The sequence below is a fragment of the Gopherus flavomarginatus genome, chromosome 7, assembly GCF_025201925.1.
Source record: "Gopherus flavomarginatus isolate rGopFla2 chromosome 7, rGopFla2.mat.asm, whole genome shotgun sequence".
Classification (NCBI taxonomy): Eukaryota; Metazoa; Chordata; order Testudines; family Testudinidae; genus Gopherus; species Gopherus flavomarginatus.
The window spans coordinates 107,297,680-107,369,768 of record NC_066623.1 but is presented as its reverse complement, the minus strand read 5'-3'; the positions used below and the strand labels follow the sequence as shown (position 1 = coordinate 107,369,768).

Sequence of the window (72,089 nt, the reverse complement as noted above, 5' to 3'; positions counted from 1 at the left end):
AGGTCCTCCGATGGCAGAATTCAATTATGTGTAATTTGAATTCCCATAAAACAAGTTTCCCTTTGTTGTAACACTGAAATCAGTATTGAAACATGATAAAACAGATATTAAATGATATAATACGCTCTATGATACCATCATAAAGCATATAAATGTCACTTAATAATGCTGCCACTGTTGCTTTCTGAAGACCAGTGAGCTGGCTCTTTAAATATTAATTTTTACCATGAGGTGCTATCTGAGAGTAAAATATAAATGTCAGACAAGGCATGGGAGAATAAGGACCAGATTTGCAAAGGTATTAGGCACCTAGAGATACAGATGGACGGTTTTGAAATCCCCTATGTACCTAACTCCCATTGAAGTCACAATGGAGGCACAGAAGAGTACTGATCTGTCAGATAAATGCCATGTCCTCCATGCATTCCCCTCTCCTCTTCTCCCAAAAGGTCAGTGACTTTCCCAGGAGACTGTAGTACCTGGGAATAGCTGGGTAATGCCATGTCAAACGGCCTTTGGAGTGTCACACAGGGGAATACAGCTCAGTTTCCCACCTGCATCAGGTAAGAGCAGGGCACTCTTCTTTCAGATGTAGGCTTTGCTACTATTCTCCCTACTTTTGTCCACTCAAGACTAGACTATTGTAAAGTGCTCTTCTTGATGCTACACACTGAGACCCGCCAGAAACTAAAGCTAGCACAAATGCTGGTTAACCTGCACATCTGTCACATGCATTATGGCTTCCGATCCTGCATCCCTAACTTATTTCAAAGGCAAAGAAAACACCCAGGAATTTAGAGACCAAAAAAGCAGTTTCACCAACTACAGGAGCTCCCTCAAATCAGTATGCAGGGCCGGGCTAAATAAACTAGCTTGCCCTTTGTTTGACTTAAGCCAAGCCAAGCCAACAGGAACACAGCAGACATGTGGGACGGGACCTAGGCCCTGGAGTGGATGGGGTGTAGGGTGACAAGACAGCAAGTGTGAAAAGTCTGGATGGGGCTGGGAGGTAATAGGAGGCTATATAAGAAAAAGCCCCAAATATCGGGACAGTCCCTATAAAATCGGGCCATCTGGTCACCCTAATGGGGTGGGTTGGTGAAGAGACAATGGGAGAAAGTGTATTTATATTTTTTAAAATTTTACTAATTAATCATTCATACATCTATCAACCTGATCATTTCACTTGTATATTGTATCCCTTCCCCCCTACATATTCGCTGCCTTTTTTAGATCATATGCTCTTCAGGGAAGTGCAGTGGCTGTGTCTTTTTCTGTGTTTAGAAAGTGCGTAGCACATTTTGGGCACTACTGCATTATAAGTAATAGTGTTATAACAATGCCACTATAGAAATCATTAACCCTTTTAATGCTGTGCAATGAACATACCACTAGGTAAAAATCCAGATCCTACAGGTAAGAGACTCCATATGCCAGTAATAGTCCCCTGAGTCATCCAGTTCCACCAGCTTTGGTCAGGGCATACTACTGGATGGAAAAGAGCTAGATTCAAGCCCCTGCTCCAAATCAAGCAGAGGCGGGGATTTGAATGAGTCTCCCACATCCCAGGTGAGTGCCCAAGCCACGGGACTATTGGCTATAATGAGGTAGGGGCTGTCTATCTCAAGGCAGGTCAACCCTAACTCCAGGAGAGGGGTTACAGCTGAGAATCCTGAGTGGAGAAAGGCCCCTCTCTTCATCCTATCAGCCAGTGGCTGAAGGCCCATATCAGTGAGAGTTAGACACCTAAGCACCATTGAGGATGTGGGCCCAAGCCCTGCCCTTTTTCCCCTATATTTCACTCCTGGCTAGCTTAGGCAGCTCCCCACTTAGCTTGCTAGCTTCCAGGAGTCTCTCTCTTGGGCACCCAGCTCTCTCCATGCATTGCATGAGCAGCCTGGCTCAGGGCTGAAGATACCACTGGGAAGCCTAGGAGTTAGACATTGCAATGCATCCAGCCCTGTTTGCCTCAGTTCCCTATGTGTGAAATGGGGATAACCTTCCTATTCTCCACCCCTTTATCTGCCTTATCTATTTAGATTGTAAACTCTTTCAGTCATCCCTTACTGTCTGTTCGGATAGCTCTTCTCATAGAGGGATCTCAATCTTAGCTGGGCCTCTAGATTTGAGAGTAAAACAAATATTTCTGCTTTCATTTAACCCCATGGAAGCTTAGGTATGGAAAAGTCTTTGATCTAGAGCTTGCAAATAAATGGAACTCTAAATAAATGTTTTTCTTTGTGCCTCTAAGAAGATTCATGGTGAGCTTTAAATATTTAAAGAGCCAACTTATATGTGTCTTTAAAATGAAGTGGTTAGGAGAGGGTTAAAAAGGAAACTGACAAGTCCCTCTAATGCTACGCAAATGATATGTAAATACAAATACATATTCCACAAACCAGGTTTTGGGGGTTTTGAGTAACATGATTCATCTGAATCACCTCTGCAGTCCCAGGAACCATCAGTGACACACAGAAAGGGCCCTCCCATTATATTACTGAGACTATAATCAGCAGGGGAAAAAAACTCTGCATAGCAAACATAGCCTAAAAAGCCACTTGCCCTAAGTGAGAAACATAAAACAGGTGTCATGGGACAAAAAGATTCTAGAGACGGGGCCAGACTACAGGGCGGGGAGAATCAGCTCTGGCTCTGTATTTTGAACTCTTCAAAGCTTGGCCATGTTTGGATCCTGGCCCCATCACTAATGAGCCCCTTACACAGTTAGAATAACATCTACATGTGAGTGTCCCCATAATCAGCTAGATGGTTGTCTTGGGCAAATGACAACTGCTATCGGGAGCATCCTCAAGAATGCTGTCAGGGTAACTGCGCACTGCTGAGTAGCAAAGTTTACCATTAAAAGTCTCTGAAAAAATAGCAAATAAAATTAGGGATAAATAATTAGTTTCTGTAAAAAAAAAATAAGGCAGCAGTTGACAGTTTTGACTTTTTACAATGCAGATTAAATTGTGTCTCTATTCTAGCATTGGTATATAGGCCAAGGGACACTGCCAATTTTTTTCATGCAGTCTCTGCTGCCCCCTAGTGGGCTTTTTAAAGAGTAAGTGAGCAGAATGTTTTGTTTCAGAGGGTAGGTAATTATTTTAATTAGCAATTTCAACCTGCATTAGGAAATCATGATTTTGGGGAGGAGAGGGGGCTTATGCTTGGTATTTGTAAGCTGATTTGTACAAGTGTTTCATTCCCAAGACTAAGAATTAAGCAGTGTCATGCCTTCTGCTCTATTTTATACTGATGCTATTTCCCATCATTCCAAAACTACATCAGAACATTTGTGCAGATTAGTAATGCCTTTGGAGCAGGGATTGTCTATTCCTGTGCATTTCTGAAAAGTGCAAAGGCCCAATCCTGATCGTGCCCAAAGGCCCCATTGCAGTATAAATTACTACTAATAATAAAGAAGTCAAATTCAGCCCCTTGAGTAAGCAGACACAAGGCAACTGAAGCAAATGTAGTTACACCCAGTTATGCAAAGCTAAGTTTGGTCCTTAAGTCGTTATCCGCCAGCTGCACACCCATTTCTAGTCCATAAAACGTTCAAAATGCAACAAAATTATTTAATGCTCACTTCTATGGTCAACAAAAAAAACCTAGCTGGATTTTGGGCTCCTGTCACTCAGTCTTTTTAAGACTACAAAAGAATATCCTAGGCTGAAGCAGTAATGGGCTCAAGATGCAAAATTGAGACCTGGATCTGGATGTGGAATATCCCAACGCTGGGAGGTGTTCATGTCCAAGCTGTGGCCTGGGTCTGCAGATAGACTAAAGATAATGAGACAGATCCCTAGGTGTGCCAGAGCAACACACAGAGGGAAGTTTTACCTCTCTGATTATGAGGCTGCCAAGAGCCAAACCAGTCTCCAGCACACATTAGAACAGCCTCAATCTGCTCTTTTTAACTGTAACAACCGCTCTCAAGGAGCCTCTCCATTGGCCAGGATAACCAGAATGCGACATCAGCCCCCAAAACACCCCCTCCCAACTCCCGCTCCATCCCAGAATGCCCCTGTGCTGGGGAATGGAGGGGTGGAGAGAGGACAGGAGCAGCTCTGCTAGCCCTACACCAAATGACTATCCCTCTGCACTAGTGCAATCCTCAGATGCTGCCTCAAAGCAGCTTTTACATCCCTTTTATGTCATTAGAGCGGTGTAAACGGGACATCAAAGGGGCCACGGATCTGGCTTACCATAAGTGACCTAAAGAAACAAACATCACTATATTTACGTGAGACCCACAAGGTGGGTGAGGTCAGATCTTTCATTGGCCCAACTTCTGCTGGTGAAAGAGACGAGCTTTCGAACTTACTCAGAGCTCTCCTTCAGGTAGTAGGACAGTCAGAACAGATAGTGTGCCCCAACCAAATGTGATTAACTAACAAAAGGGACCGCATTTTGCTTGTTCCTCACTCCATCATCTATGATCTTTCTAGGGAAGCTTGTTATTTAACACTGTGCAGCCTTCTGGAGTAGTTTGTATGAAAGTATCTATACAAAATAAGCTTGTGACTAATTTTATTTTCAGCCTCCACACTTTTTTTTTGCATACAAGTCTTATGGTGTCGGTATAAACACAATTAAAGTGCAGCTTCCTGCTGGAAAATAACTCTAAGCCGGAAAAGTGGCATCAGGGTGGGTTTCTGTTTTTACTATGACTGACTCCAGTTCTAGTTTTACAAGAAAGAAGACAGACTTCTTAACTGCCAACCCAACAGACCCACCCTAGGTTCTGGGTTCTTTCCTACTCCTGTATTATCACTCATGCTAAAGAGTCAGTGACACGTGTCAATAGGAAATCCCAAATTAAGCAGTCAGTTACACCTGCACTGCCCCACTGACGGCTAATGGGTTTGCACAGGTGTGAGTGAGGGCAGAGTTTGAAGACAGTAGGGTTGCCACTCAGTTGCTGTACGTCAGACCTGGCTAGGCTGATCAGACAGCAAGTGTGAAAAATTGGGGTGGGGGTGGGGGGTAATAGGAGCCTATATAAGAAAAAGCCCCAAACATTGGGACTGTCTCTATAAAATCAGGACTCTGGTCACCCTAGAGCTAGCTTTGAATAAGGCGAGGAAGATTTGGCACCAAGATCATACTCAAGTAACAGGGTGAAATCCTGGCCCTCGTGAAGTCAGCAGAGCTCTTAGCATTGACTTCACTGGAGCCAGAATTTCACCCAAAATTTTAAAGACTAACTCTGTGCAGTGGGGTCTGCTGTCGCCCTGATATTTCACACACCCCTTACACTCCCTCAGGCTCTGTTGAACAAACATCAGGATGCCCAAGATTAATTCACACTACAAGGCAATTAAACTTACTTTAGTTTAACTCTCTTCCCTGCTCCTGCCTTTGTCTCCTGTTTTCATGTCCTGTTTCTCTGCTGCAGATCACGGCAGGGACCATATCCTTTTAACAGGTATGTGCCCACCCCCCACCCGCTGAACACTCTCGTCCCCCCAGAATGGGAAAGCCGCTTCTTCCTCTCTTCTCAAGGGCTTGGTGACCCACCTTAGAACCAATAGGTCCTGGATTCTGTGCATTCAGTCTCTCCATCTAGTGGCCAGGTGCATAAGCTAATATGCAACCCCTAGGGCATCTTATTTATAAGTAGAGGAAATCAAGGACCACAGATAAGGGAGAAGGCAAGGGAATCAAGAATATCAAACAAATGAGTGACCAACCCATCCACAACAATAAATCGTATACTAAATACCCACAAACTGAGTCAAAAACAACAAAATGCCCCCAAAATCTCCTCCCAGGTGTTTGCTGGTGGGTGGAGTTAGATTCCAATGAGAAGAGCTAGCATCCCTTCCCAAGAAGCCAAGAGCTCTCCCGTTAGGTTCGAGCAGGTCTCTAGCAGCATCTAACCCTGGCTGTTTCCTCACTCCCTGTGCAAAGGAGGCCTAGCGGGTGCAGCAGAGACTTAGGGATCAGTCTCTTCTTTATGGAGGTGCAGTGAGCTGCTTTCCCACCAGTGCTTCAACAACCCAACTCCCTGCAGCCAGCTCTCTTTGTCTCCACAAACCCTGTCCCTTCCAGGGCTCAGCGGACCTCAGAGCAGTTCCAGCTACACGCAGCCTATCTGGGGCCTGCAGCTGCCTCAGCCTGAGGAAGCTAAGCCATAGCCTCTCTGTGTGTCACATACAGGAAAGGCAGGTCGTCTCCACTTCATTTTCCCTGCTTTTGTGCTGCTGTCTGTGGAAGCTGCTTTCTTAACTCTCCAAAATGGGGAGGGGGCTACAAGCACAAGGTATTGTACACATTTATGATCTGTATACAGGAACTGCACAGAGAGACAGGGTAGTCCAGCATTTCCCCATCACTTTTATCATGCCAGCATCCCATGCAATAGCTTCATGCTATGAACACAAGAACGGCCTTACTGGGTCAGACCAATGGCCCATCTAGCCCAATATCCTGTCTTCAGACAGTGGCCAGTGCCAAGTGCCCCAGAGGGAATGAACAGAAGAGGTAATCATCAAGTGATCCATCCCCGGTTGTCCATTTCCAGTTTCTGGCAGAGGCTAAGGACACTTCAGAGCATGGTTTTGCATCCCTGCCCATCCTGGCTAATAGCCATTGACAGACCTATCTTCCATGAAGTTATCTAATTCTTTTTTGAACCCTGTTATAGTCTTGGCCTTCACAACATCCTCAGGTTGACTGTGCACTGTGTGATGAAATACTTCCTTTTGTTCATTTTAAACCTGCTGCCTATTAATTTCATTTGGTGACCCCTAGTTCTTTTGTTATGAGAAGGAGTAAATAACACTTCCTTACTTGCTTTCTCCACATCAGTCATGATCTTATAGACCTCTATCATATCCCCACTTAATCATCTCTTTTCCAAGCTGAAAAGTCCCAGTCTTATTAATCTCTCCTCATATGGAAGCTGTTCCATACCCTTAATCATTTTGTTGCTCTTTTCTGAACCTTTTCCAATATATATTTTTTTAGATGGGGTGACCAGATCTGCATTCAGTATTCAAGATGTGGGCATACCATGGATTTATATAGAGACAATATGATATTTTCTATCTTATTATCTATCCCTTTCATAACGATTCCCAACATTCTGTTCACTTTTTTGACTGCCGCTGCACATTGAGTGGATGGTTTCAGAGAACTATCCACGATGACTCCAAGATCTTTTTCTTGATCTATGGGTTAACTTGATACTTTATCATCACTCATGTCAAAACAGCTGCATAATAGCTCTACAAGCCCCTGTCTTTTGCACTGTAGAACAAGAGTCCTCGAGGCTTAATGGGTCAAAAAAGTAAATAGGTACCTACAAACTAGTTTGCTTCATAAACTAATCTCTCCATTCTGCACCCACACATAGCCTCAAAATGTATGTTGAGTATCCTACCACCCCCTCAAAAACTCCATTACAATTATAATTAAGGTCTGGCAGAAACCCGTTAGCATGGGGCTGAGCCTTCACATTTAACTCATTAGGTGGTTTTGAAAATTCTGGACCAAATCTTCCTTATCTTACTAAGGCAAAATTCCAGTTGGTGGGCACGGCCAGCAGGCCTGCTCCTGGCAGGGATTTCTGTTTCTCCTGTATGTGAATACAAGAGTACAGCCAGCTAGGTTTGCAAGCGTTCACTCCGAATTTATTTTTATTTCACCCCACTCTCAAGTATAATTCAAATCCTCATGTTCACTGAGCAGTTGACCCTGCAGCCTCTATTCAGGTAAAAACAAAAATCACATTGATTTCAATGAAAGTTGAGCTGATTGTACAGCACTTAACACAGTGGGGCCTTAATATTAAATCAGACACCGAGCGATATAGTCTCTGCCCTTAAGTCATTAAAGCAAGACCTAACAAACATGTGTAGGCAGCTCCCTGGCGGTCTAGTGTCAGTGCTCAATTGCTAGATAAAGTTCCAGAACTTATTCCAATACTGTCACTCACAAGTGAGAGTAATGTAACCTGGCACAGCTTCCTCGGCATCTGGGGAGTGCAGATTCCATGCTCTGCACCCACCTTACTCTGTGCTGTTCACTGAGGGATGTGCCGTGTTCCAACACCCCACAGGCTCACCCCACAGGCTCACCACCAACACTGGCTGAGTCCCCGACACATCCCAGTGGCAGGCCAAGCACTCTTACCCTTCCCGCTACCCAGGATGGAGCAAGTAAGTGAGAGGTACCCACCGCTACCTAACTCAGCTCCAGCTGGAATCAAAAGGGACCATGCCCCAGCCGGAAGCTTCAGGCTGGTGGGGAGGGTCACAAGCTCCTTGACCCGCTTGGGCGGTGAGGGGGAGATATAAACTATCAGCCAGTGACACCTCCCCCAGCCTCCCTATCATAAGTGACAGTGCCAGAAGGCAGTTCCAGCTCCCAAAGAAAGTGCCAAAATGGCATCCCACAGCCTTCTGGCACAACTCAAGCTCTGCCTAGTGGTCAGGAATCAGTGCTCTCTCACCACTGCAGCTGACATTTGATTCCCAATCAGGGAACTCCCTACAGGCTCCTGGTCTCTGGCAGCTTTCACCTGCCCATCTCTCACTGCCAGGCAGCTCTCACCATTCCCCTGGGTCTGGCTCCCCAGCATGAAGACATCAGCAGGCAAGCCCCTCCGCTGTTCCCCTGCATCAGCCTGCTCTGGCTCTCCAACCAGAATGTCAGGAGACAACTCCCTGCACAGATCTTTGGCCTTCAGCCCCCTCCAACCCTGGCTCTGTGGCTTGGGGAGGTCAGCTAGCAAATCCCTCTTGCTACTCTCCTGCCTTTAGCCCTCCCCCAGGAACCACCTGTGCTGACTGCCCAGCACAGGTGTGCCAGGGTGGGGCTAATTAAATAGGTAGGGCCAGCTCTAAGATTCTTCGGCCTTAAAGGGGCAGGCTACCCATTACAATAAAAATCAGAAGATGAGAGGGGCAGTGTGGAAGACAGAAAAGAGAAACAGTAGCAAGAACATGTATTTACAGGTATAGCATGATTTGCCTAGGGTCACAGGTGGTGAGTGGTGGAGTTGAGAATAGACCCAAGGCCTCCTATCTATGTGCATTGCTAGAAGGTTTTCTGCCAGTTATCATTTGTGTGGGTTTTTTTGTTTCCTGAATTATGATTGTTATGTTCACAGCATACTCACAGAGAAATTAGATAACAAGCTTACGATACTCTTGCTGGAATGTTTCAGTGTAACAACAGTATTTCTTAGAATTCAGAATGGTAACATACAAGAACCAAAACAGAGAGAGACAAAGCAGACTGCCCCCTAACCAGAGAGACATAAACTCAACCCATGTTACTCTAGGCTGGCTCTCTGCAGAACTGACTGATTGCACACTTTTCTACACAGCACCCTAGCCTGCAAACAGGGCCAGGAAAACCATTAGGGTTTAAATTGGCAGATTGTGATTTTTTTTAAAGTTTTCAATACACCACAATGATAAGCATCAAGAACTGCAGACCAGATGTTTTTGTCATCTAGGTTGCCTTTCATACTGTGTTAATAAAATAGTGGCTGCGCTCCTACTATCTGGAATTCTCTCCCTCTGTCAATTTCATTTTACTTTTAAAATTTTGGGGCTTAAGGCACTTTTTTCTCAACTCAATTTCCTTACAAATATTTGGGCTTGACCCTGCATTCCTTGAACTCAGTGGAAATTCTGAGTAAGCAAGGGATGCAGGACCAGACCTGTGAGTTGTGCACTTATACCTTATCGTTTGCTTTGGGACATATCATGATTTATTTCTACAGACGAACTTGGCTGGAAGACCCACTGGAAATTACTAAATTATGTGAAATGGCATATAAATGAACAAGTACAATTTAAAAATCAAGGTTATCGCATCATAAAACACTTGGTCCTGCAGACAATTGTATTTCCATTTTCAACTATTTATGGCAAGACTTTGCAGCACATTGGCAAATGTTCCATAACGTGCTTTGCAAAAGTAATGAAGACATCTTAGCACTACAATGAGAAACCATCACAACTTTTAAATCATTGCTGAGAAATGGAAAAGCCACCACTTGTGGTGTCAAGTATCAGAGGGGTAGCCGTGTTAGTCTGGATCTGTAAAAGCAGCAAAGAATCCTGTGACACCTTATAGACTAACAGACGTATTGGAGCATGAGCTTTCGTGGGTGAATACCCACTTCATCAGATGCATTTACACATTTGTGGGTCTGTAAATTCCAGGCATTCAGGTTAGAGAAGTCCAAATTAATGAGGAACTACTATATTTTTTTTCTTTTTGCTTCTATTTCAAGCAGCTTACTTGACTACAACTCTTTATCAAGGCCCCAATCCTGGGAGCACTTCAGTCATGAGTTTTACTGTTACCCTATCATCCCATTCCCATGTATCTGTTTCTTTTAATTGGTGCATCATCATAGTTTGTGAGACCTCTGGGGCAGGAACTGTCTTCTTTTAACAAAAAAACGTGTTTGAGGAGTGCCCAGGAGTGTAGTGGATCCCTGCTTCTGACTGATGCTACTGTGAAACAAGTAAGTACTCGTGGTGAGTTCAATTTATACTGGTGTAGGAGAGAAAAGTCAAGGCCAATGGCTTACTAGCAAGGTGGAGTATCAGCTGTCTCTGTTACTGTTGACTCTTGCTGCTGTTTCCGTACAGCTCACCAAGCTTGAACAAAAATGCTGAAAATGAGAAGATCTGAAGCAACTGACTGAGTATGACCACACTGTGGCAGCAGAAGCAAGACACTGCTAAAGCAAGTCCCTTAACAAATGGGACAAGAGGCAGAGGAGTACACATCCAGTATCTCTCCTTTACAGGGAGCCGCAGGCCAATGTTATTTAAAACTAGACTGTTGGTGCAGGACCGTTCCTTACAGAGAGGTTACCTCAGGTTTCCCCATCTCTCACTTCACTGATTCAGGCAGTTTCTCTGGCGTATTCACACGCACTGATGAACTAGCATAGATTGGGCCCCAGGTCTTCAAAATATTTAGGCTCCAAACTTCCACTGACGTCAAAGGAAATGAGGATCCTAAATACCTTTACGAATCTAGGCCTTTGAGCAGTCTCCCAAAACAACTCTAGCCCGTGCCATTTGCTTGAGTACTCCAGGTAAGCGCTCCAGGTCCCAGCTGTGCAATAGGGAGAGTAGCACTGCCTTTCCTCACAGGGGCATTGTGAAGATAAACCCATAACAGACTGAGGTGCTCAGGGGCAAGCTCTATACCACAACCAATGACAATATATCCCAAGATGATTATTTTAGCCTCCACTTTCCAGAGAAGCATGTGGCACTCGATGAGTTAAAACTGGGTGAAGAAATTTGCTATTGAAGCCAGCTGCTCTGGGGTGGGGGAGGAGGTAAATTCAGCACAGAGTGTGCCCAATCCGTGCACAGCAACGAAAGGCAGAAAGTTCCCTTCACCCTCTGTCCCTACCCTGTTACAGCTGCTCAGAGCTGGGCCTGGTTCCCCAGAAGAGAGGAGACAATGCACCCAGCAAGCACTGATCAAAAGACTGCACAGAGGGAAAGAGTCAAAACGAGGCTAAGGGCCTGCCCTCATCCCAAAAGCACATGCTGCAGGGTGACAGAAGTGCCTCTAAAGCAGGCACATCCTTGGAGCTCCACAAGGAACACAGACTGATTCAGCCCACCTAGTGCCGCCCCTCCCCAGCATGGCCGCCAACTCTTGTGATTTGATTGCATGTTTTGCAATACTTGACCTTTGTCTTAAAGCCCCTGCTCCTGGACTCGTCATTACATGAGAATCTCAGCATTTTGTGGTAAGTTTCTAGCCCACGTGATGGTGAAGGAACGCTTGCAGATGTGAACCCTAGAGGTTCAAAAGCCAGAAGGCAAATAAAAGACCAACTTTTGTTTTTACACTGATGATTTTTAAGCCAATCTAATGATGTTTCGGGGTCTGACTCATGATTTGGGGAACATTTGGGGCTGGCAATACTGGGGTTTACAAACTGTGGTCTAGCCCATAATCAAATGGCCTAAGACAGTCAGTGTCTTGCGCTCTTATAGGAGCTGTAATTTTTAAATTATTTTTAACCCAGGTGAATAATAAATGATAAACTTAATAATGATTACAGCAGATCCATGTGGGATGACACCCCATTCAGCTTAATGGCTACAATCTACTGAAACCTGATGACCCAGTCAGTAATTTGCATTTTGTAGTGTCCATATGTACTGCTCCGCCTGCTTCCCCTCTCACCGCAAGCTTGTGGCCATCCGCTCTCCCAGGCTCCTGCTTAATCTCTTTACCCCAGGTCCTCAGAGGTATTTAGGCACCTAACTCCAATTGAAATCAACAGAATTAGTCAGTGGACCTTTGGTGCTTCCTCTTCCTCTGCTGTACTTTACCCATGGCCAGTGCTTCCCCGTCCCCTGCGCCCTCCTGGCTATATCACTGTGATCTTGCCTCCTGACCATGCCTGAACCACATCTGGAAATTTAATTTGAGCAGTGCAATGACAACGCTTGATTTGGGCATAAAGGGGAACAGCCAAATAGGGGCCAGACATTGGCTTTCAGGGTTACATGACAATGGCTAGAGCAAGCACAGCTGTCACTGTAAGACCAGGGCACAAGGTTTCAAGGCCAGCAGCCCAATTAGGGTTGCCATGTGTCCAGTTTTTGACTGGAACGCTCTGTCAAAAAGGAACTCTGACAGCTCCGGTCAGCACAGGGCTGTTAAAAGTCTGGTCAGCGGCACAGCAGGGCTAAGGCAGTCTCCCTGCCTGCCCTGGCTCTGTGTGGCTTGCAGAAGTGGCCAGCATGTCCAACTCCTAGGTACAGGGACTAGGGAGGCGCTGTGTGTTGGCCCCACCCCAAGCGTTGGCTTTGCAGCTCCCATTGGCCGAGAACTGCAGCCAATGGGAGCTGCAGAGGCAGCGCCTTTGGGCACAGGTAGCGCATAGAGCCCTCTGGCCTCTCCACCTAGGAGTTGGACATGCCACTTCCAAGAGCCGCACGGACCAGGCCAGGCCAGGACCCTGCCTTAGCCCTGCTGCGCCACCAACTAGGAGCCACCTGAGATAAATGTTGCCCAGCCAGAGCCCGCCCCACAAACCCCATCCCGCACCCCAACCCGCTGCCCCAGGTCAAACCCCCCTCCCACACCCAAACTCCCTCCCAGGGCCCGCACCCCCTCCTGCACCACAACCCCCTGCCCCAGTCCTGAGACCCCTTCCACGCTCCAAACTCCTCAGCCCCAGCCCGGAGCCCCTCCTGCACCCAAAACCTCTCATCTCCCGCTCCACCCCATAGCCCACACCCCCAGCTGGAGCCCTCACCCCCTCCCACACTGCAACTCCCCTTACCCAGGTCAGAACCCCCTCCCACAGCCCACCCCCTGCCCCACCCCAGTGAAAGTGAGTGAGAGAGGGGGAGGGAAAGTGATGGAGGGAGAGGGTGGAGTGAGTGGGGGACAGGGACTCAGAGAAGGGGCATGGGAGGGCGCGGCCTTTGGGTAAGGGGTGGGAGAGGGGTGGGGGAAGAGTGATCAGTTTTGTGCAATTAGAAAGTTGGCAACCCTAAACCCAATCCATGAGCTTGAGAAGAGGGCCAGCTCTCCCCATCCCACATCGGCACCTTCACAACAGCTCAGACTCTGCAGGGGTGGAGGGCATAGGTGCTGGAATTATGGGTGCTGCAGCACCCCCTGTCTTGAAGTGGTTTCCATTATATACAGGGTTTACAGTTTGGTTCAATGGATCTCAACACCACCACTATAAGCATTGTTCCAGCACCTTTGGTTGAGGGGACAGACACTTAATTTACATTGGTTCCCCCATTGCACAGTGAAGCCCCCCAAGCTCCATTGATCCCCTCCCCAAGATCTGCAGAGGCCACAACTATCTACATGCATTCCTTCCTGGCTCACTCCAGAACCCCACCAGTCCTGTATTTGTGCTAGCTGACAGGCCTTCCCCAACCAGCCACTAATCCTGGAGGATGAGGTTCAACAAGCCAGAAGTGTACATAGACTCCAGCACTACTAACTTTGTAGTGAGTCCCAACAAGGTTGCTTGGGGTAGGGGTACGACAAAATGAGGAAAGCTCCCTCTACCCCTCCACTTGCTTCCCCGGGAGAAGCTTTATGGAGTCTAAGAGACAATCTGCAGATTTTCTGGGTTGTCATCTCCTCTGCGCTGCAGCCACTTTTGAGAAGGGGGCGGAGGGGCAGCTGCAGCCATTTAATATATAGCAAACTGCACCATCAGTGCCTGGGGGAGGAGAAATTTCAGCCAGAGACACTAACTTATGAAAAGTGCCATAGGGGTCTCCAAATCAAGACAGAGCAGGCAGGAGATTGGTTCTTAAGCACCCACAGTGGGAACACATCTGACTTTTTTCTCCCCCTTGAACAGTATCTGCTGTGGCTGACCCCACCCCAGACAAGGAGGCCCTCTCAGGAGTGGGGTTTCCCTGCAGTGAAGAACCACCAACAAACCATCAAGACAGCTGTGCTTATTTGGAAGAGCGACCCCGCTCAGTCTGTGTGCCCCCACTGCAGACATTACAGCCAGGCCATCAGCATGTGCAGGAGCAACTGTGACGCTGCTGATATCACTATTGAAACAAAGAGAGGTAAGGGGGAAAATCCTCATTACGAGTCCAACTCTCCTGCACTCTCGCAGCCACTCAGCTCACTCATTGCTGGGACAGCAGCTGTTGCCTGAAACATGTTAAAGCATCCTCTACCAGTAGCTGGTGACTGGGACCCAGAACTAGAGGAACACATTGAAGGAAGTCAGGGCCAGATTTTCAAAAGGTGCCTAAAGATGCAGATAGATGCCTAGTGGGATTGTTCAAAGGGATTTCATTGGGGTTCGGTGCACAGATAGATTCCTAGTAGGATTTTAAAAGTATCTGTGCACTGAACCCCAATGAAATCCTTTTGAACAATCCTACTAGACATCTATCTGCTTCTTTAAGCACCTAAATACCTAAAAAAAAAAAAAAAAAATCTGCCACCCACTCAATCAGATTGTACTACATGCAAGCAGAGGTGTCTGCTACTTAACCTAGATGGAGAGTCTGTAGGTTTAAGAGACAAAGGTGAGGAGGTGAGAAAACTGGATAGATTCTACAGTGATTCTATTAAAGACAAATGTGCCAATTAGCATCTGATCTTCCCTCTGAACCCAAGAGAGACGGAAGAAAAATATCTAGGCAACTCAATAACTTTTGGAGCGCTTTCTCTTGATACGATTTTGTTTCATATATTAAATATATTATTCTCTAGTCTTTAAATATAGTTTCCCGTGATATGATGCATTCAGTGCAATTGATCTGATACTTTAAAGTTCAAAGACAATTTTTCTTGGCATTGTTACGTACATTTAACACTTCATTGAAAACACTGAGCACGTTGGATAGGTACCTATTGTAGTATTTTAAAAATTCAAAGACATAAAATAAAGTAGTGGAGATAAATCTAAACCATAATGCTCAGATCCAAACGCCCCCTAGGTTTACAGGGTTTTTGGCTCAATCCAATCTCTTCGCTATTCTTTAAAGATACAGTGTCATTTCTGTCTGAAAATGTTCTACCTGCTATTGTTACAGGTAACATGTAAGGCTATTATAAATGTAAAGAGATTAGATGGGGAAGTATTTCCCCTCCCTCATTTTTTTCAGTGTGCTTGTGTATTTGTGCATTTAGTGGGTACTCACTTTCACTATATTCAGTTTTCCCTGTTGTATATGTGGACATTCACACAGCAAAAGAGAAAAACTTCTCAAGAAAATGGGAAACTTATGGTTATAAAACCATACAAGTATAAGGGAGACTGGACAATTTGTTGGTTTTTGATTACAGTAGAACCTCAGAGCTACGAACACCTCAGAAATAGAGGCTGCTCATAACTCTGAACAAAACGTTATGGTGGTTCTTTCAAAAGTGTGCAACTGAACATTGACTTAATACAGCTTTGAAACTTTACTATGCAGAAGAAAAATGCTGCTTTCCCTTTTTTTTTTAGGCGTTTATGTCTAACACAGTACTGGGTTGTTTGTTTTTTTTTCTCTGCTGCTGCCTAATTGTGTACTTCTGGTTCCAAATGAAGTGGCAATTGACTGGTCAGTTCGTAACTCTGGTGTTCATAATGCTGAGGTTCTACTGTAACTAGATTTTGATTTCACAGTGTCCCTTTAAATACAATTAAATACAAAATTCTGCCTAGCCTTTGCAATTCCTCACTTCTAACCTGTGATCCATTTCTGAAAACAGAGGGGGCCATTTGATTTATTAGCATGGTTCTGTATGCACAGCCTTATCAAGAAAGTCGTTGGATGTAAGAAGGATGAGAATAGCAACTTTTATGTAGTCTGGCTTTCAAATCTTGGGTGTCAATAAAACATGAGATGTCCCAAGCGACCTAATAAAAATGAACCTTTTAATATAGTTACACATTTCTCCAGACTTACCAACAAATCTGCTGGGTCTGATCAGTATATGAGTAGTCTGTTCATGTTCTAACAATGCAGCAGATTTGCTAGCCTCTGTTTATACGGCCTTGTAAAAATTAAACAAAGTTTAATCAAACTTGGGTGCCTATATTGCTATTTAACAAGTAATAGATTAATCATAGTAATGTTTAATGTCAGCAGTGTGCCTAGTGCTGTTCAAGACAAAGATAACAGTACCTGCCTCAAAGACTTTACAGTCTAGAAGACAAATCAGTATTTAAATGGTTAAATCAGCATTTAGGTATCTAGATACAGATTTAGGGGCCAACCCTACAAATACCTATGTGCATGAGCAACTTTACCTACATTGTGAGTAATCCCCGCTAAAGTCAATGAGACTACTCACAGGTGTAAAGTAATGCATGTGCATTGTTTGTAGGATCAGGCCCTAAGCCTGAACTTTGAAAACTTTCTTCAACTACAGTAACTTGGGTCCATTATCTGATTTTAGCTGTTCTTGCCTGTGTGCCGATAGATCTTATGTGGATAATTCCAGTATTGCTTTTTGTGTCTTGAAGCCAAATTCTGATCTCATATATTGCAAGCTCCCTTTGTAGTTTACAAAAGAATCTGATGGCAGAATTTATTGCTTGTGGTACCTCTGTTTAAGGGGATGGCGGCAATTAGTGTTTACACAATGTGTATCCTTGGAGCGCCAGAAAGGAAAAAGAAATATTTCTTACTGGCCAGAACCCCCCAAAAACAGTCCTAAAATAAAGGAAGCCAAACAAATAAAGCATTTGATCATCCTGCATGACCCAGGCTGGAGTGATCCTGCTGCGTGTTAGAAAAGATCCATAGGGAAACTGCACACAAGTTCCAGGCTACCATTACAACCACTGGACCAGACCTATGTTCTCAAGCACACTTTTCTGCTGGAAGAGACGTTTCTAGGCCTCTCCTTCATATGTCAAAACTTCTGCATTTATGTCACTAAGACAAAACAAAACTGAAAACAAGTAGTTGAGGGGAAAAACTTAAAATGTGAAACAAAAACCAGACCAAATGAGAATACATAGTACAAATTATTGGAAGGGGAGGACATTGAAGATATTCTTGTTCATTAACTTTTTGGCATTAACAGAGTTTTCTCCTTTTACAGAATATTTGTTGTTTACTATTTTGAGAGTTTACTTTTGGGATGAGATTTCATCACAATAGCATGATATCCCATGAGGTATAAAAAAATCTGTGCACCAAATGAACAGGAAAGTGATTCCTCTAATTATTAGGACACAAAAAATCTGTGCTAGAGTAAAGAGTGCCACATTTTAAGCCATCCTCTGAATTGGTCCACGTTTCATAGTTGAATCTGCATGTGTGTGTCCAGATTTTATGCAGACAATTAAAGTCACCTGGGAATGGAGTGGTTAAGACCCCAAACAAAGCTTTGAAAATGTCAGCCTTAGAGTAACACTGTGTAGCTATCACTCATTTATAATTATCACATATGTTCCAAAGACTGTGGCTATTCTTCCTAAGGCTCTGGTTCTGCTGCCACTGAAACAAATGGAAGAGCTCCCATTGATTTCATTGGTACAGAATTGAGACACCGACAACCAAATGCATTAGACCAGGGGTCCCCAACGCGGTGTCCGCGGGTGCCATGGCACCTGCAGGGGCATCTAAATGCGCCATGTCCTGGCCAGTGGTCGAGCATCCACCAAAATGCCGCCAAAATTTGGCGGCAACGCCTCTCAATGACTCCGCTTGCCGCCAACAAGCGACGTCACCAAGAGGCGTCGCCGACGAATTTCGGTGGCATTTCGGTGGATGCTTGACTGCCGCCATGGTCCTTCATCTGGCACCCAGCAGACGAAAAGGTTGGGGACCACTGCATTAGACAACATATTTTCAGTTTAGATTTGATGCCTACCTAATTTGAAAATTTCTTCTGAACATCCCCACAGAAAAGTGATAAACAGACCGTTATCCAAACCCAAAGTTTCTTAACTAGGCAAAGCATTTTTTCATACTTCATTTTTTAAAAATTGCACTTTACTGTTTTAACCCTAAATCAATTCATCAGCTATTATAAATATCCTCTGAAGGATGAAAGCCTCCCCCATTGTTGGGTTTATCTTTTTTATGAGGGGAGAGGGGGTTGGTTAGGAGAGAATATCATCTAGTGATTTCCACCAAAGAATTCCAGGTCATCTTTCGCAGGCCCTTTTCATGTCCCACCTCAGGTTTCTTATCTTATCAGTCTGGTCTTTTTCCCCTTTTGTCAACTTAGTCACTCTACTTAGCGGAAGTGAAATTTCTCCATAGCTATGCAGCAGATTGCTGGGCAAGATGGTGGTCCCTTGAGAGACTTTTTCCCCCATGAACCATATTGTGTCTTCAGTCTTTAAGTGGAATTTTCTGTTGGAATTCCACTTAAACATCAATGGCATAATAGGGATAGCTTAGCGGTTTGAGCATTGGCTTGCTATACCCAGAGTTGTGAGTTCAATCCTTGAGGGGACCGCTTAGGGATCTGGGGCAAAATCAATACTTGGTCCTGCTAGTGAAAGCAGGGGGCTGGACTCAATGACCTTTCAGAGTCCCTTCCAATTCTAGCAAATAGGATATCTCCATTTATTAGTAGGACCCTACATCCCTATTTCCTTAATAATCTTTCGTGGATACTATAGTGCTGCTGTCTTTACATTTAACACGAACACAACATGTTCCTGCTTTCCTTCATTGAGCCAAAGACTTTCCCTCAGGTTACAAAACTAAGGTAGATGGATTTGCTAAGTTACTAAGTCTTTTTCCCCCTCACATCATGAATGTCACTACTGTTCATTAGAAACCGCTCCACAAGACTTGACCAATCATATTGCATTTTCAGTAACAGTAACCTGTGGACTTGTACATATTATGACGGTGTTGTTGGTTTTTAAACTCTGTTACTTCATCATAGTAAGTCTATTGACTTGGTAAACTAAGAGCTACCCATTTAAAATAAAATTGTTAATTATGTTATGAGCAGCGTGTTACCCTAGTAGAAATAGCCACCTTCATTGCAGTTTCCCCAGACACAAAGGACTCATAACTCATTGTCTGTATAAAGAGATCTCAGTCAGAAGGATTCTTACTTCTTAATCCTATTTACTCCTGTGGTTTATTGACATCTATCTTTGTATTATGACTATCATAACTCTGGCACAATGTTATAAGAGCAAGGAAAGCAGAATTATAGCCTCTGCCTTGCCATTCGTCAGCCCATACTTGGAAAATATTGTCCCTGAAAAAACACAGAACAGGGACTCACAATTAACACTAAGAAGTGTTAATTAGACAGAGCTGGATCGACTTATTAAAGAGAGGGTATTTTACTTACCCTTCTCTCACACCAGCAGCATAGCTTCCACAGCGAAGTCAGCGTGCTGCTGCTCATGGAGCTAGGAGTAAAGACACTCAGAACCCCTGGGTGTTCTACCTTATCGCTGAATGGGTATTTATTAGCAGCCATGCTCTCTGGCCATTGAGGCTGTCTATTGGGGACACAAATTCTGCTTCAGCATTTACAACAAAACTCTTACCATGGAAAAATTGAATTGAACACATTTTAATGAAAGCAGGGTCCAGAAGAGATTTCCTACAACAGGGATTACTGTCTTAATTAGCAAAGAGTCCTGTGGCACCTTATAAACTAACAGACGTATCGGAGCATGAGCTTTCGTGGGTGAATACCCACTTCATTGGATGCACGACATGCATTCGACGAAGTGGGTATTCACCCACGAAAGCTCATGCTCCAATACGTTTGTTAGTCTACAGGTGTCACAGGACTCTTTGCTGCTTTTACAGATCTAGACTAACACGGCTACCCCTCTGATACTTTTCTTAATTAGGGCCCTTATTAAACAATAAATACTCAAGTAACCCAAGAGTCTGTTAATTAGGCCCTAACTATCTCAAATTGGGCAACCGAAAATGGAGGCACTCAAAATTAGTGGGCCCTTTGGAAAATGCAGACTAAATTGACAAGCCCAAAGTCTTCCAGTGCCAGTAAGTCAGAGGTAGGACTGGGAATAGAAACCAGGTCTTCTGATGCCCATTCAACAGATACCCATAAATCTCTATTGCTTCTTGAGCTCACAAGACCATGCTGCTTCCCTGCAACAATAACAGCTCCCCCACATTCCATGAGAACAATCCAATGAAAACCAAGCAATCCAAACTGAACAGATAAGGAATAAACGTGCCTTTCAAAAGGCATCATATAAGAAACAAGCCTGCTTTACTTTAGATGTGCCTCACTCAGCAGAAGTCTCTTTTTTTCATGTTTCTTTCTTTTCAGATTAATCTCTGAGCAGACCAGGAGTCCACACTCGCGTAGCTTCAGCAATGTGTTAATGCCACCGGATGGATATTTGTGCTGTGCAACCTCCTCAAGACAATATTTAATATTTGGATTATGAAGTGTATAGCTGGGAAATTTTGATCAAGTCTATCTTCCCAGGGTAGCAAGGCAGGGAGACAGCACAGAGATAGCGTTTGGGAAACGCAGATGTGCTGAAAATTAAATTGTTGGATACAGAAGACTAGTCACTGTTCTGTGGCTAAAAACAGTCACTAGGCATGGTTATTATATTAATAAATTTTCATTGCTAGTTACCAATGCATACGGCCTCTAGACACTTTAACAAATAAAAGCCATTATTTCCAACAAATGGACAGTATGCCCCCAAACAATAGCCAGAAAAAAATAAAAACAATGAAAGTAAAAAAAATTGCTCTCTGCATGCAATGTGATTTAGACACACACACACACACACACACACACACACACACACACACACACTCCCCAAAATGGGGAAAGGAGGGAATTTTATAAAATGTAAAGAATTCAATTCAGTGTGTAAACAGGGATCACTCCAGAAAAACCATGGTGTTTAGAATCAAACTATATGGAAAGTGACAATGTTTATTTAACCCTTTTTTAGGTTAAACGTGCATGAGCCTTAGTGAAAGTTAAAAGATGACTTTTGGACTCATGATACCATAAACCTCCGCAAAACAAAGAGGACAGTCAAAGTAAAACATCCCTGTCAGGACTATTTATTGAACAAATGGAGAGACTTCCAGTCACGGGAATGAGATTTTGATGTGATGCACAATACTTGCTTTTACAGACCAGAATGAGTTCCCTTAGTGGTCAGTCAACCAGCCTGTTGTAATTGCACCCAGCCTTTGGATCTCACTTGCTTCCAAGCCAGCTGGGTCTGGGCAGAGTCCAGTCACCATTTCTAGCTCTGGGTCTCTAAGGCAGGGCTGGTGCAACCATTTAGGCAACCTAGGCAGTCGTTTAGGGCACTAGGATTTGGGGGGCGGAATTTTCTTCAGCGCGACCGTACCAGCTGGATCTTCGGCCACCCTGGTCGCCGCCGGCATTTAAGTGGAGGGAGCTGGGGCAGGGGGGCGCGGGGAGGGCCGCCTGCAGCAAGTAAGGAGGTGACGGCACACAGGGGAACTTCCTGGCCCCAGCTCACCCCTGCCCAGCCTCGTCCCCGAGCACGCCATGGCCCCTTCACTTCTCCCACCTCCCAAACTTGCAGCGCCTAAGCTGATTGGCGCCGCAAGCCTGGGAGGCAGGAGAAGTGAAGCGGCGATGGCGTGCTTGGGGTTGAGGTGGAGCAGGGGTGAGCTGGGGCGGGGAGTTCCCCTGCATGCCGCTCCCCCCTTACTCGGGGTGGAGGGTGGGGGGTGGTGAGCTGCCGTGGAGGGGGGCACCTCAGGGCAGGGCTTGGGGACGGGGGAGGGCACAAGGTGGAAGTTTCGCCTAGGGTGCAAAACATCCTTGCACCGGCCCTGCTCTAAGGCACACTCCTGGGTATAGATTCCATCTGACACCTTTCCTTGGGAATATGAGACTCTGAAGTCCAACTGCCCTAGGCTCTGAAAGCAGTGCTGAGAACTCCCAAGTCACTTACGCATGCCCCCTGCCTTCCTCCCCACCTTCCATCTAGTCATGGATGCTCTGGTTTATAGTTTAACCCTTAGGGATGATGTAGCAGGTAAAGCAAAGAACACAGGCTTTGTAGAGGAGCTTCTTAACCACAGTAACATTTACTCTTAAAACATACAAGAGTTACAATTCTTTGGGGGGGGGTCGGGGGAACAGAAGCCTGTATACTCTCTCCCTTGAGTTGATGCTTACCTCTTCTTGTGAGTCCTCTGGCCAGCTAGTGGATCAGGCAAGTAAGGCCTCTCTCCCACCCTCTTCTGCTATCTGGCAACAGTCAGCTGGTGAGACTGAGAGAAAGAGCCTAGAGTGCATCCTCCCTTAAACAAGATTTCTGCCCTCTGTCAGGTGACCAGCCAATCAGCTGCTAAACTCCAGTCAAGTGGTTAGCAGGGACGTTCTGGAGTCCAAACTGGGAACAACAGTTGCCTCCAGCCTGGCTCCACTATAGCAAAACCATTGCCCTCATGGTGGGCCCCCTGGATTGGAAGACAATCACAGCTGATGACTTGTGTTAGCCCTTCAGGGAGGTGTCAGGCATTACAATAAACTGCCTTGGGTCTGACCCTGACAGCTCTCCTTAGAGTGACATACTCACAATGTGGGTCAGATTCTTCAAAATGGCAGTTACACTCTAAACTGAAAGTCACAATTTGATATAGACGTACAGCTATACCAATCCATCACATCTCTCCCCCAGATGAAGATGAAATGATCAGGGTACTTCACCTCTGATCCTTGGGAAGTTTTCACATCTCCCTCTGAGATTGCACGTCTGCTATTACAGATATGCTCCCATTAACATGAACTACTTCCACATCATAACCTTGATGTTCTAGACTCCATCTCAGTAATTTGACATTAAATCCTTTTGCTTAATATAACCAGGGAGATAGAAGTGGTTGATATACACTGTAAGATGCTGCCCAAATAGATACAACTCTAAGTTGCTAGGTGCCCATATTATGGCAAGATACTCCGTTCTCAACAGTGGTATAATTCTTTTCTCAGGGGAGTAGTTTCTTGCTCAGATACACAATTAGATGCCTCTCCCCCTTGTCATCAGTTTGCATCAGCACAACACCTGGCCCAGCATCCAAAGCATCTATAAAAGCCCTGGAGGGTTTGCCAAAGTATGGATTTACCAGAACTGGATCTGGCTGAGGTTTCCTTAGTTTAGAGATGTCCCCTTGACATTGATTGGTTCGATCCATTTTGTCAGGCTTACCCTTTTTACACAAATCCGTGATGAGTGCAGCCAAGAATCTAAAGAGAGGGACAAGTCTCCTGTAATAACTTGTCATCTCAATAAAGCATTGGGCTGACTTCCCAGTTTCTGGAGTAGGCCAGTTCTTAATAGCTTCCACCTTTGCAGGTTCAAGCTTAATGTAGCCACTTTCCACTATATGGCCAAGAGAGGCCACTTCTACCATCCCCACTTCACACTTCTCCACTTTTACAGTCAGTCGTGCCAGCTGAATGCAGTGGAGCATTCTCCCCACATGGATAACATATTCCTCCTCAGTCTGACAAAAGTACAAATATCTACCCCCTCCAGTAACCTATCTCAAAGGTATCTGGAGCCCCTTTGAGGCCAGAAGATAAAACCAAGAATTCAAAGATCCCCAGTGGGGGATAAATGTAGATTTAAGCCTGGCCTCAGTTTCCAAAGGGACCTGCTAATAATCCTAAGCAAGATCAGTTGTGATAAGATATTGTTCCCCAGCTCAGTTTCCACCTCTATAGGAGATATCCCCTTCTGTTTTCAAACCCAAAATATTTTCCTGTAAATTGGAGATGGGGGTGTCACTTCAAACGTAAGGAGCAAAGGCATTTTAAGTGGTTCATGAGCCCCACAGTCTGCCTATCCATTTGGCTGTAGTCTTCTAGGGCTTTCTCTCTGAGAAAAGGGATTAGAAAATGGAAACAATCTATGGGGTCTACCCAATTTAAGTCACATGCCTTCTCAAAGGCTGAGAGATAGGAATCAGTATCCCAGATACACCGCCCCACCCCCCGCCCTTGGCGTCTATGCCCCGCCCCACAAGAAATTAGTGTTCTGTGTTCTATCTCCAGCTTCTAGATCATTAGATCCCTGGCTCCTCCATTGCACAAAGGTCCAGTTTATACCAGCACTGCCTCAATGCCAGTGTTGCTGCTCCCAGTCAGTCTTCCTCTCATAGACCAGGTCCCACTGCTCCAGAACTCTTATCACCACTGGATCATCTGTGGTGTCATCTCCTTGGTCCTCCATCTGCCCTGTAGGAGAATAGGAAACCACCTCAAGGTGTTGGTTTGGGGCTGGTACCCTATTCTGCCTCTGGTCATCTGAGTGCAGCCAGGTCTGACTTGAAGATCAGCCATGGGCAGACATCCTTGTGAGCATGTGCTGTCAGGAAACAATTCTTCTCCCCAATCCTTTCTTCTTTCTCCCCTCCCCCGCCATTTTAGCCATACATGAATCAAGAGGCTTCTCACACTTGGCCATATCTAAAAGAATTAATCCTTGAATCTCTTCCAGCTCATCAAAATGGGCCTGCCAGGTGCCATCATAATCTTCAGGAAGCATTATTTTTCCTCACAATTCAGAGTCTACAGGGAGTCATCATTACTTAAGATTAGGGTGACCAGATAGCAACTGTGAAAAAACAGGACAGGGGATGGAGGTTATAGGCACCTATATAAGAAAAAGTCCCAAAAATCAGGATTGTCCCTTTAAAAATAGGACATCTGGTCACCCTACCTAAGATAAGATTCTAGTATCCACATCTAAGATAAACCAATACTTCTCAAAACAGCATTCCAAACTGAGATAACCCAAACCTATATGTCTAATCAGAGTCGTGTCTGTATTGTGTACCCAATTCACACCTGGTATAAACAGGCATAGCTTCACTGAAGCAAACATTAGTTACACAGAAAGCCCATGTGGTATATCCTAGGTTTTATGTTGCTAGATTTCTTATAATTAGGTCAGGATGGCACATTGGGGGCAGGCCTGTTATTGCCTCTTTGCACTTCTGGATGCAGCGTGTGTTTTTATCTCACTGGATGTACTTGCTCTTGTGCAATTTTCAGTTAAGTGTTACAGAAATATTTTTACCAGTTTCAGCTGGTGACCTCTTGCTACACCATTCTCCTATATTATGGTCTAGTGTCTAATCTATTTTAGTTCTTATACAGCAGCCAGTACTGTTCTCCAAATCTCAAAGTTCTCATATGATTCTCTTTAAAACATATATTGCAGTCTAGTCCCCTCATCATTTTTTCCCTTGCTGACTATGGGAAGCTCTTAAAGCCTTCCTCATGAAGACACCTTATAACAGTAATACTCTGTGACATTGCACTCTAGATGATTTTATGAAAGTATGCTGATGAGTGTGAACATAATGTAACTAAAATATGCTTCTTGCTAAAGAGCTCTTGTAAGGTATCATTACAAAGCTTATAATCTACTGAGTGTGTTCATCCTATTTGTATAAACGTATCGAGAAACTAGAAATAGGAAATATAACTCTGAGAGCCTATTGTAATTATGCAAAGTGTGGGCCATTAATGGTGGTTTGAAATCTTGATGGCTCCCGTTAACCAGGACAATTGACTGTAGATGGCAGGTGACATGATCACATGTCACTGTAATCCATCTTTAACCTGGTGCTTTTCCATTGAGAAGGAGGGGGTGGGAACCCAGAGAGGGACAAAAGATTCCCGCCTTATGCAAAAGATATATAAGTGGGTGGAACAGAACAAAAGGGGCAGCCATAACAAGAAATCCCCTAGCTATCACCTGAGCTGGAACAAGGGCTGGACCAGGGGAAAGGATTGTGCCCAGATTAGGAAGGCATCCAGTCTGTGAAATAAACTTATTGAAACACCTCTGAGGGTGAGATTTTTTTATCTGTATTCAGTTTTATTACTATACTGGCCTTAGACTTGTGTGTTTTATTTTATTTTGCTTGGTAATTCACTTTGTCTGTCTGCTATTGCTTGGAACCTCTTAAATCCTACTTTCTGTATTTAATAAAATCACTTTCTACTTACTAATTGACCCAGAGTATGTATTAATACGGGGGGGGGGGGAGCAAACAGCTGTGCGTATCTATCAGTGTTATAGAGGGCAAACAATTTATGAGTTTACCCTGTATAAGTTTTAAACAGGGTAAAACAGATTTATTTGGGGTTTGGACCCCATTGGGAGTTGGGCATCTGAGTGTTAAAGACAGGCACACTTCTTAAATTGCTTTCAGTTAAGTCTGCAGCTTTAGGGCAGGTGATTCAGACCCTGGGTCAGTGTTGGAGCAGACTGGCATGTCTGGCTCAACAAGACAGGGTGCTGGAGCCCCAAGCTGGCAGGGAAAGCAGGGGAAGTAGTCGTCTTGGCACATCAGTTGGCAGTTCCCAAGGGGATTTCTGTGATCTAACCCGTCACATACTCAGACCTCAGCAGTTCAAGAGTCAAATTAATAATCAACATTATCCAAAAAAACCACAGTAGTGTGAATTCATTGTTTCATTTACTAATATATAGAGATATAGATAAATTATTCTCACAGCAAAATGACCAAGTATTATTATTATATCAACTACAATTGGTTAATAACATAGTAAAAGCATCCTGGTTGTCTAATCATTAAATCACACAGTGTTTTAATATCCTCTGCTGCAAAGAGCCGCAGGAGACACATTGAAGAACCACTTGCTGGCTCCCCAGCCTCAGTCTGAGTATCAGAGCTTTATAATCTTCAGATACCTCTTGTAGCCCTCGCCAGCACCCCTTTAATAACCTGAATACCCTCACTTACATTTTTGGTGCCTAGTGCTAGCCACCATAGCCTAAGTACACTCATCACCTTGTTTTTTTGTAATTCCAACTATCTAGGTACTTACATGGCCCCCACCAACAATATATCTGAGTTCTGCTCCTGCCTCTTTCCAGACAACCTATTCAGAGACAGGCTTCCAGGGAAACAGCCAGTGAGGTATGCACAACATTCATCCCCTACAGCTTGTGCAGCAGCTTTACCAGACTCCGGGGGCGCTACAGCTCCTAAACCCAGCAAGGGAGACACCACCTATGTCCATGACCCAGCAGCCTACTGCTCTTTCACTTTCTCTTACCTCTTCACACTTCCTTCTGGTGCCTTTGTGCCTTCTGAGTTAATGAGGTGATTCGTTTTTTAATGCTCTTCAGACCACCTTCAATCTCTCAGTCCGGCACAGTTCCTATATCCAGTTTTGCAAGGGGCAACTAATTGATGTAGCAGTGACCAGAGTGCTGGCTCAGGGGGTATTGCCCAGTACTCTGGTCAGGTCTACACTTCCAACACTGCATCGGTACAGCTGCATGCCGCAGAGCTAAAGTGAAGACCATCCTACACTGACCAGAGAGCATCTCCAGTCAGGGTAGTTAATCCACCTGCAGGAGAAGCTCTCCCGCAGACATAGCACTGTCTACACCTGTGGTTAGGTCACTGCTCAGGGGTGTGGACATAGTTATACCAGCATAAGTCTGTAGTGTACCCTTTTTGCAGCTCCCTTACCCTGGAGACACTCTTCCAATTATTACATACCCCAAAGGTTCTCTCCTCTATTTCTTCACATCTAACACTATTGAAGGTTTAATTTACTTTCAGGTTTGCTTTCTCCAGCAGTATCCGCTTACATTTATATTAAATTCCATCATCCAGCTCTCTCCCCATTTACTTACTTGTCTTAACTCTCTCACAGCTTGGCAATGTCCTTATTATTAAGGCTCCTGTCAATACTTTGTATCTCAAACTGCATATCTAAAGCATAAATACCTCGGAGCCCTCAAAACTCACCTGTCATCTTCTGTCAGGAGAATTCTTTGCATTTATCCTTCCCCACCCTAGGAACATGGGAAATACCAATATTGGAGCTGGTTGAAAATGATGTTGCATAAAAATAGCTTTTAAAAATTAATTTTTGCAATTTTTCTTTAAAAGGTGGGAATTTTCCCAATGTTTAAGTGAAAAAATCAAAATCAAAGCTGAACATTTTCAGGTTGTAGTTTTTGTTTGTTCCCCTTTCTCTCTCTTTTCCCCCTTGCCACTACTACACTTCTCCTTTTTTGCCACTGAAAAAGAGATGTAGAAAGGAAGAAAAAGAGAAGAAAAACAAACAAAAAAAATTACTGTTTCAAAAATCCAAAAAAATTAGCTTTAACTTTGTGTCAAAAAAATCAGAAAACTTTGAAATATCTATTTTTTTCACTAATTTTCCAATTTTAATTTTAAAAAGTTTAGAATGAAAAATGTTGAGGGGCTCTAATTAATATTCATGTCTGTTAGTCTATAAGGTGCCACAGGATTCTTTGCTGCTTTTACAGATCCAGACTAACAGGGCTACCCCTCTGATAATTCATACCAATGGCACTTTGCGCCAGATTCATCTCTGATGTAACTCCATTAATGGGTTCCTTACTTCTGTAGCAATCTAACAGAGCCAGTCTTTTGGGTGTGCTGAAACTCAGCCAAATGCTGGAAATCGTGAGTTCACATGGCACGAACAACGGTGATTTCACAAGCATTTCTCCCTAGCAGTAGCTCACATACAGTGACCAATGGAGCAATTGCTGGTGGTTCCTGAGCTGACTAGTCACTACGTGCTGACTCCACCTTTTTTCCAAATTAAAATATGTTACGTACTTTCCTGGTATTATTTTTGCTTATAAGCAGTTGCTGCGGGTGCCATAGGGGAGATACCAACCCACAAACGAAACAGGTGTCCACCTGTTTGGGAATGGGGGAGGGATCCACTTGATCAGGAATAGGAAGGGAAATTTCTGTTGCATGGTACGGGAGATTTCCGTGAGAAAATCTCGCTATTCAGCTATGATCCACCACACTATGAAGCAAATACCCGGCGAGGAAGATACCTGCGCTCATAGTAATTGGTGAGGGAATGGAAGAGGAGAAAGGCTTCTGTCTGCAATTATTGTTTTCATCAAATTCACAGCACTGACATCCACATCAAACCAGGAGGCAGCTGTATTTACTCAAATTCTGCTCGGTTTTATAAGGCTCCAGTGTCTGAGGTTGCGCTGTGGGTAAGTGTGAGGATAGTTTTACAGGCCAGAATATCAGAAAATCACCACGCCGTGGGGGATCTGTGACACTTGAAATGTATTGGGCCACCTCTGGCGGCATGTGTGAAAGTGACTTGCTCTCCCGATGCCGAAGGTCGATGCTTTCGTCACACACTGTAAAAAGAGGGGCCAGCTACTGGATGTCCTGGCGCTGGGAGGCTAAAATCTGTGAAAGTGATTGATAATCGACACCAATTTCCCCCCTCTAGTTTAAGACAATGCTGGGCTTCCCAGCGGTTTCCATGTCAAGCACACTAGGCAAAAAATCATGACAAATATTTGCCCTGCTACTCCTGACAGGCATTACAATAGCGTCCCGCCGCATGCATAACCTGGCTGCGCTGCACCGAAGTCATCCCCCAGCAGGGATGCGCGGCCTGGAACTTGCACGGGAATTATCCACTCCACGTTTGCAATAACCAAAGCTAGTGCGTGCGGTTTCCCCAGGCGCCAGATCTTGCTTGGTGGGGATAGGTAGCACAGGTGGATTATGGAGAGGGGGTTACGAGCGACTTGCCTTAACTGCCAGCAAACAAGGCGAATGGGTGTAGCTCGCAAGTCCTTTCTCCCGCCTAGAGTAAGGGAAGTTGAGGCTGCTGCTGCTCTGGAGGATTTCAGAGCCCTCGACTTGCCGGGCTCCTTCCAAGAGGAGGAATTATTTGGTCACTATTAAAATGAATGAATCCCCCTTCCAGGCAGGGCCAGCGCGCGCGCTTTCCTCGCTTCTTGCGCTGCGCTGCGCAGCACTGCGCAGAGTTTGCACCAAGTTTCCCCGGCAGGAGGGTTTGCCTTTGTGCCTGCTCGGAAGTTCTTCCGGCACTTTCCCCCTGTAACTTCTGCCATGACTTTAGGCCAGCGGCGCCTCACAGCTGACTGAAAATACCCCGCAGGCTCCCACCTGCGCCCCTGCAGCGGAAAGCTCTGCGGGGCCAAGACTCTGCTTCCCTTGGAACGCGTGTTGGGAATGGCGGGGTGATCTGGCCCATGCCTGGAGGGGGAATACCCCACCCTGGGTTTACATACCGCCTGCTGCAGAATAAACACTCGTGGCCGGGCGCCGGGCCTGCAGTGCGCGCAGCTTAGCACCTCCACTGGGCTCGCCGCTACACTGCTTCATTCCGCGCGCCCGCCCAGGATACGCAGGAAATTGGGCTCCTAACGACCGGCAAAGCGTGGGGAACTGAGGGGCAGGCTAATATGGGAGTTTCTAACTACCCCTTCTCCCGTTCCTGCTACCAGTCCCCAAGCCCGTATTTAAAAGAGTGGGTTACAAACGGCTGATTTCCCCTGACCCTCCCAGGGCACAGTCCCACCAAGCTGCCGGCGGCTGGAGGGCAGGTTTCAGTCTCTCTCTTTCGGCTGCGCCTCGGGTTCCGCCTAGGTGAAGGAATGTCATTTCGCTACTAAATGGTTAGTCTAATTTGATCTTTATTATGCTGTGGATTAGGGCTGATTCCTATTAAACACAAGTGCAGTTAATATAACTGCGGGACGTGTCCCACTGTATGTTCAGCAGCCTCTGTTCCAGCCCCACCGCTTCCTGCAACCAGCGGATTAAGATTTAATTAACAGGGAAGTTTGCTAGCGCTCGCTTCCAGCCTCTCTCTGCCTCACAAATAATTTATACTCTGCTCCGCGAATTTTTATTCAGGAGCAAGTATTTAATTTCATTCTAAAGGGGAGCTGAATATTTCACGCCTTGCCCCAGGCTTCCAGAGAGAAACCTGTGTGCAGCAGCTTCAAACTCAACTGTTGGGGGATTATTTTTTTGTCCAGGCAGGGAATTACTTCCATGGGGACAATGTATCAGCTTTTTTTTTTTAAGTTAACAGCCTAAGCTATCCCTATGAAATTTAATCATCATGATCCCCATTGTGGGCTGTATAAACTCAGGCTCGAGCAAACCTCCAAGAAACAGCAACAATTCTGATAAATTGTCCGGCTCGGCTAACTACACAAGAATGGCTTTTGTAATTAAAAAGGGAGCTGAGTTAAACCAACACCTCCTAAGCCCCTCTCAACAAGGCTAGAAAGGGAGAAATGTGGCAACCTGGTTGCTTTAAATAGCAGCTCTTTGTAGCCCATTCATAATCCCAGATATGGAAACTCATCCTGGGGACAGTCAGCTGCCAAAAAAAAAAAAAAAGCGTATTCAGATGCTCAAAGTCCATCTTTTTTTTCCAGTCTTCAATAACCCTGGCACTTTATAACCAAACAGACAACTCCTTTTCCAATTAAAGTGGAATTAGGAAACTCAATCAAATTAGCTCACTATTAAAGCCCTTCTTTATTAAACCGTTTTATTGTAGTAATATTAAGTTTCACTCACTCTTGGAACACGAGACTTTAAAAAGTTTCCCTTGTGATATTGATTTGGCTGCTCTCAGGTTGGAGCGGGGTCAGAAGTATTTACTTAGGTGTAATCTGTAATATTTACTCCCCAAAAGAACAATCTTAAAATTGTTGCCAACGTGATCAATTGCGAAAGCCAATGAAGAATCGCACGGTACTCGCTCTGGTTCTTTGATTTTACCCCTGGGCTTCTTCCAATAACCATGAAGACACACAGTTCGTCTCAGACACACCGATATATTAACTGGTTTATAGGAACAGCACTGTCAGTTTCAAGCCAATGTTTACACAGTTATATTTGAAGTGAGAAAGTAAACAGTCCAGCTGTGCCACAGAACAGTTTGGTGGGATTAGGTTTCCATACCAACCAACTTTAGGAGCTTTTACAGTCTTAATTCAACCATGCACTGAATTTATTCTTTGTGAGTAATAGTTTTCCTGGGCCAAACGCTCCCAGGACAGATAAGAAAAGTCCCTCTGCCCTCCACAATCACTTTTTTTTTTTTTTTTTGGAGGATCGGGGCATTGTACGAAGCTATTGCTGGCGCTCTTTCTTATATTCAGTGAAAGAAGAAAATAGCATATTTCTTCTATTTGCCTTGAAGAATAATCGGACGCTATGTTGCCAATGCGATTGATCATAGTGCCGTTCGTGTACCCTTCCTCCTGAAATTAATGGGCGATTTAAGACATCAGGATCGGTCCCAATATAAAATTAATTAGAGGTTTTTAAAAAAAAACACACAAGCTGATTTTGTTTTGCCCGATTTGATTCCGTAACAGAATTTTGCTATTTAAACAACCTGTCTTTAATATTATTTATTATTTGTCCGTTTCTTATCTTAATCATATAGAAGCAATTAAAATCTGCAATCATCAAATGAAAAGAAATGGTTCCCCTTTCGTCGCTGCAGTCGCAGGATGATCCAGCATCTATATGCAACAACGAACACAATTATTTTAACAATACACTTTGCCTTTCCCTGGGATAATGTCAGATTGTCTAAATACAGAAAAGAAATCAGCAAGCCCCAAACTAGAAAATCCCCTACAAAATGCACTGGAGATTTTTTTTTCTAAATAAATAAAATATGAGGAATTAGAAATTAAATTATTTGACATTTTGATGGAAAAGTAAATTTCTGTATGCTGCATTTCTCTCTCTGTGTGTGTGTGTGTGTGTGTGTTTTAAATGTCTGCTTCAGATTGTCTGCTTCAACCATGACATAAAATTTAATAAACATGTTCAGAAAGTTCCTAAATTATTGGCATTAATCTGCCTTGAATATTGACTTTATGTGTTAACTGGTTTTGCCAAAACATTGTTCCATAAAATATCATTTGCCATTTGTAAGACTGATTTTTAATAGAAAATAACATTTATTTCTAGTATTTCTATGAAATGGAAACACAGAAAGTAATTGTTAGAAACGGCAAGAAGTTTGCTACATTGGAACCAGAAAGCAATTTTCTTGCAGATCACAAATGAAGAGGCTCATTAAACCGTTATACAGCATTGGCGGCTGGGTCCTACGGACAGTTACAAATATATCTACTTTCCAATGTTATATACAGGTTATAACATTTCTTGGAAGGGGTGGGCGGGAAGGCTTTTCAATTTTACAATATATTTAATCTATATACCTGGTAAGTATTACAATGAGAGCTGTCTAACCTTTAGCTTTAATACCAAGTTAACCTACAAGTTACATTAATAACTTAGATTTCCATTTTATAACATTATACACTTGCTAGTATACATATATATATATATGTATGTGTGTGTGTATATATATATATATACACACCTCACAATTCACCAAGGATATCCATGCTTATGGCCATAAGCAACAAAGAGAGTGACAAACATCTCAACAATGAAAGTGCACCTTTATAACCTTTTTTTTCAATACACCTATTATTTGTCAGCTTTGCCCGACACTCTGTTCGGTGCCCGACAACGGAGTGAGCCGGAAGGGGAGCGAATCAATCGGTGTCCATATAGTCCCCCCTCTTTCTCTCGCTTTATATTTATATCTTCAGGGAGTGCCTTGGGGTGCAGCCCTGCCCTTGGCTGCAAGGCGTGAGCGGTGCTTTGGCAGCTGTCAAGAGCCGCGAGGAGGGAGCGTGGCCTTGGCTGCAGCGCCGTGCCCGCCGCCGGCCGGGCGCTGCTCCCCAGCAGGGGGCTCGGTCTATTGCTTTTCGGGGGTGTTGTTGACCATGGGCCCGTAGAGGCCGCTGGAGTAGACCTGCTCCTTGTGCACGGCGGAGCGGTCCCGCATGAGGTCGCTGAAGGCGTAGTCCATGGGCGGCCGGAAGCCCAGCGTGGGCATGAGGCCGGCGGTGGAGTAGGGGGCCATGAAGGCCAGTCCCCGGCTGTGCGCCGAGTAGGCCAGGCGCAGCGGGTTGAGGCCCAGGTGGGTGCCCAGCGGGTAGGCCCCGGCCTCGGCGCCGAAGTGGCCGGCGTTGGGCTGCAGCGGCGAGAAGGCGGAGCGGCTGCCCAGCGTGCCGATGGCCGGGCTCATGGGGCCGGCGATCAGGGGCCGGTGGTGGGCGGCGGCGGCGGCCGGGCTGGGCTGCAGGGCGCCGTCCCGGGCCCAGCTCTCCTCGGGCCCCTTGTCCGGGCCGCGGTTGTTGAGGATCTGCTCGATGGCCTGCACCACGTCCCCGCCGCAGCCCTGCAGCACCAGCTCCAGCACGCTGCGCCGGTGCGCCGGGAAGACCCGCGTCAGGATGTCGATGGGAGTCCGCTGGCGGCCGCCGGCCGAGGGCGACGGGTCCTGCTCGTCCTTCTCTGCCTCCGAGCCCGAGTCCGAGCCCAGCGGGCTGATGGAGCCCGGGCTCTCCTCCCCCTCCTTCGGCCCCTTGGAGACGGGCGAGCTCAGGAAAGACTCGCCGTCCCCGTTCTCCGAGCCCGAGCCTTGGCGAGCCTCGGGGGAGGAGGTGCCCGGCACCGACTCCCTGTCCGGAGACAGGGGCTTCCCGCCCGCCTGCTGCGGGGTCACAGCCCGGCTGGGCAGCAGCGTCTTGGGGAACAGGTCGAACTTCTGCAGCTTGGAGTCTGCAAGGAAAAGCAAGGAGCCCAGTGAGTGCAGGGCCGGGGCCCAGCCCGCAGCCCCACGGAGCAGCGGCCCGCGGGCCTAGGGAGAAAAGGGCTGTAACAAAGGCAGATACAGCTCTGGCCATAGAGATCAGAGGATCCCAGCAGCTCGAGGTTGGGTCCACAGGCCCCTTCCCATCCACCCTCAGCCGCTTGGATTTCTGCTACTGGAGATACTTGGAGGCACTTAGTATTTAGTCATTTGTTGACACCGTTTTGTGTCTCAGGACACAGAGAGTGGGGACCAGTCCCTGCCCTGCAGGGCTGCAGGCCTGGACTCTGACTTGGATTCAGTCCCTCCCCAGAAGGCAACTTTCCAGCCTGAAGCAAGGAGGTGCCCTCTCTGGCTGTGGACCCAAGTTTGAATTCAGTCACTCAATCCCCTAGAGTGGGTTTTCCATCAGCTGCCCCCCCCTCCATCCCTATAAACCAGAGAGGGTGACATGATTAGGCCAGGAAGGATGGATGGATAAATAGATGTGTATTGGGATGGATGGATAGAGGGGGTATATGGAGATAGAGGAGGCCTATGGGGAGGGATAGATTGATATAGGGATGGTTGGATGGATAGATGTGTATGGGGAGGAAGGGAAGATGGATTGAGGGGGTGTATGGGGATAGACAGATGGGGTGGCTGGGGATGGATAGTTGGGGTGTATGGAGAGATAGGGAGAGACAGATAGTACAGTATAGGAACAGGCAGATGGGATGTATGTAGATGGATAGACAGGTGGGGTATATGGGGATGGGGTGTATGAAGATTCTATGATGTTTATGGGGATGTATGGGGATACATAGAGGGGGTGTATGGGGAGGGATAAATAGGTGTATGGGAATAGGCAGATAGCTGGGGTGTAGGAGCGTGGAGGGGATATATGGGGATAGATAGAGGGGGAGTATGGGGAGGGATAAATGGGTGGATGACAGGATATATGGGAATAGGCAGATAGATTGCGTGTAGGGGGATAGATAGATGGGGTGTAGGGGGGTAGGTAGATAGTAGGTAGGTAAATAGACCCCCCCCCGCTTAGCTGTCCCGGAGGGGGGTCGCTCCCTTACCCGAGCCCCCAGGGCCTCCCTCGCCGCTGGCCCCGCTGCAGACGGAGCCGAAGACCTCGTAGGCCGGCCGGGGCGGGATGATGCCGTTGGCCGCAGCCAGGGCCAGCCCCTCAGCGGTGCCGTAGAGCAGCTGGAGCTCGCGGGCCTCGTTCTCCTCCTGCGCCTGCTGGCGGCGCAGCGCCACCTGCGCGGCCATGACGCGCTGGCGCTCGGCGATCAGGGTGCACTTGGCGCACATGCAGTCCTTCCAGCGGCAGTAGCGCTTGTGGCCCTTCAGCGCCGACACCACCCCGTGGTTCCGGCACCGGGCGCACTTGGGCGTGCGCGGGTACTTCTCGGCAGCCCGCAGCAGCAGCGGCGGGCCCCGAAGGAGGCTGCCGGCCACGCTCACCGGCAAGCTTGCGGCCGCGGCTGCCGCGGCGGCCGCCACCGAGCTGGGGGGCACCGGAGGGGGCGCCGAGGGGACGCTGGGCATTTCGGATCTCAGCTCCATCCTGGCCACGGGCTTCCCCAGACTGCAGGGGAAGAACCCAGAAACAAGCAAAGCTGCTCCAAAGCAGTGGCCCCTCAGAGGGAATCCCCTCAGCACCCACCGAGACCTAGGCACTATAACCGCCCCCCCCCCCCCCCGATCTCTCCACTAAACCCCCAGGCACTATAAAAACCTGGATCTTTGCGATACCCGCCTAGACGCCGGCACAATGAACACCCAGATCTCTAGTAAAAGGGGGTATCTAAGTCCCCCGCACGCCCCAGCCCTGTCAGGGAGTGAAATGCCCTTCAAACAACCCCCACTCTCTGTCTCCTATCCAGTCCCTCGAGAGCAAACTGCGGTCCTTGGAAAAACCGGCTTCTCGCTGTGGAGAGGGAGTTAAAACCCCTTGGCTCCGTTATTGTCCAGGCACCTCTGGCAGGGCTCTGCCAAGCCCATGTCAGAGCGCGCAAGACCCGGGGCTAGAGAGAGTTCCCTTGCTCACACCTGTCCGCTTTCCTGCCGCCAGGTCAAACCCGAGTCCCTTTAATTTAGTTTATTTCGTTTATTTTTTTAATGTGTCACCAATCACCGGTTTCCCCTGCGGTGATCCACTGACACCTTTACAAACAGCACCCACCATTACCAGCCTGACCCGAGTCAGGCAGAGCTATGCCTCCTGCCCCCCTGCCAACAACGCCACGGGGTCGGGATCCAAGAGAAACAACCCCTGCAACGAACTGAGTCCTCTGCAAAACCAAACAAAAACCGCAACAACAACCACCCCCCAAGTTAGCTCTGCCCCTCGAACATGATTCCCCCCCCCCCGCGACCGCGCAGGACAACGGCACAACTCACCCAGCAGAGCCGCCTAAACCAAATACACAGCAGAAAACACAACCCGCCAAGCCCCGCTCCCTGGCGCTCCCAAGACTCAGGCAGCTGCAACTTCAAACTTCCCCAGGCACGCAGCGAAAGAGCCTCGCCCTCCCTCTCTACTCATCTGCCCTGCGGCCCCCAGGCGCGCAGACCTCCAGCGCCAAGCCCCAGTCCGGTCCCCCCGCACTCAGCTCAAGTTCGCATGTGTGACACTTGCAGGGCGAGAGTTGCCAGGAGATAAGGATCTTCGCCCAGGCGCCCGCGATCACTTGCTCTATTGTTGCGCCTTACGTTTCCATTAGACAACATTGGACAACAATGTGGCGCCTGCTATTGGCCGGGGAGGAACGAGCCCTTTTGATTGGCCACTGGCTTGTCACAGTGTCCGCCCGAAGCTGCTCTCAAATAAACTAGGCTTTAAGGAAACTAGGAGGGTCCTGCTAAGGGAGTTGCGTTGAAAAAATCATGACAAATAGTTTCCATTTAAGTGTGTGTGTTTGTTTGTGAAATTTGTCTGATTTCTCACTGCCTAGTAGTTTTAAAATCCACTTAAAACAGTAGTTGCCTGGCCAATTGTGTGGTTTGCACTTCAGATTTTCCACTGTGTCACTTGTCAAGGGGGCGGGGGGGATATATCATGCAAAGTGACAATTCAATTTAAAGTGCCCTCTCTCCCCCCGGCAATTTTGTTGTATAGTAGAACCTAACTTTTTTTTTTACTCATTTTGCAACTGCAGGTGCATTTTACCAGTACAGCTGAAATAGGTGGTATTTGAGAGGTGAGTATGATTTTCGATTTTTATTTAATTTAAAAATATATGGAGAAATGAATCAGGTTCCCCCAAAAGTTCGTTGTGTCTCTCCTGGTTTTAATGACTAGCTATTTGTTTAATAACTAGTTCAACAGGCACCTTTTTTGAGTTTCCACGGGACGGTTCAAACAGGGTTTATACCTCCTTGAGCAACTGGGCTTTCGTGCTGGTAATTGTGTCCAGTTTTTGTTTTAGCGTTAACCACCCTGGCTTGACGTCCTCCTCCTTGGTAATCAGTTTGCGCGGAGAGGAAGTAGCAGGTTTGGGATTTTGGAACTTGTGAAGTGAACGCACCTCTCCTTTTCCGGAAGGAATATTTGGGCGAAAGCTCCCATCTCTGTGTTCTACACGAAGGCTCTTCGATGATGAATAATTATGATTATTTTGTTAATTTCTTGTGCCTTTTTGTTGCCCCTTGATAACGATAACGAATGAAAATACGAGCAGTGGTTTACAGAGACTCAATAAAGAGCGATTGCACTTTGTTAGAATGGAATGTTTCACCTCTCACAGCCTTGCTTAGACCGCTCAGCTAAAGAAAGGGTGGGCAGTGCTCTGGGGGCTAAGTTAAGCGATTGCAATGACAGGGTCCCTCCGTATGGAGTTAGCATTTTCTATGCTAGGGAAGCAAGTTGTAGCACTGAGGTGCGAGCGCTCTGAATAGATTGGTTGAAACCCTTTGGGATTCCCAGCGGAGTATGTGAAGAACTAAAATAATTTCGTTCTCTTTCATTTTGTTAACCTCCCCCACCTTCCTTGTAGAGTATTAAAATCCAAACCTGACAATATAAGGGGATATGGATGGTGAGCCTCTTGCCAGCGCTTAACTGCAGAATAGCGGCGGATAATGCCCTTGCTTTTTGCTTTCTTTGTAATCGTTCTTCTATGGGAAGCAGCTCTTTGCTGAAAAATACCAATTGCAAGGCATCGCATCCCGCAGACACGTTGATATTTGTCTGATGTTTGCATCATTCTTCTTACTTTAAAAATAAAGTAGAATCTTTCCCTTCGGACGGCTGAGACTGGGTGTTGAAAGCTGCCACCCGCTTCTCGTAGCTAGGTGTCATAACACCTCTATTTAATGCAGCCAAGAAGTCAAAATAGCTGCTTTAATTTTATCTGCAACCACTAATTTTATTCTCCAGGGAGAATATATCAGAGCTCCGGGTTTAGTGGGGAATTCGTTTAATTGGATCAGACTGAATGGGAAACTTTTTGTATTGTATTTTATCTAGGCTTATTGCGCAGAACACGTTTCCCTTTTTCCTTGCAAAGCTGTTTAATTACTTGTTTGGTTTTGTAATTTATCTGCAAATAGCCCCGCGAGGCATTCTGTGATCACCAACAAACACAGAATACAGCTTGTGTTATGTCCTCCTCTCTCTTCCTTTTCAACGTACGTTTAAATCAGAGGGCTAGAGCATCCTTTGCATTTAAGGAATTTTTTAAAAAATGACCTCCTGTATTGTGTACGTAGTTTGGAGATGACCTATGGCAAAAATAGCCGCTCCCGAACCAGCTACTGGGATTTAATTGTTTTTTTTAACAGGAATTTATCAAACTTGTCATCCCTCTGGTGAGATTACAAGAACAGGAATAGCCTTTTTAAAATGTATTGGACACATATATATGCGTTTATACATATCTACCTACTTACCTATATGTCACTCTATAGCTCTATTACATATTGTATCATAAATGTGTGGCTATATAGAGACAAAATGATTATACTATATAGACACACTATAATATAGACATATGTACATACACACATTTTATATATAATTTGTATCTCATTAAAAATTCTGTATTTCCCTTCATACCGTTTGGACTAGCTGCAGTGTCGATCCAACATCTCAACAGTCGCTATTTATTGAAATATGTTTACTAACAGAGGGTGTGAAGAGGCCCTAAGCAGCAGCACGTGGTTGGAAACAATACCGATTGTTAAAAGCTAGCGTGATATAGTGCTTGTTTTTACGTAGGTTTCCATCTATTGACGCCCCCCCCAATTGCAAACACATAGATACACACAGAAACAGGGTGTACCCGAGAATATTAATTGTACGCTCTACTGTTTATGTCTAAACATAACTCGTTTCGCATTCATCCTAGCAAGAAAGCGCCCTTGTTGGACAGGAAACATTTGTTGCTCTAAAGCGGAATCTCAGCACAAGTTATTAAAGGTTAAACCAAACGGCTCCTTTCTCTTTCCCCTCGTTCGAGTTTGGTTCCTGGTGGACATGTGAAGTCCTCGCGGCAGCGTTTATTTGTTAAGTGCCTTTAAAGAATTTAAAAGCCAGGGACCCCAGCCTCACTTTTGACCGATTGAAGATTTTAACAAGACTCATTTATTCCCGCCGTGGTTTTTTCGGGAGATGTCCGCCCTGCAGTGCATGCTCCCCCCCAGCCTGGAGCCATTGCAAAGGTTTAATTCAAGCAAAATACAACTGCTTGTGAATTAGATCAATTCCGCATACCCTCTAATCAGCGTTAGCCCCTCACTTTCAGAGTTTGCCATGGAGCTGCTCAGGCACCGCGAGGAAGGGTTTGCTCTGTACTGGCCATGGGGATGATCGAGCGATACGTGTGGTGCGCTGTTTATTTTTCACAGCGTCTCTTTTGTAGTCGACCAAACACAATAAAATCGCCATCTCAATCTCTGGTCTTGTGTTTGGGGGGGGGGGGGGGGGGCGGAGTTGGTTTGATTGTTTACGAGCCAGAAGAGTATCCATCTTTCCATCGCTTTTTGCAGTTTACTGAGGAGTGGGCCGAACCGCGAGGTGGGGTGGGGAGTGGGGACTCCAGACGTACAAACCTAACAAAATACAACTTTCAAGCCCCAGAGACTGGGTCGCTCACCCTCGGGCTTTGGCAGCTATTTCCACCCCCTTTAAGCCACGAGGAGGGTTTGTGTTTTACGGGGAGCTGAATTTCCCTTTGTGCCGAGCTGCCTGGACCCCTGGAAGAGCAGGCACAAGGCCTGGTGTATTTCACCTTGGCTAATCTGAAATGCAGACCCCAAGCCTAGGTGAGGGTGTTGTCACCAATAAGCACTGGAGTGAGGGGGGGAGGGGGAGACTTGGCCTGTGGATACTTTTTTTTTTAATCTGATCCCCTGTGGCCCTTTGTACAGGATTTGGGCCGGGACGTTTCAGGGTATAATGGTCCTTTAGCTGCGAAGTTTGGATTCAAACTGGCTTTAATGTCCTTTCGGGTGCCCGGCGCAGGCAGGCTGGCTCGAGTTAAGCGCCTGGGAACTTTTCATTTCATGTCGCCCTACCGTGTCACTTGAGAAAGAAACTTTCGGGGAGTTTTACTTACCCTTTCAATCAGCCTCTGACCCGGGAACAAACTTCTCATCTGAAGGCCGAGTCAGGACTGCAGGATCGGGCCCCTTGCATGACAGGCTCGGGTTAGCTATTAACAAATCCATCCCCGACCGAGGACATAGGACATAGGACATCAGACAAACTAGGTTGTTAACAGGCTGGAGCTCAGCTTCGTTTCATGATTTAGATTTAGAATTTGCCGAATAATCCGTAGAAAAACAATTTACTTCGTTAAAAGTCAAAAGAGAGAGTTAAAGTTCCTTATTTGCTTTAAATAATCAGCTTTGTTATTAATTATTACCATTATTGTATTTTAATTTGGGAGCCTTAAAAAACACGGAAAGTTAACGGACGTGATTAAATAGCCCCCATTTGGTTTTGTTACATAAAACTTTGAGACACAACTTTAAAAAAAAAAGACCTAGTATTTCTAAACGCCTATTTTCCACACCACCGCTATTGCAGATTGTTCATTAAAAAGCCATTCTTTATCTTTATCTTTATTATTGTTACGCTGCAAAAACTGGAGATAACTGCACACAACGGTGAGGCAGCAATTCCCAATTACAGTTCATAAAATCTTAATTAAAAAGAGCCCTTCCATTGGTCGGTAGGAGAGAGAGTGAGCGCAGTGGCTTCCGGAAGCATTCCAGAGAAATATAGTTCTTGATTAGTGTATTTTCATCTGGTTCTGAGCAGTAGATAGTTTGTAAGTACCTGCTAATGTTAGTGCTCTTTAAGGTTTCAATTGTTCGAGGGGGTTTGCCATTGACTTTTTCATTATTTACCTACTGAATCAAAGTAAGCAAATGCCATCTGTTTCCCTGCTGCTATCATCTTCACTTTAATTATCCGCCCAGCAGCCTAATAGAGATGATATTAAACTAAATCTTTTTGACATTAAAAGTAATTATCCCCAAACCAATATTGCAAGAATGAAAATTACCCTCCCCCACTAAAAAATATGTACATTGTTGCCCCTCCCCTCCAGTAAGAGCAACCTCATCAGCTCATTGAACGGTGAAAGAGAGAAATTCCCTTAGTTGGGGATTCAAACATTTTTAAACATCATTACGTCGATTACTCTGCTCTCCAGTGACAAAGTGTGGCTGAAGTGTAGAGAAATAATGATTGTTAATATCAGTCTATGGTTTCCTTATTGTCCCTAGTCCCACAGAGTTTTCGGTATTTTGTATCCTTTAGCAACAATTCCGGGTTCTTAGCTTTAGCGTAAAGGCGACATGAGCTGACGAATTTAGTACAGTCCTAAGCATGAATGTGACTGGTGATATCTGAACTCAGCAACAGCAATCGGCCAGACCCAGCCTGGGCGCCTTAGGAGGCAGGTCTGTATTTCAAACTTCACAAGAAAAGTCTCGCGGCGTCCAGCTGCATCAGCCAGAGGACGGGCGTTATAGAGACATTAGGAGCAGGTTCATAATTAAAGGGGAGAAGGCAGGTTTTCTAGCAGATGGTCTCTGGGTGCATTACCTCCAGCCAGTCATTTCACTTACAGACTCAAACTTCTCCGCCATTCCTCCTTCCACTCGCTTTCGCAGGAACCGGAGACGCGTCCCCGTTCCCTTCAAATATGTGCTAAACTGAGCTAATTTTAATTGCATGTTTCAACTTTGCTAATTAAATAGAGTGGTCTAATTAAAAGTGACTAGGGAACAGTTTTAATTCAACCGTCTACTTTTTTAACAATCCATTATGCAACAAATCCCGGGTAAGCCCTCCCTTTAAAGAGCTACAGATGATTGAGTTTTTACACCTTTTTACACGCTCACAATGGGGAGACTTGACCCAACATATGTAGCACCGCGGCTCTGCCCCCTCGGCTCCCTGGTGGGGTATTGGAAGCGGACTGTCTAGCTGCTTTTGCCCGGCCTGAGCGCTGCTGGACCTCGGATTGCCTTCCAGGGGCTCCCCGCTGGAAGTGCTGAGACTGTTAGCCCCGCCGAGGTTAGAGTAGCACAACCCCAGGACAGCAGCGCAGGATTTGGGGGAAAAAAACGGGCTCTTTACACGCTTCATCTCTTCACCAAGTGCTCATTAGGTTGTTAACCTCTGGTTCACATGAAAGGGGGATGTGATGAATCCCCTCCCGAACAAATGGAAGCATCCCCCCTCAGGCACTGAACAAAGCCCTTAAAATAACTGCACAAGAAAGCCTTTAGTTGTTACTCTACAATTTCTTGTTCCTCCAAGCACTTGTGCCCATCCACAGAAAAGTGGGCTTTGCTCTGCGGGCCTTTGATGTTGACCAGTGGCTCCCTGATTTGGCTAAAACACTGTCTGGGATTACCCGAGGGAGGGGAAATAAATCATCATCATTTTAACAGGGGGAAGAGGGAAGGCGCCCCCTCCTTTACACAGCGACACCGAGGAACGCCCCAAACGAGCCACACTGGGACCCCCAAACCCCAGCCTCTTAGGGCACCCAAGGCCCGCTGTCGAGGAGGCTGGGTTTTGCCAGATGACAGGAGAGCTTCGAGTCGCCCCTCCCCCGGGAAATGTTGCTGAGCCTGTGAAGAACAGCCCCATCCTCACCCTAAAGAGGCAGGTTAAAGGGAATTCACATGGCAAGTGTTTGCCATGCGGCTCCGCTGTGAAATGCCTTTCCCGTCGGCAGGGCCGGGCGCACGGGGATACAAGCAGGCCTGGCAGATTGGCGAAGAAAAGCGCCCAGCCCGCAGAGTCTGTAACGCCTTGCTAGCTACAGCCTCGCGTGGGCTCAACAGCCACGGCCTACCTGCCACGCGGGTGGGTGGGGCCCAGGGAGGGGCCCCCTCCCTTTTCAGGAACTGCGGGTCCCGGGGCTGGTTCTTAGAACGAAGGTGGGACACCCAAGCGTCTCCTGAAACGCCCAGGCTCACCTTGGAAAGCGAAGCGCCCTCCCTGCGCTCTCCAGAGAATAGCGCTCTTACGGGCGGCTAATTGCGGGCTCGCTGGGGAAGCAGCAGGCCGGAGGACCGGGCCCAGCATTCCCACAGCCATTGTATGGATTTAGGCCCTTTAAACCCAATCCGTTCCTCGCTGTCTTTCTCTCGCGCGCGCTCTCTTTTTCATTCCCCAGCCCCTCGGGCATGGATTAAAGTGACAGACAATTTTCCCTTCGCACCTCATTGCTGGTTCAATGCACTTTGAGGTGATGTGAATAGGGCGCGGGGGCGGCGGGGGGGCTGTGGGCACACACAATGTGTGTGTGTGTGTGTGTAGCACTACAAAGCGATCTGTGCGGAAGGTGGAGCAGAAGCAACAGGTCGGGTACAAAGTATTCCAGCAAAGGCTGGAGACTGGCGGTTTGCGGGGGGAACAGTGGGGTTTTCCAAGGATGAAAGCGAGCTCATGGGTTCGCAGCTCTCTGGGGGCTGAGGCTGCGTCCCTGGGGCACGCTGCTAAATAGCACCCGACTGTCACCTCCCAGGTGGTGGTGGGGAGGGCAGCAACATGCAAGGCTGTTTAAACTGCACTTGGCTTTGCAGGTCACGTTAAAACCTCTGACGCATTCCCCGCAATGAGCTACAACCTTCCAAAGAACCTAGGGGTGGGGGGGTCTGATCACCGTGGCCTGCAGTTCGGAGACAACACGCAGGTAGAGAGGAGCCAGCCCTACAGAGCTAGAGAGACTCAAGGAAGCGCTGCATTACTAACTTACTATATGGCACTTGGAAAGGTTCATCAGAAGGGCTCTTGTCGGCTCCTAACGTTCCGAGAGCTTTTTAATTATATTTTATATGCCCCTACCCTTTCCTAACTTCAAACACATGGTAAATAGGATTTGCTGTTTTGTTTCAGGTAAAACCCAATAATTAAAATTCAAGCCCCGTCCCATGCATCTGCTTCTTCTTTGCCAAATGAATTGAAGGCAGAGAGAAAAGAGATTGCATTGAGATCACAGATGGGGTGCAGGTTTTTGGAAGAAATTTGAGAAACACCATTGTCCAGAATCAAAACTCAATGCCTTGCCCTACAAAGGGGGCTGCTTTAAGCCCCTCAACTTCTATGGGGCTTGTTTTTTAAACTTTAAGTGTTCCACACAATGAGCTGCCACCTAAATGTCACAACCACTCTAAGTGTGTCTCGCTGCAAAGGGGGCAAAAAAAAATGAAGGGAGCAAAGGGAAAGGGTATAATTAAAAACCTAGAACGCCTCACATTTTCCAGGTTCCTAATGCCTGGTGGGGCCAGGAGGGGAGAGGCCAGTGGAACTGCTGGGGTGGGCGGATTTGGGGGGTAATACCCATGTTACATGGATAACATCTCTAAGGTGAGGGGCTAGCTACTGCCCCAGCCAGCGGTGGGTGTGGGGGGGAGAGGAGGATTCCATATTGTGGAGAGTAAATTGTTTCACTAGCGGGAAGCACGAAGATAAACCCTTTTATTTTTATTCACGATGATGACAGCTCCACTCGGATTTGCCGAAGGAGTTTTTATGCTCCTCCTGTGGAACTGTATTTGTTGTCGTAGTAGCTCAGGAGCTTAAAAGTCTTACCGGAATGTGATGGATAAATACAACCTAGACCGTGCATGAGAAACACGGAAAGAGTTTGAGGAGCGGGAGGGCGGGAAAGGGTTGCTTTAATAGCATCATTAAAAAATACACTTCGGGAAAAAAATAATTCTTGTATTCTTCTGCAATTAACACGCGCTACTTAATTGGCCCCCTTATGCAAATACTGATTTCTCTTAAGAAGCTAATGATGGAACGGCAGCGATAGACACCACTTGTAACATGCCTGGGTTTGGAGGGGCCCGCCCGAGCTTGCGGGAGTGCTATCTTGCGGATTTCGCTTCCATTCGTTGTCATGGCTCCGTGCAGAATCGTGGGCACTAATATTTCAGAGTAACTTCAAAGCTAACCCCCTAGCACAAAGCTCCAGCGGCGTCCCTGGAGGTGAAGCAGCTCATGCTGTTTGCTGGCCATGACTGGGGGGGGGGCTCCAGGGCAGTAATTGCTGGGCAATCAGACCTTATCTTTTTCCTGCTCCTTCCTTGGGGCCGGGAATGTGATACCCATACTGCGCTGCAGAGAAGAGCGAGCGGTGCACAGAGTAACTCAGCAGTCGTTGTGTCGCTGATCGAGGGAGTTCTGCCTCGGTATTAGCGGATTTTCTATGGGGGGGGGGAGGAATCCTGTGAATTACTTATTGTTGTTATTTTGCAAAATCAAAATAAACAGGGAGCGAGAGCTGGTGGGAGGCAGGGGAGAAGGGTTGCTCTGCGCCCGCCTGGCAGTTTCTTGAGTCTCTCTGAGTTTACAACTCGCAGATGAATTTAGAAACCTTCCAGTTCCATCCGCGTTGGTTTTCTCTCCCCTCTGTTTACGGCGCACGATGCTGCATTTAATCACTGCATCGAACCAGACCCAGCGCAGAGTGCGCGCCCGCGTCCGCCTGCGCCACGCGCGCTGCTCTGTGTCTGTGTCTTCCTGCGCCTCTCCGGATCGATGTTCTGCGGCACGCAAAGCAGATGCAGATTTTGTCTCGTTGCCCCTGGGCGGAATGACCCAGAAGAGCTTGGGGCAGAACCGAGGGCAGGTCTGATGGGTGGTTGGTTGCTTCAGGCTCTGCACCGGGATGAATCCCTGGGCAAGAGGCCGCATCCATTCCCCGGCGCTAGCGCGCTCCGCAGGCTCGGCTGGACCCCGGCGTCGTTGGGTGGTTTCGATCTCACGAGGGTGTGCGCTGGGGGGGCGGGTTGTATGGGGGGGGCAGGAATCAGGGGCACGTGCTTCCCGCGAAGTGTGCGCACGAGGCGCTCTGGTCGGGCTACTTTCTGGGCCATCTAATGAGGAGACGAAACCAGGCGGGGAGCGGGGAGGCGGACACCCCCCCCCACTCGCGTTGCACCCACGGGGGTGGGTGGGAGTGTGCAGGGCGCTCTCCCCGCCATGCCCCGGGCTCCCAGCGCACCCGCTGCAAGCAGGGAAATTTCTTCCCGCCCCTGGGCTGCCTTTGCCCCCGGGGCGGCGGGAAGGCAACCCCAGCTGGCTCAGGGAGGCCCGCGGTTGGGCCGGCCTGGGCTCTTTGCCCTAGGGCCAGGGGTTCTCACCCTGTGTGCTGGGGACCCCTTTCACACAGCAAGCCGCTGAGTGCAACCCCCCTTTATAAATTAAAACTCTTGTTTATAGATTTAACACCATTATAAATGCGGGAGGCAGAGCGGGGTTTGGGGTGGAGGCTGGCAGCTCGCAACCCCCCCAGTAATAACCTCATGTCCCCTGAGGGGTCCCAACCCCCATTTGAGAACCCCTGCCCTAGGGCTCCCCGGCCGCAGCCTGCGGTGCCTGCCCATCTGCTTGCCTAGGCTAGGGCGCCAAGAGGAGCTGGGCCCAGGCCCTGCCAGGGTGCGGCCTCATGCCCCCGCCTGCATTAGGGGTGGGCCAGCCTCACTGACAGCAGCGCTCTGCTGTGGGGCCTGCTGGGAGGCTGCTCCCCGCTCCGCGGCCTGGTACAGCTCCCACCCTGCGCCCTTCAATGTGGGTAGGTGGGCGTCAGCCTCCCCCCCCAGCTTCCTGTGCTGGCTGCCCCAGCCCCACTCTCCCATACAGCCCTCCCGCACCCCACCCCCTCACATATCCCACAAGGCCTCAGCCACCTCCCCCACACAGTCCCTGGGAGATCACCTGCTTTCTCTCCCCGCGCCAGGGCCCGAGTCCCCCTCCCCTTAGCTTTATGCCCTTGTTTGGTGCCTCCTGCCCCAGGCCCCTGAGCCAGTCATTAGAGGGCAGGGCTGGGCCTGTATCTCTGCCTGTAGCCTGGCATCCAATAACAGTTTGAGCTAATAATTCCTGGTAGAGTCAACAGAAAGATTCCTATTGACTGCAGGGGGGCTGGATTAGGCCCTACCAGCAAGAACTAGAAAGGGAGAAATTCTTGGCTTAGTTATGAAGAAAAATGGATTGAATAAGCCATTCAGTATCAAGACAGATGTAAGGGAGGAGTGCTGTCTCCTTTTTTGTTTATGCTAGTCATTGACTATGGATTATGCGACAGTGATACATATGGGCTAAATGGAACAATTCAAGGCTATGTGATTAAGACTTTCCTGAGGCCATCACTCTTATCAGTGAAGATGCCAATGGACTGCAAAAATACACAAACCAAGTAAAAGAAATAATGGAGAAGGCAGGTTTGAGATACAATGCAGAGAAATGTAGTCATGTTAAGGGGGACTATAGGGACAAAAATCAAAATTGAAGAAGAGAAACTGAAGAAGGTGGACAATTTTACATATCTTGGAAGTATTAGCAGCCAAGACGGTACTAGTTCTGAGGAAATAAGAATGGGGAAGGCAAATGCTGCATTTGGAAGACTAAAAAATATCTGGCAACTCAAAAACATCTCCCTTAAGACAAAACTGAATTTGTACAAGGCAATCGCTATTGCCATCACAACATATAGCAGTGAGACATGGCAACTTACCAAGAAACATATGCAAAAGCTGGATACATTTAATCACAAATGTCTGAGATGAATATTGGGAATAACGTATAGAGATAGGAAGGTGAATTAAGTCAGAAAAATTACTGGACAAGGTACCCTCACACAAATAATCTACAAAAGAAGACATCAGTGGCTGGGATATGTGCTGAGAATGGAAAAAAAAATGCTTATCAAATACCACCCTTGAATGGAAGCCAGAAAACTCAAGAAGAAAGAGAGGAAGACCATGACTAACATGGAAACGAACAGTTCTGAACAACATCAAGCACCTCAACATGAAATGGGAAGATTTGGAGAGAAGGGCAGTTGACAGGCAAGGATGGCAAATGTGGGTAGCCCAGTGTGCAGCAAAGCACGGGATGGACTAAGGTCTAAGGTAAGTTCTGAAGAACACAGAACATCACCGCAGAAGTGGTAATGAAAGTGGCAAGTAAGTGACTGTGTCTATCCATAATGCTTTGTTACTTGTAACTCAAATGAGGCCAAAAAAGGGGAATGTGATAGCTTGAATTTTCGGCAGTTTTGAAACAACATGAAAGATATTGGCTAAAATGTACAGTGGCAGGAAAGGACGACAAGGGAATGTTAAAGTTTTCAGATATAAGTTATATGAAGTCAAAGGGCATACGCTATCTATCACTTACATAGACCCATTAAAATGGAATGAGGTTGGACAACATTAGGGGTTCATACATAAAGGACCAAGATAATCAGGTTAAAAAGAAAAGAAAAAGAAAGTTGTCTAGTAATGAGAGCAGAGGATTGGACATCAGGATTCCTGGTTTCTTTTCCTAGTTCAAGTAATGACTTGTTATTTAGCTTTGGACAGGTCATTTAGCCTCTCTATTTCAGCTTCCCCTATTCTAGCTCCAGCCTCACCACGCTTCCCTGAAGAGGAGCAGTAGCCTACCTGGTAGGCTGGGGCCAAGGGCAAACAGGAGGGGGCCTTCCAAACAGAGTGGGTCGGGCTACGTTGGGCTGTTTGGGGAGGCATAGCCTCCCCCAGCCTACAATACACACCGCCCATGAGGTGTAATAAAAATGTTTAATTTCTGATTCATCAACCATAGTGAAGATAACAGAAAACAGACCAATAGGACCTTCACTCTTACCACAGTCCCCACCAACATACACCTCTGTCAATTTAAAAAGAAGTTTCTTCTAATTCTACAACTAGTAAGATTTCTCTAGTCGGTATATTTAACTGCCCTTCAGTCTCTGAAAATAATTTTTGATTCTAAAGTAGAGGCTATTTCATGCTGTATGACTAATGTAGAATATCAGATCAAATCTGTTGGAACTATCCTCAAGGCTTTGAAAGCATAAAATTACTAATGGGAGTAATAATTAAATACATAATACGAGATGGAAAATGTGAAAATCAGAAAAATCATTTACAAAATTGTTGTCTTTGTATTTTGAGTGACAAGCTGGGTGAAGTAGTATCTTTTATTGGACCAGCTTCTGTTTGTGTAGCTTGAATGCTTGTCTCTTGTTCTTCAGGTCTGGAAAAGATACCACAACTAAATACAGATTGTTTAGCTTAAAAAGTTAACATATTCTAAGAGACCTTTCAAGGTGAAGTGGTCTGGTAACCTCCAGTCATCAGACAAAAGAAGGGGGGATAGTGGGTTGCAGATTGTTGTAGGAAGCCGTAAATCCAGTGTCTTTATTAAGTCCATGATATTTAGTATCTAGCAAAGCTATGAATTTAAGTTTCCAGGCTCGTCTTTTGAAGGTGTTATGCAGGTTTCGTTTGAGGACAAGGACTGAGAGGGCAGATATTTATTATTTGTATTTCGGGCATTGCTGATTATGCAAATACAACAATGCTAGGTATTAAGAACTAGTCTATTGTACACAGTTAAGTTAATGCAAGGTAGCTTATGTCAACTTAGCTGTGGATGGGTCTACACTTAAAATTTTGCTCCTGTCAGCATAACTGCCCCGCTATGCTAATATAATAACACCATCTCCCAAAGCAGCATAATGTCACAGTTGATGTAGTTAGGTTGACACAGTGTCAGTGTAGACACTGAGTTACTTACATTGACTGTTACTAGCCTCCAAGACCTGTCCCATAATGCCTCACATTGACCTTTGTATCATAAGAACGGCCCTACTGGGTCAGACCAAAGATCCATCTAGCCCAGTATCCTGTCTTCTGACAGTGATCAGTGCCAGACGCCCCAGAGGGAATGAAACAGAAGAGGTAATCATCAAGTGATCCATCCCCTGTTGCTCATTCCCAGCTTCTGGCAAACAGAGGCTAGGGACACCATTCCTGCCCATCATGGCTAATAGCCATTGGTGGACCTATCCGCCATGAATTTATCTAGTTCTTTTTTGAACCCTGTTTTTGGTTTTGGCCTTCACAACATCCTCTGGCAAGGAGTTCCACAGGTTTACAGTGTTTGTGTGAAGAAATACTTCTTTTTTTTTTATTTTAAACCTGCTGCCTATTAATTTCATTTGGTGACCCCTACATCTTGTCTACTTCCTTATCTGCTTATCTTAACACTTCCTTATCTACTTTCTCTACACCAGTCATGATTTTATAGACCTCACTCATCTCTCCCCTTAGCTGTCTCTTTTCCAAGCTGAAAAGTCCCAGTTTTATTAATCTCTCCTCATACAGAAGCTGTCCCATACCCCTAATCATTTTTGTTGCCCTTTTCTGAATGTTGCCAATTCCAATATATCTTTTTTGAGATGGGGCAACCACATCTGCACACAGTATTCAAGATGTGGGCATACCATGGATTTATATAGAGGCAACATAATATTTTCTGTCCTATTATCTATCCCTTTGTTAATGATTCCCAGCATTTTGTTCACTTTTTTGACTGCCACTGCACATTTGAGTGGATGTTTTCAGAGAACTATCCACAGTGACTCCAAGATCTCTTTCTTGAGTGGAAACAGCTAATTTAGACCCCAGCATTTTATATGTACAGTTGGGATTATGTTTTCCAATGTGCATTACTTTGCATTTATCAACATTACATTTCATCTGCCATTTTGTTACCTAGTCACCCAGTTCTGAAAAATCCTTTTGTAGCTCTTCGCAGTCTGCGTGGATCTTAATTATCTTTAGTAATTTTGTAACCTCTGCAAATTTTGCCACCTCATTGTTTACCCCTTTTTCCAGATCATTTATGAATATGTTGAATAGGACTGGTACCAGAACAGACCCCTGATACAAGTGCTCCTGCTGAGGCTGTGCACCACCAACCCAAGGAGTGTAGTGTGCACATGCACAAGCATTATAACAACTGTGGTGGCTGTATAGCAATGTAACTTAGATAGACATAATTTTGTAGTGTAGATACGGCCCATGTTTCCTGGTCTATGGGCATTATTTATTGATTTTCATCGTCACATTCATATTTCTAAACATTTTAACATCCCTGTTCAATTTTCTTTGGATTTTGGTACCAGTTTCATTTTCCTCAGAATTTTTTTTAGCATGTTATCACTGATTGTGTACAAGTGTTTTAAAACAAATTCATGATGCATTGGCATTTTTTTAAATGACAAGAAAAAGTTTTTTTCCCTTTATGATAGTAAAATGACTCAGTCAAAAGAGAAAAAAAATCTTGATTTAATATCCGAATTTCAGACTTCAGCATTCCACACATTTGTCATGTTTCCTGCTAAACATAGATTAATTAAGTATGCCAAAATTTATTATGATGATTAGACTAATGATTCCAGGGACATTCCTGTCACAAAATGAGGTGTTTCCTCTAGAAGAGGAGGAGAAAGTAGTGGAAAATTCAGTCTTCCCTGAATATGGCCAATTTTACTATTTTCCTTTGGTTGGAAAGGAATTTTGAGAGAGAGAGACTAGTAGAGTACTCTCCAGAGAGTTAAAACTTGATATGCCAAAATGTGGATATTGGAAACCAATGGCATGTCACCCCTTTGCCTGAGGAGATGGAAATGAAGCGTTCTTTTCCTTTCCTCACTAAGGTTTATATACACCCTACAGGCTAAATTCTCTTCTCCTTCTTTCCAGAGATGGATGGGGCCTTTAAGTCAACTTTGTGCTTCCCTAATTCTGGCTAGCCTCCTGGCTAGGTTGTAACCACCCCTGATAAGTTTTTAAGTCATCTGAAAATAGTTTGATCAGAGTGCTCTCCAAACACACTTACCTCTCATCTTCTCCACGTCCCCTATGCCAGAGCTGGGATTGAACTGTCATACCATCCCTATGCCATCTGACTAGTGCCATGACAATGGGGATATGTTTTGCAGGAAACTTTTATGGCCCATTGTGTTATGGCAATGGGGTCATATTGTTGGATATTATCAGGGCCTTGGTGGTCAGTTGACTTTTGAATAGCTACTTAAATGTTTATTTTTTCTAATACCTCATTTTATACAGGTAATGCACCATTACATATTTGGTAACTGTTGCACCTTTATAAATGAAATGACCCCACCCCTCTCGCAAAGCAAACTGGTAGGAAGTGTTGTGGTCTTCAGCTCCTAGAAAATACTGAAGAGTTTGTATGATGTGACAGGCAGCTCTCATGGATTGAACGTATATGCCTGCATTCTAAGCCAACACAAGAGTGAACTGTTTTCTTTTGTACCCAAAGTCTCAATCAGAATAAGACTTTTCTTCCCATATTACAGAGATAGAAATGTATCACTCAGTTTGAGGCTGTATTGAAGTGAATCTACGTGCAAGTATAATTTACCCTTCATAGACTTTACAGCCAGAAGGGACAATCATGATTATCTAGTCAGACCTCCTGCACATTGTAGGCTGAGGCACCTCCCCCACCCTCTCCTGTACAGACCCCTAACCTCTGGCTGAGTTACTGAAATCCTCAAATCATGATTTAAAGACTTCAAGTTACAGAGACTCTATCATTTATTCTAGTTTAGGGGTTCTCTGCACCATGACCCTCTTTTGACAACAAAAATTACTGCACAACCCCAGGAGGGCCAAAGTCAAAGCTTGAGCACCACTGCCCTAGGTGAGTGGGGTGGGGGCTGGGGGGAAAAGCCAAAGCCCTAGGGCTTCAGTCCCAGGTAGGGGAGCTGAAACTTGAGCCCTGCTGGCCAGAGCCAGCCCTGGTGACTCCATTAAAATGGAGTCCTGACCCCCAGTTTGAGAGCCGCTGCTCTAGTTTAAACCCTCAGGTGCCTCATGCTGCAGAGGAAGGCTAAAGACCCCCAGGGTCTCTGCCAATATGACCCCAGGGGAAAATTCCTTCCCAACCCCAAAGATGGCAGTCAGTAGGACCCTGAATATTTTGGCAAGACCCAGCCAGACCCACAGGAAAGAATTCTCTGTAGTAACTCAGAGCCCTCCCCATCACCGGCTATAAGGTATATTTGCTACTAGCACTCAAAAGTCTTGTAAGATGACTTTCTGGGAACAAGGCCTCTCATTTCACATTATATTATATTATTTTTTTTTTTTACCTGGAAGACCATCATCACCCTTTGGGTTCACAGCCTAGTTAACAGAATTGTCTGCCATGCTTGTGCTGTTACAGATAACATTCCACTGAAAGAATATACAGAGTGCAAAATCTTCAGATTTATTCTATATTTAGAAACACAGTATGAACTTCCTCTTAATTACCTGGTAATTATTAACTTTCCCTTTGTTACAGTGACACCAACAATGTGAAAATCACCTTTCAGTTTGAAAAACTGATACCAACTATCGCTAAAAAGAGCACCTGAGATTACTTTAACAAAGAAGTTAGCAAATATATATAATTTCGCTATTTTCTCCAGTTTGTTTGCTTTGTGCATTTGGCAGCAAATCGTGAACAACCAGTTCCACTATTCCCCTGTACACTAAATTTCTTGCTTGCTGAAAAGATCCTTGTGAACAAGAGAGCAAAGAAATCCATTTGCATTGTTAAAAAGAAAGAAATCCATTTGCATTGTTAAATGATGTCAGGACAGACCGCTTCAAGGGGAGGGGCATCCAAAACTGAACATTTTTGAAACTAGTCAGTCTAAAAATATTAAGTTAATGATGCCTTTGTAATTACTATTTTTTGAGGGCAACTTCTTCCAAATTCCTTTGTGCTGTTTTCATTCTACATGCCATTGGCTGCTTTTCATTTACAGGCTTGATGGCCCCTTTTCACCATGCAGAAGGGCCATACAGCTATGTTACTGTACTCCTGAGGATTCCATCTAGGCAGGGTACATCACTGGATGGCACAAAGTCTGCGTTGTAGCAGTTCTAACACTATTCCCTTTCCCAGCCTAAGGGGTGTAGCTGGAGAGTTATGCGGTGCTAAGGTGACAATGGTTTTTCTGGGGCTATGGGCAGCTGCTCAGAGCAGCCTCATGGCTTTTTCTAAAATACAGAAAGGCCAAACCAGCACCCAAGCTGGGTCCAGGATCCGGGAGCCACAAAGGTGGTCATGGCACTAAGCCAGCCCTTCTCTGGTCCTCCCCTGAGAGCAGTCAAGTCAGACCAGAGAATATGGGCTTATATATTTAACTATCATAGTTATTTCAGTTACCTGTTGTTCCTTGGTTTCAATAAAAATCTAGTGACAAAAAGTAGTTGTAAATCATCTTGAAATGTCAGGGTATTTTTAGGAGATGGAAAAATCTGTCTTTATCCCAGCCGGTAAAGCAATATTTAGGAATGGCCAAAGGGCAAAGTGGATGGAATAGATGTATTATTGTATCTTGCATTTCTGAATGGATAAAGAGTAGGTTGCATGTATAATAATTATTTAATGAAACAACTTATCCAGGGTCCATAAATGAGGTAAGCATCCAGTCTGAAACTGGAAAAGGATCAGGACACATGAGAAAGGTATGTCAGAAAATATGAACAAGGAAAGCAAAATAGGGTTGCCAAAGTAAGATTTTAATAATTATTTTACTAATCAATCAAGGCGATAAAATAAAAACATCCTAAAACACTGAAAAGAGCTTTCACTGTTAAATTAAATATGCTGTAAGAGAAATGCTAATTGTGAACCCTAAAAAGGCCAGTTATGGAAAATTGTAGCCAGATTTTGAAGTGTGTAGTCTGGCAAGGGCGATGTTAGGTTCCAGGGAAATTTTTTTTTGCTGTACAGTACAGTACTATAGTTGGGAGGTGCCCCCGTCATACCCCACACAGGCAAAGCCCACTGGCACTGGGACAATGAGGCAGGCAAGGAGGCTGAAGGTGCTATAGGCTAGGAGAAGCACATTGTGCAGCAGCAGCTTCCCCTACTCTGCAAGCACCGGGGCAGGGGGCTCAACCCTCAGCCTGCCCATGCCACCCCTACTCCCGAGCCCCCACCCTTAACCCGCCTCACACTCCTCCTTCCCTCCCCTGCCCATGGCAATCAGCCAGCTTGCAGCGTTCAGGAGGTAGTGGGGAGGAGCGAGGACACAGCACACAGGCTCCCCCTCACTCCTGAACATCGCAAGTCAGCTGATTGCTGTGGGCAGGAGGCGGGGGAGGGGGAGGAAGGCGCTGATTCGCAGGGTCTGCCGGTGGGTGGGAGGCACTGGGGGGGCATAGGGGAAAAGATGGGGGGCTGCCAGCTGTGGACAAAGCAGGCAGCCAAACGACGTTATAGCGAAACATTGCACAACTTTAAATGGAGCATGTTCTGTAATTGAGCAGGGATGTAAGATCAAAACAACTTTAAGCGAGAGGATGTTCAGTGAGGAGTTACTGTATCAAAGTGCTGAGATCTATTCAAAGTTGAAGCTACTATATCACTGTATAACACAACTCTTCCTTATATAAATGAGTAGGCTTTGTAGAAAGAGTGGGGACAAATGAAGGTGCAAAGGAAATTTAAACAGCTCCGTTCTAAATGTTTGGACCCAACAGTGTGACTAAAACTCAGGTCAGTTCTCTCAAGGGCACTCATTTGGTACATGCTGTGGAGACGTGTCTTGGAGGGCGGGGGTGGGGAAATAGAAGCTAGTGAAGGAGCTCCATTATCTTTGATCCTGTGTCACTAATAAGCGAGAGGGTTTGAAAGCTCAGATGCCAGTGGTTGTCCAGGACTGGAGGTCAAAGTTGTGCCACTGATTGAGAACTAAAAAAGTTAGCTAGAGAAAATCAAGAAAATAATGGATTGATCAATTGATTCATTAGACTTGAAATTGTTTAGAGAGTGATGATACTGATGAGCCAGGAATGCTTTTTATTCATTAAGAGTTTTCAGTTAAGATTACTTTAATGTTTCCAATGCATGCTTACAAAACCCCTCCATCCAAGACTAGGGAACAGTTGGTAAATTAAAGTTAAAATTGGTAAGACTGCACTATACAAATAGCCGTAACAGAGAAAACCTAAGCATTCTCATTTTGAGAGAGACTTGTGGAGTAACGAAAGAGTCTCACGCTAATTGCTGACGCTGGTCAAAACCAAAACCAAAGTAAGAACAATTAACAGTAACTAAGAATTCACTGTGTAATTCTCAGATGCTATATAATCTCTGCAAAATTTATCTCAGGTATATAGACTAGGTAACTATGTGTCTCTCCCACACAGATAGGAATAGTGAAAGCATATGATGTTTTAAACACAGATCAAGTACATTTTAATAGAAACATTATTGTAACTACAAATTTATTTTATGTTTCTAATGTCAAGGAAAAGGTACAGTTTATGAAAGCCAAAAGCCTGTTCTGCTACATTAAGAAAAAATAGTTTTATAAAAAAACCACCCTCACTAAATTTAAGAGTGCAGATGAAGCGAATACAGATGAAACACTTGGCTTTTGCATATCTCTAATGTGATTAGAACAGCAATGCCAAAAGTAGGAAGTTTCCTCAGAAGCCGCAGAGAGAGCTCCACCTTCACCATAATGTTTAGAGGGTTAATAGTTAAAGCCAAGATTTTATTACAGGATTCCATTAACTAACAATAATTCGTTAAGATTTAATATTAATGATAACCCATTAATATGAGGCAGCTGAAGATATAAAAACAGAATCAGAGATATGCTCCATAGTACAGTGTAACAGTTTTAGGTAATGTTGCATAACAAAATTAGTCTGAATAATGATTGGTGAATTAACCGCACCAGCAGAGCAGATGATGTGAATACTATGGTTAGTTTAGGACAGCAGAAAATCATGCATAGGATATTCATGTTTTCACACTGGATCAATTTACATAATGGGCCTAATCTGGAAAGGGGTCTCAAACCCAGGAGGCTGCTTCTCAACATGAGGCCCAATGTCTCTTAGAACCAAAATCATAAACATTTTGTTGAAATAGATATATTTGTTTGCATTCTTTCAGGATGATGTTTTATATACCAGAAGAGGGCTGCATTACCACCACATTTAATTATCACCACCACATTTTGATGATGCCAGTGTATTTTGTGGTATGAATAAAATGAGAAGAAATTCTCAAAACAAATGTTAGGAAAAAAAAACCAGGAGCATTGACTTCAACAGATTCAACCAAATATTCAAGCCACATTTAATAACTTTATGAAATTAGTATCAAAGAATATATAGTCAAAATACAGAAATAAAGTTGAGTGAAAGAAAACAGCATGATGAGATCAAACAAAAGTTAAACAGAACAGATTAAATATAAAAAGTTAACTGAAAGGTCACTCTGCTACGTGCAGCAATATTTCAGCAACTCCTTTCTTTAATAGCCAATTTAACAATGACGAGCTAATCGAGGGAGAAGGGGGGAGCTAAAGCATTACTTTGAAAGGTCTGCTGTGTAAGTTACTGTGATTGTGCAAACAATGTCACCCCAGTTTGCAACCTGTGTTAAATTTAGATTTAATAGATGTAGTGTCTGCTTTTTTGTTTTGTTTTGCTTTTCTCGTGAAGCAGTACAAAGGTTTAGAGGGAAGTGTCTGCATTTAGCTCTCCATTACATTTACATTTGCCTTTCATTTGGCTGCTATTGTGTGTGTCGTGGACTGCAGATGATTAAAATTTGCTTATACATCCAAACCTTTAGCTTGTCATGAATACATCACTTCTAAAAGTATGTTCTGTGTGTATTATTAATTACAGAATTATCATAAAGATACAGTAAGGCTTTCCCCACTCTGAAGTTTGCATTTTTTGGTAGGTAACAATATATCAGCTTTACTAACACCCTAATAATAGTCATACATTACTTTTATATCTCCATTCCTCCAAAAGGGGGGGAAAAAAAGACTGAAGTTAGTTTCTGATTAGTATAAAATGTTCAAATTGGGATTCGATCTGCTATGGGAAAGAACATGAGTTACGTATAAACAAAATATGAAAAATAATATTCCAAGTAGTTTGATTAGCAGCTGATGTTTCTGTAGTGCCCCTGTGCACGATACAGTAAGCCCAGGAATAAAACAAAAAGCAGATCAAAAGTGTTTTGATGCAGGTTTAGGCATCAAGTGTATGTTATGGTCTGAACCTTCAGTATGCTCATTCTATGGTTTAGGTACATAAGGTACCAAATTTTGTCCATATCAGATACCAGAGAGTTGGTGCCTACGTTTCAGACAATGGAACTAGAATTTGTTAATCTGAGACGGGATCAGTAATCTCTTGTTAAAATGTCAAAAAAGTGTGCAATAATAAGGCAGATTTCTTATTACACCATCTCTTTAGATATTTATCATTTGGTGAAACAAACAAGGTGCTTTAAAAACAGCAGAGTAATAGGATACAAACAAGTGCCAGAAAGAAGGAAAAATGCAAAAATGGGAACTACCATTTCTTCCACAATGAGGAATAGAGAACTTTTGTATCTGGTATTTGAAAGATTTTTAACAGCTGATATTCAATATCAGCTGATTCCTGAAGTGTTGGCAAGATACCAGGTTTCTGGTACTGGCCCATTTCTAACATTATTTAAATATTCACATCATGCAATAAGCAGTTTCACACACTGCAATGTAATGGAAAATACTTCCGAAACTGAATTAGAATCGAGACCCAAAGCAGAACCAGTAAATAAATATCTTGCATATATGTCAAACTATATTCTTCAAACAAAACCTTACATCTTATCAAAGAAGTCAGAAAGTACCAACAAAAATTATATGCTTTCTACTATAATACTGTTAAATTTCCATGTCTGAGAATGTCCCATTTAATTTTTTCTGCCTTTTCAAATTAGGTGGCAAAGTAGAAATTCAAACACAGAATAAAATGCATATATATGAGGGTGCTGGCTCAGCGAGATATCAAATATACAGCATTCTAGTGTCAAAAGTACAGGCAGAAATGTCCAAGATTTCTTGGTGAAAAAGGGGCATTGGAGGAGTAAAAATTCTACTTAACAATCACTCACATTTTAACAGTGCATTAATTATAACAAAAGCCAGATGAGAAGTGAGCAACAGAATCATAATGTTCAGTGTTCATAACAGAATATTATCCTCTGCTCATTTAAACGAGGTTGGAAACATACTCATCTATGTGAAACTTTTAGTAGCTAGTTTTATTCTTTTTTCAGGATTCTTGCCAGAGGCAGAGTTGTGACACTGCATTGAATTGGATGATAGTAGAAGATGGATTTGCTAGAAGCTTTTCTCCCAATGCTGTGCCTCTGTCTTACCAAAGGATTACGAGTCCTGCAATCTGTTTTGATCTATTCTTTTGCCTCTAGGAAAAGGGTTTCTTGAGGATACAGTTTTACCTCCAGTAATGATTTATCTGGATCCAACTGCGTCACCTGTAAAGATAAAAAAGAAATCTGAAAAGACTTATATAAGTAGATTTCCTTTGAACTGTATATTTTCAGGAGTATAGATTAATGTTCATTGGGGAGCAGTTTTGATTTCTGACTGGGGGATTCACAAAGATAATTCCCATTAGTGCTAATGGGAGCTCTGTGCATTCCCAGTACATTGGTGAAAGAACAGATTCAACAGATGCTATACATTTGCTCAGAGGAAAGTTGTTTACTTTCCCTCATCTTCAGGATGAAGATATCTGTTTTTGTCACAGTGGATGTCGTTCTGAAAGGATTACTGGAATACTGGAGATGAAGATGAGAGACTCAAAAAGTCTACAAGCTCACGTGCATCCTAAATGCCCACTTACTTCAAGGGGAGATTTCAGTGTGCAGGAATGTAGGACTGGTTTTATATTTTATTCATTTGAGCCCTGGTTCAGCAAAGCATTAAGGGCCAGATTTTTAACGGCATTTAGGAACTAAAGATGCAGATAGGCACATAGTGGGATTGTCACACCTCGGCATTGAGCTAAGCAGATCACTGGGAATTAGGTGCCTGAGTGCTTCTGAAAACCCCACTATGCACCTATTTGCATCTTTAGGTTCCTAAAAGCCTTTAAAAATTGGCTCTTAAGGCTTTGAGCACCTTCAACTACAACTGGCTTTCACTTTAAATTGTGAGTAATCTCACCCCTGTTCAACAAAGCATTCAAGCCCCACTGAAGTAACTTCAGTGAAACTTAAGCATGTACTTAAGTGCTTTACTGAAATGTAGTACGTGCTCAAGTGCTTTGGAAACTGTCCTACATATGGGCTTGATCCATGTATTTAGGCTCAGTTTCTAGAGCTATGGAAGTTTACCAACAAATACCTCCTACTGAAGTGTTTCACATACACAAAATAGTGGAGAGGAGAGCCCAGCCTTCTGAATCAAACATTTGTATGTTGTAACATGCAGATTTGTATAACACCACTGTGGCATTTAAATGGACAAACACTACTTTTTACTTTGTTTGAAACAATTCATTAATAGTTTGAACTTTAGTTCTGTTTGCTAACCCATTTTTTACTTCTTTCTTTGCACATGCACACTGGTTTGTTATTGAGGGTATGCTCAGGAGTACTGTATTATTAGCATTATGCTAAAACAGCAATGACAAATGCATACAGGAAGCCTTATTTAGAAGCAAAAAGTGTTTTACCTATGACCGTATCATGCCACTGTTTATTAAGGAGTACTTTTAACAGAAATCAATGCTTAAAAAAAAGAATCAGTGACATATTAGGGTCCCAAGTATGTCAGGTATTAGAAATTACTATAATTAACATCTAGTGTATTTAATTTTCATGTCTGCTTTGAATGCAGTTTGGGTATGGTATGTCTCTCTTATCAATCTTGGTATACTAGAAGTTTTAAAATGCAATTAAAAACTGTACTGAAAATTCTGTTTTCAAAATATCAAAGACTGGATTAAGAAAACAGATTTTTTTTAAAGTAGTAAAATATTGTACCTACCAACTTTGATGTATCCGTTTAATTTTATAGCATTTATTAAAAAAAAACTTTATTGTCACTGTTTTATTGTGCAATTGCAGATAATTAACTATTTTTACATTTTAAAAAAATGTGCTTATCACTTCTTTAAGCACATTCTCTAAGATTTAAAATCAATCTCATTCACCTTGATGAATGTAATGGAACTTAAAAAATTCCCAATGCTGAGATATATTTTCTTATGTTTTAGATACCACAGTGAGTTATCTGTGAATGGTAGAGAAGAAAAATAGTATGAACAGACACCAGACCATTAAAATTCATTTTAGATTCTTATTATCTACACTCCAATTATGCATTCCTGCACAGATGCTGCTTAAATTATTGAAAGGTTATCTTATAAAGCAAACCTGTTATGTAAAAAACAGCCAAAGTAGTGCGTTTAAAGTTTGTGATTACAGAAGTATACTAATTAAGTACCTTTGTTGCATTTTTAATGCTTTAATATTTTACTGCTACAGTCCATTGCATTTAGGCACTGAAAGCGAAGTATATAGGGAACTTTATAATTCTCAGCCTAAGAGGTACAGTGCACCTGAGAGAAGCAATTTTATTTCTCTGTTCAGTTTAAACCTGTATCTAATTAGATCCTCTCTCATTTCAAATCCCACAACCCCTTTATTGCAAAAGCAAGAAAACATAGGTGGAGAGAGAGATTTGTTTGTATCAGGCAAAAACGGATTTGAAACGCAGCACTGGGTTAAGGAACACTATCCTCCAGACTGTAACCAGATGGAAACCTATTATTCACTTGAGTGTAATTAATGATACACATCCTAATCAAAACTCTTGGGTTTGCAAACTTCAGTTACCTTAATAACAACTATGAGCGATGTCCTTTTCTCAATTTCTTTATATGTGGGAAGTTAGTTAAAAGCAACATTGAGTACCTGCAGTAAGAAGCCTGCGCCACTTTTCACCCTTGATTTCCGTGTGCTGGTTTTTAATTCACTGAGGGACAGCAGAGTTTGCAAATGTTTACACCATTACCCAATTAACTAACAATATGGCTCCTACATCTGTCAACAAACAAAGCTGCTGTTGCTTTGTTTTAGCTCCTTGGCATTTTCTGTTCATATGGGTCGCCATTGTACTTAATTATCACGCCATAACCTACTGCAGCTTCTACTTTGTTATTTGTGGTTTGTAAATATGTTGTTTACCAAAAAGAACAGAAGCTTCATTAGTGAACACACCTCTGACCAAAAGAAATGCTTCAACTGGTGAATAAATGATTAAATACAGGACTAAACTAAAGCACCTTGTAACTTAAAATATCTTTAACATTAGAAACCAAGAGAGTTGTATACAACAAAAATTAAAGGCCCTGTAAGAAATGTCACTAACACAGGTTTCTCCACCCCACTTTCTAGTGAGATTTATTCTGCTTAGCCAGATTTATATAGCTATTTCACAGTGTAATTCCAAAGACTGAAAAATTCTTCATATTCAATTTATAATCTGTTACATTAATATGACATTAAAATAAAATCTGGCATTTCTAAAACTTTGCTTTAATGTAATGTCTTTCATTCATCATGCTTGTGTGTGCGTATGTGTAATATATACATCTGAAGACTATTGTGTACTACATATGTTAAACTGAACAGAAAATGAGTTCAGAAATCCTGTTTATAATCTAAAGGTAACTTGCACATCATGGCCCCAATTTAGGGAAGAACTTAAGCATGTGCTTAACCCTAAGCACCCAAGTAGTCCCATTGCTCTCAATGAGACTCAGGCACTTAAGGTTCAGCACACACGGAAATACCTTACTGTTTACAAATTTCCCCTCAAATGAGGCATTCAGTACATTTGTTTAAGACTTGCTTTTTTCTTTTTATTCTCAGATCCCGTGAAATCTAGTTCCACACCAGTCACTCAAATGATGCCCCACTTATCCAGCAGCGGCTCTAGGTATTTTGCCACCCCAAGCATGGTAGGCAGGCTGCCTTCGGCGGCTTGCCTGCGAGAGGTCCCCAGTCCCACGGATTCGGTGGCACGCCTGTGGGAGGTCCGCCGAAGCCGCAGGACCAGCGGACCCTTCGCAGGCATACCGCCGAAGGCAGCCTGCCTGCCGCCCTCGCGGTGACCGGCAGAGAGCCTCCCGGGGCTTGCCACCCAAGGCATGCACTTGGTGTGCTGGTGCCTGGAGCCGTCCCTGCACTTATCCCATGGTTACAAAGGCAAATCGGGCATGGAGTTGACCCACTGAAGAAGTCAGGTAAATGTCTTTTTAAATAACGTGGTGGTTTTGCAAAGTTTTAATTATTCTATATTCCAAGGGATATAAAACAAGAGCAACCTTTTATATATCATATAAAAGGCCCTGTCAGCTGACTTCATGCTCCATCAAGGTTCCATATTTGACACAATGCCAATGGCTTAGTGTTCGTTGGGACGCCACACATAAAATGGGAGAAGGTGATGGGAGCTCAAAGTACATCTTAAAGTATAACAACATGCTCAGTAAAGTGCTCAAGCTTATGATATTCTATGGAAATAACTTTCTTTGGTGTGTTTTATATTCTATACAGTTTAATATCTTTTTATAGCAAAAAAAAAAAAAAAAAAAGTTTTTCCTTCCAAACTCATTTTCTGCAGCATTGGCATGCTCACCTGAACTGACCTACGTGTACTGCTCCTACACATTCGCATCCTGTACAGCTGCAATTTTACTGTTTACAAGGTATGGTTTCTTACCCACCCTAACCCTGCAGGGAAGAGATAAGAAAAAAAAATGGCTTAATGCCCAGGAAGGTCATTTAAAAATAATGAACTGAATATACAATTATTATAACACGTACTTGAGCAGCAAATATCACACCCTTCACCTCCCTTTACACCCTAGGACAAGGATCCGATTCTTGAGTAGCACAAATCTCTCTTCTACTTACACACGCATGAATACATTTCATGAATCAAATGCACAAAGAGTTCTTTTACTCTCTTTCCTAATCCCCCTAAGTATAAATGCAGTGAAAATTACTTAAATGCACACCTGGTAAAGGACTAAATCTGTTTAAAAAACTATATTTTCACTCTGACACAAACAAATACAGTGACTCCTTTCTACCTGTTAAAATAATAATCTCTGTGTGTAAAAGGGTTATCTGGATAATAGGTTCAACTGTGGGCACAAATAAAGTGTGTGTACTTTTACAGAAATAAATGCAATTCGATCTGGGTTAGCTGAATTCGCCAGAAAATACTTTTAATTCGAATGAAAGACATCTGTCATGTTAACAAATAAGGAACTATATTATATCATAGTTAGCAAAACGTGGCAAATAAAACATTACACATCTTGTTCACAATGAAGAGCTTTAATCCAGAAACAGTGAGTCACTGAGCTACTATACCCTATATGTATCCAACTTCTGGATACGTCTAAAAACAAAATTTTAGATCCAACACACTTCTTCAAAGATGTATATTTAATCCAATAACCAATATTAACATATCCAAAAAAGATATGCTATAGCCTGACCCCCACACTCCTAATTCCTCTCCCTTCCTCCCCCCCCCAAAAAAAATCCATATAGATTTCTGGTAAAAACTGACTTCAGTGGAGCTATGACAATTTACACCAGCTGAGAATCTGCCCATAGATCCTGTTTCTCCAGGCCATATGTGCCTGACATATTACTACCTGTCTGTCTAGATTGTAAGCTAAGTGAGGCAGAGACCACGTCCTCCTCTGTCTTTTGTACAAAGCTGAGCACACCAACAGAGCACAAGAGTACAACACATAATAACAATAAACCAAAACCCAGTGTTGTTCAGTTTTTCAATTTGATAGCGAGTTTTGTGATATTTGGGACTTTTCTTTCAGCCTCAGCTGCTGGGGCCATATGATTACTTGAAAATCTCACTTTCAATTTTATTTTTTAAAAAAGTAAGTTTCTAGCCCTTGTAGTTGCAGAGAAAATGTTGACCATGTAAACCCTAACTGCTGCAACACCAGAATCCAAATAAAAGGAACCACATATTTATTATTTTTAAACAGGTCTTGATTTTTGAACAAATCTCATGAGTTTTTGGGACCTGGCTCATGACTTTTTAACAGCTGGAGTTGGCAATACAGTATAACCTCAGGGTTACGCACATCAGAGTTACAAACTGACCAGTCAACCACAAACCTTTAGGCAATCAGGCAGCAGCAGACAAAAAAAAAAAGCAAATACCATACAGTACTGTGTTAAACTACTACAAAAATAAAGGGAAAACAGCATTTTTCTTCTTCAGAGTAAAGTTTCAAAACTGTATGAAGTCCATGTTCAGTTGTAAACTTTTGAAAGAACCACCATAACGTTTTGTTCAGTTATGAACATTTCAGAGTTACAAATAACCTCCATTCCCAAGGTGTTCGTAAGGCTGAGGTTCTACTGCACTGCAAAACAGTGTTAGACCTGCTCAGAGTGTTTGATGTCCTTAGATCTTTTAGTATTTTTTAAAAAATAAAACCAAACATATCCAAATGGCATCAGCAAGTTTTATCGTTTCATGCAGTCGTGTATTGCTATATCTCATTCTTAGAGCAAGTTCTACTGCAACATATGTGGCTTTCAGCAACTTTGGACAGAGCAAATTAAACATGTTAATAATAAGAGTTTGCATTTACATCGTAACTTTTACCCAAGGATCTAAAGGTACTTTACAAACATTAAAATAGCTGTTGTGAATTAGGTATTATCCTTACTTGACAGATGGGTAAACTGTAGCATAGAGAGATGATGTCACTTGGCAAAGGATATACAGTGAGTCAGCAGCAGAGTTGGGAACGGAACCCAGGACTAGTACTGGGTGAATAACTGAGTTTTCAGTTCAGTGGCAGTTCTGGGGGGAAAATATAATTGGTCTGAGTTGAAATAAATCTGAATTTTTTCAAAAGTTTTGGCGAATAGAAAAGGCCTGTTTTAGGTCAGTTCCAGAGCAAGAATTTGAACCTGTGTCATCCCAGGTGAGTGCCTTAATCACTGGGCTAAAGATGATTGGAGAAGTGCCAGGGGGGCAGCAGCAGCACCGCCTCTTCTGACTGTTTTGTGAATAGTTGAAACTATTCACGTCAAATTCACAAATAGTTTTGGGTCGATTGAAACTGCATTTTTTGTTGAATAAAATATTCACCTGAAATATTTCACCCAGGTCTGCTCAGGAGTACTGAGCTCCCATGCCCTTGCTCTAACTTCTAGATCTCACCCTCCTGCCCTTTATTACATCATTACATTGTGTAGATTGTTGCAGAATAGTTAGAACGAACTATTAGCCTGTGTGTGTTACAGACTGCACAAAGTTCTGGGAGAAGTTTAGGAAGCAGATTCACAGAGTATGACTCTTTCTTTTACGATGCCTATTGCACTGAACTGAATGGAATTCTTGTACTAAACTGAATGGAATTCTTGCACCACTGATTTCATTTGGACTACATGTAGTGAGAATTATAGTATGTAGTGTTTAATTTTGTATAATGTTTAATCTTGCATAAAAGTATAATGTACAGTAAGAATGATCCAAGTGATACTGTACATGGTGAGATATGGGTAGTGTTTCGTCCATGGTTGTGACTAACAACAACATATATTACAATTATAAATGACAGAAACCAGCCTATTGATCTGATGGCATTTAATGAGCCAGATTTTGAATCTTTATCACTAGAGGTCAGAGAGCGAATACCTTCACCTTGAATGTTTGGAGGGGGCTGGAGGTGGGGAGAGATGAGTGTGCATTATGCCACTGCCATGGCACTCAGTCTACAGACAGATTTGGATAAGAAGCAAGGTTGGATACAGGGAAGGAAGGAGCGTGCTCTAGTGGGCAGACTCTTCTGCCCATTCTCCCCAAGTATGGCTCTTTCTGCCTCATCCCCTCAGTGTCCCAGTCCCAATCAAGTCTCTCCCCCACAACTGGCTCTTATCCCAGTCATTCTCAATCTCCTTGTTCAGCAAGTCCCAATCTCATATTTTGGGATTCTCCATCCCACTCCCAGTCCCCACCAGCTCGTCACCAGTGCCCTTGCCCAGCCAGTCCCAGTTCTACCCAGATCCTCATCTATTTTGTGTCTCCATTCCCCTGGAGACTGGTCTCCAGTCACCCCAGAACCCTAATTTCCCATCCCCACTGGCTTCAAGTCCCAATTTCTCTCCCTGGGCACCTCACTCAGTATATTTCCCCCCACCCCCTTCCCCGCAGCTCCTTGTCCCAGTCTCTTCATCCAGCCAGTCCCAATTCTCCTCATCTGATCTTCACCTTTCCCTCAACTACTGACTTCTGCTTCCCCCATTTCCATCCCTAGCCTCCAGTCTCCTGGCCCAGCCAATTGCCCTCCACCCCCAAGTCTCCGTCTTACCCAGCCTCCCAACCCAACTGCCAGTTCTAGCTTCCCTCTCCCCAACCTGGCAACCTCCAACCCCGTTCTTCCTTCCCCTCCCCATACTCCTTTCCCCAATCTAATCCCCCAAGCAGGTCCAGCCTTTGTCCCCTCTGCATTAGAACTGGGCAGCTCCCTCCTCTATACTGCCAGGGGTGTCACTGAGAGCAGAGGAAAGACCGCTCTCAGGGCTGGTGTACACTAATGCTGTAAATCAACCTAAATTATGCTAGTTCAGTTATGTAAATTACGTAACTGAAGTCGATGTAATTTGGGTCGATTTACATGAGCGTCTGCACCAAGCTACGTTGATGGGAGATGCTCTCCCGTCAACATAGCTTCTGTCTCTCAGGAAGGTGGAGTACAGATGTCAATGGGAGAGCGCTCTCCCATCGACTTACATGTCTTCAACAGACCCACTAAATCGACACTGCTGCATCAATTGCGCAGTGCCGATTTTGCCGATAATGTAGATGTGGGTTAGGTGCTTGGACCTGGGCTGGCCCACAGCAGCCCAGAGCTGCAACTGCAGGGGAAGTCCTGCTCTTCCCAGGCTGGAGCATACACAGTGCAGCTGGAACCTTCAGGGGATTTAATAATAGAACAGCTGGGCCAAGTAATCACCATCTGTACAGTCTCCCTCACAACTAATGAAACTGATGCATGTAAATTAGCTGTAGAGTAAGCGTGGTGATTTGTTGAGTTACCTCTGGTATCACAATGGTCAAGGACTCTTTGCACTGCATAGATATATGCCTAAATGTATCTGTACAGCTTATGGGTGTAAAGTCAAAAGGCGAAGGTTAAAAATTTGACAGTGACAGATCCTAGTGCAAATCCTAGTGCTGACTGAACCTGCTGATACTCTGAAGAAAAAGCAGTTTCAGCCATGATTTTAGCTGTTTCTGTTGCTTCACACTGACTCAATAGACATTCTAGGCTTCAGAGTGACAATCTTGGAATCGTACTATAGCTCAAACAAATCTCTATTGAGTACATGTAAACTGCAATTTTTCAAAGACTTATAACTTGGTCAAATTTGGGCAGATTTTTGCAGGGACAGCAAAAGAAATGTACATCTCTGACACAAAGGCTACCATCCTGCCAAATTTCAAGTCCACAGCATGTAGGCACTGGAGCTTTTCAAAGAAAAGGTCATCAGAAATTTTTAACATGTGCAAAACTATGTATTTTCCTTAGCCTTGTTCTTGTAAAGGGTTGAACCGTTTGGCTGAAAATTTCTGCCTGAGACAGATGCCCGGCATGGAAAATTTCAGTGTGAGCAGTCAAAAGCTTAGTCTAGTTATAAGCATCTGAAAACAGGTTGGACAACCTTAGCATTAGGTGGTGCTACCAGCCCCACCTATAATAAACCAAACAAACATACAAAGGAGCTTTCGAGATGTGGCCAATCACCATCTTGACTAATTTGCTTGCATGTTGTATCTATTGGTTCTCTTAGATTGTAAGATCTTTAGGAGAAGGGTAATTTTGGGTAATAATGTAATAAATAATACTTCCTTGCTTTTACAGGTTAAGTTAGACCCCCCAGTGAATTTTAATTATTGCCCTTTTTGTGTGGGAAAGACAAGAGGTCATAAAACTTCCCATATCTTGTTGGACCTCCCTAAGACAATGACTTACGCTGAGGTTACGTTCGTTCCGCTGTCAGCACGTAAAGCGAAAATCGCGTATAGTCAAAATTACATTGAGTGTAATGGCGGGCGGAATCGCCCGCACTACAGGTACAGTATTTAAATTTTTATTTTTCTCTTTTTTTGTTTTTTGTTTTTGCTGCGCAAAGCTGAATTTGCGCATGTTAAATGCGAGTAAGATGAGACTCACCTGTACAGGGTTTTAAGGATTTCACCCATCCTTTTGAAGGAGGGGCCAAGGGATAAAAAACAGGTTGTTCCTCTAATGCTTCAATATATGCCAACCTTTTCTTCACATAACCTCATTACCTCTCCTCCTCATTGGCAGCAGCCAGCATCCCCCACCACCCCATTGCAACTAGAAAGGCAGGTAGTCATTAGAAAGACAGGAATGTTGCTCTGCATCAGTCACCAGGGGATGCTGAAGCTCAATGTGTGCTATACCATCCCTCTCTGGATGCTGAATACCATCTCTGCACTGCTCCAATACTTTTATTTTGACCAAATTCGAATTCTCAGCAATAACATTTCCTTTCAGGAAGAGCAAGCACTCCCCTGTGTCACAGAAGTTTCCACCAGCAGCTAAACAAACCTGATGACTATCCAATCAAGACTCGCAAGCACTATGAGAGCTCCACCAGATGACACTCTTAGCAAAATACAGTGCTTCTGCATAGACTACTAGATGTAGATTGGTGAGAAAGTACTAGTCAGTAATGGGATATATATGCATTTAATTACAATTGTATAGAACAAAAATCCAAAAGGGTTTTTAACACAAGTGCAAACGATGAAGGTCTCAGGCAGGAGAGTGATGAGCACTGTATAAAAACATGACCAATAGATAGAATCAATAACGTACACAGGACTGCTTTTGCAATTTAGTTTGATGTATTTACTTATCCAGTTATCAAAACAACAGGAGATCATTTCATGATCTAGTAACCAGATAATGCATTTTTAATGTCAATGTTACCAAGGCTCTGTATGGGTGTTTTGATGCAACATTTTTTTCCTGTGTGCAAAAATGTACAGAATGAATGTTAAGTATGAACCACAGGTTGAAAAATAAAAAGTGTCTTAAGGTATGTCTACATTCGAGCTAGAGGTGTAATTTCCAGCTTGAGTGGATGTATGCATACTGCTCTGATCAAGCCAGCTTGCTAAAAACAGCAGCACATCCACCATGGCACTGGTGGTGGGACCACCTAGCCGCCCTAAGCACAGTCCCGCCCAGGACCTTAGGTATGCGATCAAGTGGATAGCCCATCTTGCTGCCACAGCTAGTCGTCTGTTAGCACGTTAGCTCGATTATAGCTAGCGCATGTACATCTACAAGAGCTGGAAATTACATCCTCAGTTTGAATATAGACATAAGTTTAGAAAGGGCCAGTTTAGACTGGAGAGTGCTATAATCTAAAGCAGAGTTTCCCAGTTTCACTACAGTATACTTCCCTCTGCAATCAGATAATGTACTTGGCGCTCCCCTGAAGCAAACATCTTCTAAAATAGGGTGCTGTGGGGTAAGAGGGCAGGGAATGGTGCATGTGGGCAGAATATTTTAATCCTGTAGACAGTGGAAGTATTCTTGCTTGTTTGCTCATTCCCCCCTTGGACTTCTCAACTCAGAATGAATCAACTGAAGGTTAGTATTCAGTATTGATTAGTCAGTACTGTATTCTGGCTTTGGTAAGTCTTATGTAAAAACAGAAATAATTTACCTTTTCTTCACTGGCCTGGCTTAAAGTCTCCTGGAATTATTTAGAGATTTCACACAGAGGTCAACCCAATACTTTCAGAAACTCTGATCTACACAGTCAGATTCTGTAGACCAATTTTTCAAAATGTCTGGCTCCGGGGGTCAGGAGGGAATTC

The 72,089-nt window shown here is 44.4% G+C and overlaps 2 protein-coding genes and 1 long non-coding RNA gene across 5 annotated transcripts in view; 1 reads left to right on the top strand and 2 right to left on the bottom strand.

The window, feature by feature from the left end:
- Positions 1-32,094: 32,094 nt before the first annotated feature.
- On the bottom strand, positions 32,095-36,525 carry DMRTA2 (DMRT like family A2). The gene is made up of 2 exons (XM_050960921.1): positions 36,033-36,525; positions 32,095-34,934 (listed from the first exon to the last, which is right to left on the bottom strand). Exons 1-2 carry the CDS (start codon positions 36,523-36,525, stop codon positions 34,066-34,068), a joined length of 1,362 nt encoding a protein of 453 aa, XP_050816878.1. The 3' UTR covers positions 32,095-34,065.
- On the top strand, positions 34,211-39,556 carry LOC127054755 (uncharacterized). Its single transcript, XR_007775326.1, has 3 exons — positions 34,211-34,290; positions 38,121-38,162; positions 38,391-39,556. It is a non-coding gene; the product is annotated as an uncharacterized LOC127054755 (long non-coding RNA).
- A 17,982-nt stretch (positions 39,557-57,538) lies between these two features.
- The window catches only part of FAF1 (Fas associated factor 1), a 318,043-nt gene continuing 303,492 nt past the window's right edge, over positions 57,539-72,089 (bottom strand). For 2 of the 3 annotated variants that reach the window (XM_050961673.1, XM_050961674.1), the window contains one exon: positions 57,539-60,628. In XM_050961673.1, coding sequence (XP_050817630.1) covers positions 60,545-60,628 — 84 coding nt within the window. In that variant the 3' untranslated portion in view covers positions 57,539-60,544. Of the gene's footprint in view, positions 60,629-64,822; positions 64,901-72,089 lie in introns of those variants that run through there. The other variant, XM_050961675.1, reaches the window with a different exon arrangement.

What these genes read in the sequence shown, in the direction of transcription:
- DMRTA2 (XM_050960921.1), bottom strand. Translation starts at nt 36,525, where the DNA reads ATGGAGCTGAGATCCGAAATGCCCAGCGTCCCCTCGGCGCCCCCTCCG. An exon ending in GGGAGGCCCTGGGGGCTCGG is followed by an intron (nt 34,935 to 36,032) that starts GTAAGGGAGCGA and finishes TTTTCCTTGCAG; the next exon opens with ACTCCAAGCTGCAGAAGTTC.